At 42.6% G+C, this 72,089-nt stretch overlaps 1 protein-coding gene across 1 annotated transcript; it reads right to left on the bottom strand.

The window, feature by feature from the left end:
* Nucleotides 1-48,369: 48,369 nt before the first annotated feature.
* LOC124712227 lies at nt 48,370-52,660 on the bottom strand. Its single transcript, XM_047242524.1, has 2 exons — nt 52,009-52,660; nt 48,370-48,684 (listed from the first exon to the last, which is right to left on the bottom strand). Exons 1-2 carry the CDS (start codon nt 52,360-52,362, stop codon nt 48,520-48,522), a joined length of 519 nt encoding a protein of 172 aa, XP_047098480.1. The 5' UTR covers nt 52,363-52,660; the 3' UTR covers nt 48,370-48,519.
* Nucleotides 52,661-72,089: the final 19,429 nt, after the last annotated feature.

Here is a 72,089-nt window from a genome sequence, read left to right as displayed (position 1 = left end):
TGCCACACGCCAAGCCGGCCCGTGTGACCGAGCGGTTCTAGGCACTTCAGTCCAGAACAGCGCGACTGGTACGGTCACAAGTTCGAATCCTGCCTCGGATGTGCGTGAATCCTGCCTGGATGTGAGTGATGTCCTTAGGTTAGTTAGGTTTAAGTAGTTCTCAGTTCTAGGGGACTGATGACCACAGACGCTCAGCCCCATAGTACTTAGAGCCATTTGAACCATTTTTGAGCCACACGTCATGTGGTCAGTGTACCAAACCGACGTGTGGATTCCGCAAAAATTTCCCTCTCTCTGACAACCCAGTGTGCTAACAGCAATGTTAATCGAGTGGATAATGAAAATGTTTTCAGAATAAGAAACGTAAGAAATCACAGTGCATCATTCATGTGGCTTATAGTGTCAGTCTGGCATTTTGAAGAAGCTGCTTTTCAACAACACTCTTAAGTTCAAAGTAAAGTCTGTATTTACAGTTCAGTTTACAGATAAATAAAAATAAATAAATAAATACATTTTTAAAAGACAGACAATGAAACTACAGTAACACAGCCAGTCATTATCTTATAATAACTGCAATCAGCGTAAACTTCCGGTAGGCCACAGCACAGGCTAACTGCAGTTGTCACGTTTCGCCAGCAGTGTCCCGACAGATGGCGGAGTCCTCGGTTCCAGAAATCTCTACTCTACCAGGCGTCCCGGCAGTTGCCCGCGGGGTCCCGCCTCTGTCCCTCAGGACACGGGATGTCCGGAGCGTTGATGAAGCTCAGCAGGCCCTGCTGCCGCGTCGTCGTGTCGCTGGAAGTTGCAGGGGACACCGTAGTAGCACTTGTGGTTGGCACCGCCGTAGCATCCTGCGAGGAAAACATTTCAATTAAGCAGAGTGTCCCGTCTTATAGACTCATAAACCTCCCCTCAATTCACACTAGTTCATAGTAACCTATAGTTATGAAAAAAATGTCAGTCACTACTTCTTCCATATTGTTGAGAGTCTAGTTTGAAGCTGCACTTTTCAAGTAGCAGTAATAATTTGGTAAAGCACTGCCGTGGAAGTACATTTCCGAATACGTTTTAGTAAATTTTTTGTATATGCTTGATATGGAGTAGCCTCTTAATTGCTACTATAAAGGAAATTTTACTGATAGAGAAAAGAATAAATTGTGCTGTCACGATCGCATACTGTAAGTGCCGAATAAATTGAACAAAGTAACGGATGAGTGTTACCTGATGCTCTAGTTCGTGCTGTGGAGAGTTGTAGCGAATGTTTTTTCTCGATTTTCTGTGGAATATTATAAATAACCATAAGATATTCTGAAACACATAAATGTTGAACTCCAGACTGCTTGTCGTAGTGAAGTAGCGAACTCAGGTAATGAAAACTACTTAAATAACAAAGATATCGAAAATAATTTGCAACGTTCAAAGGAACGTTCCAATGTGTAAATTCTTTCATCATATATGTGAAATTACATTCAGAATACCTGAGTAAAAAGATACTATATAAATTACATTGAACATCTACAAAGTACTCTACCATCAAGGAAACTGCGCAAATAGAACATTTGTAACGACAGGTTCCTATGGAGAGTACTAGAACGCAATACGTATTCGTAATATAATTGGGAAGTTGTAGAACAGACACTAATATTAACGTAGTAGTTCTGGAAGAGCGTAACTAACATTACTGAGAAATATTGAATGAATCCGGGAGTTTGTTTCACCGTAAACAAAACTTGTCGGAAATGGAAATGCCGCGTGGTTAGGGCCTCCCGTCGGGTAGATCGTTAGCCTGGTGCAAGTCTTTCGAGTTGACGCAACTTCGGCGACTTGCGTGTCGATGGGGATGAAATGACGATGATAAGGACAACACAACACCCAGTCCCTGAGCGAGAAAATCTCCGACTCAGTTGGGAATCGAACCCGGGCCGTTAGGTATGACATTCCGTCGCGCTGACCACCCAGCTACCGGGAGAGGACTTGTCGGAAATTTTGAAGAATGATGGAACTGCTACTGGAATCAAGTATTGAGGGCAACTGAGGGAAAGTTTATACTAGAGCACTTATAGAACAAAATATTTTATACAGATGGAACATGGTTCAAATGGTCCTGAGCACTAAGGGACTTAACTTCTGAAGTCATCAGTCGCCTAGAACTCAGAACTACTTAAACCTAACTAACCTAAGGACATCCCACACACCCATGCCCGAGGCAGGATTCGAACCTGCGACCGTAGCGGTCGCGCGGTTCCAGACTGGAGCGCCTAGAACCGCTCGGCCACTCCGGCCGGCCAGATGGAGCATGGACTGCACATGTTATTGAACACTCCGTTGCTCACCTCAGGCTGACGATTCTTGGCCACCGCATTCTGCGAGCCTGCAGTGATTGCTGTCTGCACCAGAGAAGTTCCCGCTGCTTGTGGGCGTGGTACAGCAGCAGGGTAACCGCGTACGAGGACGAACACGGTGTGGGGCGGCAGGGATGGAGGCGACAGCGGAGACCGTCCGACAAGCTGGGCCTGGTGCGGCCGCAGCCACCCCACGTCGAGTGGTGGCGGCATCACGGGGAGGCCAGTGGCCGCTGCGGCTGCCGCGGCGACCAACAGGAGGACTCTGCATGCGTCACTCATCGTGCTGTGTGTCTCTGATAGCGCCGTGCGGAGCGGACTGCCTCCTCCTGCCACAGACCACATCTTAAGTACGGCGCGGTCTGACGTGTTTCATCAGCGGGCAAGCCCCCGGCGGCAGTCACTGCATAAACATAACACACGCTCCGCTTTCCAGAAATAACGCGACGCTCAACTTGCGAATCCCGAAATGGAAATCAAACGTTTACTACACGGTCCTGTATGCAGCCCCGAGAAACGAGAGTGCCTAGTCATCAAGTCATCTAATGCTGGAGCAACAGCTCTCGCCTGGTTGCGTTACTATTGTCGCTGTCCTTCATATGTAAAATACTGGAGAATTTAAGGTGGTATGAGTGATATTAGCTGTCGCCACGTCCGCAGGGCATCGAATAACAGAAATGATTTATTGATTGACGTTGTTTTCCTAACAGGCAGAGAGGATCATTCACACGCTAAACTTGCTGTCCTTGGAACGTGAAGACATCTGTCTTTATGACGCACTGCAGGTGTATTTCGCAGAGTTAATTAAATAATTGATAGAACTGGGACAGGGGGAAAGCTAAAGTCAATCAAAGACAATCAATGAAGGTAACCTGAGTACATTTAAATTTAAAAAAAAGGACAAAAATTAGAGGCAGCCCTGTTACGCGTTATCGGTAGCCCACTGACAGATTTTGAGTGCCTTGGCGAGCTGCAGTCTTGCTGTAGGTCAGGTAATTAAACAACAAAAACGCACCAAATACCCCCAGGCAAATTCCGGGATGGTTCCTTTGAAAGGGCGTGGCCGACTTCCTTCCCTAATGCCGGCCTGAGTGGCCGAGCGGTTCTAGGCGCTACAGTCTGGAACCGCGCGACGTCTACGGTCGCAGGTTCGAATCCTACCTCGGGCATCGATGTGTGTGATGTCTTTAGGTTAGTTGGGCTTAAGTAGTTCTAAGTTCTAGGGGACTGAAGTCCCATAGTGCTCAGAGCCATTTGAACTTTCCCTAATCCGATGAGATCGATGACCTCGCTGTTTGGTCTCCTCCCCCAAACAACCCCTAACCAAATACGCGCTGAAAACGAACGATAGTTGAGCCCAGCCCCGAATGGGGGCGAGAAATGATTATAAGAGATAATCCACGAAAAAGGAGTGTTGTAAACCATGAGAGCCGAAACGACTCCAAGGGCAGGAGCAGCACAGAGAAGACTTTCACGATACCGAACACTTGCAATACAAGTATCGTGTTTGCCCGTTAGCAACCACTTTAGTTGCTCCTAGCTTTCTACCATAAACCATTTTGTACCTTACTACCCGGTCGTCATACGCAGTGGTTCCCTTGCATGGAAAGCAGGTTAAGCATTCTAAGACGGCGGTAACTTCCATGATTCACCTATCCTCGAAGGGATACGCCAGACATCTGAAACTGACCACACTCGAATGGGGATTGGAGGGCGTCTCTCCATGTAAACTACGACACCGGCCTTAGTGTGCTTCCGAGGCTGGAAGGTCCCCGTAGCCATCATCATCGTGCGTTCAGATGGTTCAAATGGCTCTAACTACTATGGGACTTAACAGCTGAGGTCAGCAGTCTGCTAAACTTGTAACTACTTAAACCTAACTAACCTAAGGACATCACACACAGCCATGGCCGAGACAGGATTCGAACCTGCGACTGTTGCAGCCGCGTGGTTCCGGACAGAAGTGCCTAGAACCGCTCGGCCACCGCGGCTGGCCATAATCGTGGGTGGAGCAGGTAACTTTACAGTCGCACCAGACCAGCGGGGTGGCGCGGCCGTTTGACGGATAAGTTGCGAGGCCGGTTTTCATGCCGGTTCTCCGAAGTGCAAAATAATTGTTGTTCTCAAGTGTTGGTGTGGCCATTGGATAAGTTCAAATACGACAATCCAAACGTAGAGGATTTTCGCCATGTTACAAATTTACTAGATTAACTGTAGAGCAGAAAATTGCTATGTCTCCTCCAACCGATAGTCCTCTATGCAAGCAACCTACTGGCGGGGCCTACTGACGGGAGAAATTGGTCTTGGTGCATAAACTGATTAAGTTAATTTGATAACTTATCAATAATTAGACAAACAGGTCTGCGCTTAGTATCAATTAACTCGAATTTAGTAAGTAACGCTGTTATGTCACTGAAATTTCAGAATTAATTTTGTTTTCCTGTCTCTTTGCGTTTCGAACTGGGCAGGACAGACGCTGTGGCTTCGCAACGTAAAGCGTAAGCCCGTGAAAAATTTATGGTTACAAACATACCAGGGGTAATGACAAATTTTGAACCACCAATTCGCTAAAATAAGATCATGTATTTAATTTCTTGTATGTTCGCGGATACATGTGTTCGCTGTTGTTGTTGTTGTTGTGCTTCTCAGCCCAAAGACGGGTTACTGCATTGATGCCTACGTCCTCCTCTATTCAATACATTAGTTAAGGTTTATCATAAAGATAATAAAAATTCCGACTTCTGTAACTGCATGTTTTATTTGTGTCTATCTAACATGTTTCGCCTATTCATGTTAGACATCATAAGTAGTCTGTAAAACAAAGAAATTTTTTTTTAAATATACCTTTTTGTTAGTAGATGTGTAATGAATTTAGGTAGCTCATTTAAAGTACCTAATTATTTCCAAATACAGGTTGTGTTTTTTAAGAGTTACATTGTTTTTAAGCCCTTTTCATGTATTCATCTGTTCTTCTCTAGGTGCTAGATATACGTACACTGCCAGGAAAAACATTTCTACGCCCTTTTAGAGGGTTGCAATTCACTCAATATTTATGCATCTGTAGTACATGAAATAATTACTTTTGCAGATCAATAGCAGAAACGGTTCTGAAGCACCAGGTATCGACCCCTGGGGAAACATCCATATCAGTACGTGGTGTAGCCTCTATGGGCGTCAATGCAGACACTGACTTTTGGTATCCAGTCGATCATACACAAGGCGAATACTGTTCTGGGATACAATATGCCACGCCTGTTCGACTTGCTCATGTTGTTCTGTAAGTACTGTTGATTGACGAGTCACTTCTCGTCCCGTCACGCCTGTCACCTGTTCGATAGGAGAAAAGTCGGGAGATTGTGCTGGCCATGGAAGTTCCTGCATGTGTTGCAGAGCACGCTGAGTTTCACAGGCAGTGTGTGGGCGAGCACTGTCCTATGGAGCAACTCATCCCCTTCCTGTTGCAAGAATGGCAAAAGAACGGATCTAACAATATTCTGCATGTACCAATCGCTGGTTAGCGTCCCTTCCAGAAACACCAAAGGCGAATGAGAGTTGTAGCTTATCGCAAACCAGAGCATAAGGCCTGGACTGGAGCCAGTGTATCTTGGACGAACGTAGTGTACGAGTGCGTTCAGGTTTACGTCCTACGCGCAGACCACTATCACTTGCGTGCTCGTAGTCCCACAGTTAATAAATAACAGGTTCTCAACAGTTTGTGTTGACACGTCCCAGCTCACAAGCTCTCTTTTGTGTGTGTGTGTGTGTGTATGTGAATTCCAAAGGGACCAAACTGCTTAGGTCGTAAGTCGCTAGACGTACACACTACTTAAAGTAACTTAAACTAACCTATGCGAAGAACAACACACACACACACACACACACACACACATACACACACACACACACACACACACCCATGCCCGAGGGAGGACTCGAACCTCCGGCGGGAGGGGCCCAAGCTCTCTTGTTTGCGCATTGGTAGCGGTACGATCTGCCTCTGCTGTGTTTACAATACAGCGACCCTGGCAGGTGTCTTCTTTGCGTGGACCTCCAGAACCTCATCAGTAGGTATTAGAACGTTCACCTAGCCCTTTCAAAGTTGTTCAGTTGGCTGTAGGACCATGAGTGAGTCTTTGTGGGATGGTCTCCTGCTTACTTCACAAGTTTACACCACATTGAGCTTCCCGGTTGTGAGTATTCCCTATTAATGACACAGATGTCACTGTGGTAGCTATGCCACTACGCTGTCTGTTGGCGGACGATTTTGAAGTCATTATCAATACATCTACTACCCCTCAGATGGCTTACACCATAATTGGACCAAAATCGACGTCGTCTTTCCGGGTGTACTAATTTCTCTCTGGCAGCAGAGTACAGGTTTCCAACCAATAGCTCGCATTTAAAAATTTCTTGCAACACACTACGCATGGTCTTGCACGCATAAAGTGGTGGCCTTGTGAGCTGCAGAGTGAGAGAGTAGTGTGGAGCGTGGGTGAAGGGAGGGTGGGTAAAGGGAGGATTGGTGGTGAGGGCACAATGTGTGTGTGTGTGTGTGTGTGTGTGTGTTTCATGGTTTATTAGTGAGAACATTGCCCTTGTGCTATTGCTTTTTATTTAGCACATTTACCGCCATTTTGTTAAAAATATTGTTCCTGTTGAGTGAACATCCTCTCTCTTTCGTTGTTATGGCATAATACTGCCATGTCTGCTTTTACCCCAATGTTGTGGTGATTTTCTTTTATTAAATGTTCTGTATAAGTGGCATGGGTACACTCACTCTTAGATGTCCTTGTATATTATATGAACCTAATAACAAAATTTCTTACAATCATTCCAATATATTTAGAGCTGCAGCTATTGCGTATTATTTCACATATTGCTGAACGATGTATTTATCATATCTTCTCTCATTATTGTTTTCAATTTCTTTTGTGTCGCGTTATTCGTCTTAAAGGTCGTTTTGTGTCTGTGTGAAGGGATAAAGTTTCTTCTGTGAATGTGCGTTGCGTGTTACTGTGATGTTTCGGTACATCTGGATTGTTCTTAATATTGCTGTCTCCTTGCTAGTTCTTTTTCCTTAGAGGTATTCTGTGTAGTCTGTGTGCCTTATGTCTACCATTTTTTGAGATTGTGAGTTGTTTGATTTTTTGCGTATAATCATGTCTGTAGCTGTTTCCTTTCCGAAAATGTTGAAGATAAATCTGTTGTTATATTTTGCGATTTTGAGTTATAGGTAGTATATTATTTCTTCTGTTTATATTTCAGTAATGGATTCAGTACTGTGGTGTATGTTGTTTATGTGCCTGTCTAAACTGTTCACATGTTCTTGTCGTTTATCTATGAGGCGTAAGATATAGTCTACGTATTCATGCCAGTATAAAACTTACTTTATGTTTCTAATATTTCTGCAATAAGGAGCAGATGTAAGGAGGAGATGGACTGAAAGAAGGGGGACGAGATGATAGAGAGAGAAAGGGGGAAGGAGGAGGAGATGGGCAAAGAGAGGGGGAGATGGACACAGACAGAGGAGAAAAGGAGATTAGGACCTATACTCAATACCTATACATACACTCCTGGAAATGGAAAAAAGAACACATTGACACCGGTGTGTCAGACCCACCATACTTGCTCCGGACACTGCGAGAGGGCTGTACAAGCAATGATCACACGCACGGCACAGCGGACACACCAGGAACCGCGGTGTTGGCCGTCGAATGGCGCTAGCTGCGCAGCATTTGTGCACCGCCGCCGTCAGTGTCAGCCAGTTTGCCGTGGCATACGGAGCTCCATCGCAGTCTTTAACACTGGTAGCATGCCGCGACAGCGTGGACGTGAACCGTATGTGCAGTTGACGGACTTTGAGCGAGGGCGTATAGTGGGCATGCGGGAGGCCGGGTGGACGTACCGCCGAATTGCTCAACACGTGGGGCGTGAGGTCTCCACAGTACATCGATGTTGTCGCCAGTGGTCGGCGGAAGGTGCACGTGCCGGTCGACCTGGGACCGGACCGCAGCGACGCACGTATGCACGCCAAGACCGTAGGATCCTACGCAGTGCCGTAGGGGACCGCACCGCCACTTCCCAGCAAATTAGGGACACTGTTGCTCCTGGGGTATCGGCGAGGACCATTCGCAACCGTCTCCATGAAGCTGGGCTACGGTCCCGCACACCGTTAGGCCGTCTTCCGCTCACGCCCCAACATCATGCAGCCCGCCTCCAGTGGTGTCGCGACAGGCGTGAATGGAGGGACGAATGGAGACGTGTCGTCTTCAGCGATGAGAGTCGCTTCTGCCTTGGTGCCAATGATGGTCGTATGCGTGTTTGGCGCCGTGCAGGTGAGCGCCACAATCAGGACTGCATACGACCGAGGCACACAGGGCCAACACCCGGCATCATGGTGTGGGGAGCGATCTCCTACACTGGCCGTACACCACTGGTGATCGTCGAGGGGACACTGAATAGTGCACGGTACATCCAAACCGTCATCGAACCCATCGTTCTACCATTCCTAGACCGGCAAGGGAACTTGCTGTTCCAGCAGGACAATGCACGTCCGCATGTATCCCGTGCCACCCAACGTGCTCTAGAAGGTGTAAGTCAACTACCCTGGCCAGCAAGATCTCCGGATCTGTCCCCCATTGAGCATGTTTGGGACTGGATGAAGCGTCGTCTCACGCGGTCTGCACGTCCAGCACGAACGCTGGTTCAACTGAGGCGCCAGGTGGAAATGGCATGGCAAGCCGTTCCACAGGACTACATCCAGCATCTCTACGATCGTCTCCATGGGAGAATAGCAGCCTGCATTGCTGCGAAAGGTGGATATACACTGTACTAGTGCCGACATTGTGCATGCTCTGTTGCCTGTGTCTATGTGCCTGTGGTTCTGTCAGTGTGATCATGTGATGTATCTGACCCCAGGAATGTGTCAATAAAGTTTCCCCTTCCTGGGACAATGAATTCACGGTGTTCTTATTTCAATTTCCAGGAGTGTATTTACAAATTGCAAAACATTTCCGGGTTCACTAATCTTGGATTATAATCAGGGCTCCAGTTTTAAGAGGCCGTAAAAAAAGAACCACTACTCTGAATGACTTATATTTGACTGAAATATTATCGACGAAGATGGAAGTGTTACGAAAATTTTCCCACTAGATGGAGATGTAAGCGTCTAACACAAAGGGGTTCGGCTGCAAATGACTCGCATTACGACTGCTGTGGTGTGAGTTGCACAGTAAACCAGTCGCACCTTGCAATGTGCATGATCGTACAAGTATGGCATTCACCAGTTTTAGCACTTTTGTTAGGTAAGTCCATCCACGACCTTAAGGTCGAACCCATCGAACAGTAAAAATCGGTTTTTAATTGCCCTGAGGACAAAAACCGCAAAAGAAGCAACAATTTTATCGTTTTTTTTAACTGCCGTGAGACTGGCGCAAGACGTGTTTAATATACTGCCCACCGTTTTATGACGCAAGTTGAAATCGCGAAACAGCACGCTCAGCAGCAGGGGTAACACTGAGAATTTGTTGTGCAGTGGGTGCCTTCATTTGAGGTACGTTTGTAATCAGAATACTGAACTGAGGATCTTTCAGATAACTTCGTAGTCATAAGTCACAAGAGTTGAGATCAGGTGATCTGGACGGCCAGACTGCAGGGAGATGACGGCTGATAATGCCAGCATTTCGAAAATGTTTCTGCAGTAACCGCTTCACTGTCTGTGCAATGTGTGGAGAAGTGCCGTCTTGTATAAAAATGATCCTACCCACTAATCCACGCTATTGAAGGGTTGGAATGACGTTAGTGCGCAAAAGACTCCCGTAGCGTTTACCAGTGTCGTTACAGGTAACGGGACCTGCAGGACCCACCTCCTCAAAAAAATAAACGATACCATCACGCTGCGCCATACAGTTATCTTCGTATGAAGCAGCGGTACCGTTGCTCGTATTCTGCAGTTTATTTACATGTCCTTGGAGGTGGGCTTCGTATGTCCAAGAATGTTCCATGGCCATTCATTGTCCACTGTCCGCAGTTCGTGGTCTCGCGGTAGCTTTCTCGCTTCCCGAGCACGTGGACCCGGGTTCGATTCCCGGCGGGGTCGGGGATTTTCACCTTCATCATTCATCCCCATTACGGTCGGAGGAAGGTAATGGCAAACCACCTCCACTAGGACCTTGCCTAGTACGGCGGTGCGGGTCTCCCGCATCGTTCCTCTACGCTATGTCAAGGAGTATAGGACTTCATTATCATCATTATCCACTTTGATGCGAGCAAGAAATTCTGACAGGTCGGCGTGAAGCAACTCTTGAACGTGGATAAGTTTATATGGTTAGCAGTGCAAGACGATGCGCAGAATTTTATGCACCGTGCTCACAGGTACGTCCAAAGTTCGTGCAATTACATGTGCACTGCATGTTTTCACACCACCACGCCACCACAATGCTGTGGCCACATCTTCTAGTGACGCCGGATAATTGCTCCCTCCTTGCCACTCTGCTCTACAAAAGAACATGTCTTTTTGAATTTCGTGATCAATTTTTTCATATCATTGGTATGTTGTGGACCAACGGCTTTTTCCATACTCCTGAGTGTACGGGACTTCAGCAGAGCTGCTGACCCACAGTCACCGTTCTTTAGAAGAGCTCAGCCAGCTTCTGCGTGATCCTGCTGTGAGACAGTCATGCCGAGCGTCTGAGAAGCAAAGTAAGGAAGAGCCGTGCACTCTACGTCTTTTATTTTGCATATTCTGCCGCTTACAGTGCCATCTAGTGGTAAAATTTTCGTAATATTTTTTTTTTGTTTCTATAACGTTTCGCCCTTCTTCGATAATTTTCCGTTCAAATTCGATGTCATTCTGAGTACTTGTTCATTTTTATTCAGTATTTTGAAACCGGAACTTTAATTTTGTATATGTATAAGGTGTTTCTGCAGTTATTTGCAATTTCTTTTTTTGCAGTGTGTAGCTGGAGTCATCCCAAACAAATACTGCACATCACGTGTCTCATGTGCACCCAGTGTCACCAAAAATCGTCTGGTTGTTCGCTTTTACAAACATGATTTTTAAAGCGGAATTTTACGTGCCCACTCGATGTGGCGGTCCCACATTAGTGTATTTCGATATATTTTTTTTTATGTGAACTAACAGGGACAGAAAAACACCAAAAGAACAGCCATTACACTAGCAGCGACTGAATAGCGCGCTGCTGCACGGCGGAAGTAGTCAGCGCGCACCAGACATCTCTTAGGAGAAACACCGCACATATAGACATGTCAGACACACTCGTAGCGTAATTATCACAGCTGAAAATCACAGAGAGGTCTCGTCTAGAGACTCACAATGACACGCCCGTGGCGTGTAAGAAAAATAATGTTTAAACACATGATAGAGTGCTTATGGCCCCATCGTGCCATACTTGATTGCACTGAACCTTTACAACATTTTCTCTGCTCAGTGTACACAGGGCTTAGTTCAATGAATTCTGGCTTTGACCAGCTGATAAAAATCTCTACAGGCCACTTAAGTGCAGTCCTAGTGCCCCTTTCTCCTGTAGCAACTGAAGCCCTTGTCGGCACATCTTCATGGGCCGTCCTCTTGGTCTCTTGCGTCCACATCTTTCGGCGATGCCCCGTATTGATTGTTAGAGGTTTCAGTAACCTATCTCCGCAGTCCAGCAGCCCGCCCAGCCGACTGTCTCCACGTCCCATCGCTCTGTCAACGTACCTCCGCCCCAACGACGCTGGCGTCGGAGTACATGAAGACATCCAGCCCTCTGGTTAGCGTTGTGCAACTCAAAAATATCGCTGTACACGACACTGTTGCTACTTAATTACGTTCGTCCCTAGGTCATTTTTAAGGGATATGAAAAATACAATCGCAAGTATTCAATCAACTCTATTGAAAGGCTTACTACAACTTTATTTTGTCGCTAACTGCACTGAACTCCAGCGGAAATATCATGCTTTAATTCCGGAAACTTTTTAAAAATATAGTATAGAGGTTTCCAGTGGTATAGCTGCAGGTATTGTGATAAGCGGTGTCTTAATATGTACCCACTTCAGTGTGTTAGTCGTTTTTCTCTGCATATGACAGTCTTCCCACAAACACTATACGCAATTTACTACTCGATGTTTCTTGCACAGTCGTAACTGCACCACGAAGTGGACTACTCCCGACAATATAGACTGTCTGCTTTATGTTCAAGTGTCCACACCTCAATACCTGACCTGCTGACCAGGCGTAACTAAACATTAGTGGCTTGTTTCTGTCACGTATAATTGAAGGTACTAACCAACCTAAAAACATACTACTCGTAATAGCTATAATTATTAGCCTGCAACTGAAGTAGATACTAATGTAGCATTGTTCAGTAAACAGTCGTCAGACATCAGTAGAACGATGTGCACTTAAGTTAGCACCCTGTAAATTATTAAATAGTTTAAAACATGCCTTTTTTTAGCAGAAACATCACATATAACGAAAAAAATATTACGAGTACCTGAATGATTTAGACTACTCTCCTTTCTATTCTACTCACTTAAAAACATTCGTGCTACACTAAATGCGTGAACATCTCCATAACTCAACAGTTAGTGTCGCTGCCTTGGATACGGCAGGACCTCGATTTTCGGGCTTCAGTATTAAAGAATTTACAGAGCATTTCTGAAATTCGTTGTAAGCATTGTTCCATGGACAACTTCCTGTTACCGATTTCTAAGAGTTAATTGCTAACGGCTAAATTCTCGCTTTATGTGGCTGAAGACAGCCACCATTTCCTCTCGTTAATCGACGAGTAATAATAGAAACGAACAAATAAGCACTCGTATTAATCGTCCACATCATCTTCATCGGTTTGCTTGAGCGTTTAGTAAACAGGCTTACCGTTCAATGAATGTAACATGGGCGGAAAACAAATGTTTTTAGTGGTAATGAACTCTTGCAAATTGAGGTGAAAAGCAAGTGCAGAGGGACTCGAGGACAGCTTTGTTCGTTTTCGTTAGATGCAAAAATAAGTATTTGCCCACTACCTTTTGTGCAGCTGTGGTATCTTTCAGGAACAGATACCATCTTCATATAGTTAAAGGCTATCCGGCCATTGACCTTCTTCTGTGCGAATGCACACGCTTTGCCCGAACTATGGCGGAACTCGTCAGCTTAGTCTGGCGCGAGAAATGAGTGAATGGGCAAATATCTATTAGGAGTACTACGAATGTACGTTGTGGACAGTTGCGAATGTGGGTCTTGCTGGAGGCGTTCAAGGGTTAATTCCCTGTAGTCGCGCTAGCCTCTGTGCCCTCGGTGGCTCAGATGGATACATCGTCTGCCATGTAAGCAGGGGATCCCGGGATCGGGTCCCGGTCGGGGCACACATTCTCAGCTGTCCCCATTGATGTTTATCAACAACACCTGTCGGCAGCTAAAGGTTTCGATTTAATTATCATTTCATCCCAGATAAGCTCAATAATGATCACGAGTTTGATGGCCAGCGGAAGTGCTTAAACTGAGAAAACTGTTCCTGGAATCACTCTAACAATTCTTGGACGTGTGGGGTGTCGCATCCTCCTGCTGGAATTGCCCAAGTTCGTCGGAATTCACAATGGACAGCAATGGATGCAGGTGATCAGGCAGGATGCTTACGTACATGTCACCTGTCAAAGTCGTATCTAAACGTGTCAGGGGTCCCGTATCACTCCAACTTCACACACCCCACACCATTACAGAATTTCCACCAGCTTGAACAGTCCCCTGCTAACACGCAGGGCCCAATGATTGATGAGGTTGTCTCCATACCCATACATGTCCATCCGCTCGTTACAATTTGAAAGGATAACATGTTTCCAGTCATGTTGGTGTTGACGGACCCAGGTGAGGTGTAAAGCTTTGTGTCGTGCAGTCTTCAAGGCTACACGAGTGAGCCTTCGGCCCATTTTGATAATGTATCGTTTAATGGTTAGCACGCTGACGCTTACTGATGGCCCAGCATTGAAATCTGCAGCAGATTGCGGAAGGATTGCGTTTCTGTCACATTGAGCGATTCTCTTCAGTCGTCGTTCTTGCAGGATCTTTCTCTGGCCGCAGCGAAGTCGGACAAGTGTTGTTTTACGGGATTCCTTATATTCACGCTACACTCGTGTAGTGGTCGTAGGGGAAAAGTCCCACTTCATCGCTATCGCGGAGGTGCTGTGTCCCATCGCTCGTGCACCGGCTACAACACCAAGTTCAAACCCACTTAAATCTTGATAACTTGCCATTGTATCAGCAGTAACCGATCTAACGACTGCGCCAGACACTTGTCTTATATAGGCGTTGGCGACCGCTGCAGTATATGCTGCCTGTTTACGTATCTCTGTATTTGAATACGCATGCCTATACCAGTCTCTTTGACGCTTCGGTGTATTTCCAGGGACAGATGTGGTCTCGGACCGTAATTTATTGGTTATGAACTGCAGATTTAACTAAGAAATTGCGAAAACTTAGCAAGTTAAAGAGTGAGGAGTTGGACAAACTGAAAGGACCAGAAGTCGTTCAGAGTTCCAAAGGTACCGTTAGGCAACGATCGACTGAGACAGGCGTACAGAATAAAACAGAAAACGAATGTATAGTTTTGAGAGATGAAATTCTGAAGGTGGCAGAGGATCAGAAAGGCTGAAACACAAGGCTCAGTAGAAATCCGTGTATTACGCACGAAGTTCTGAATGTAACTGTCGAAAGGAGAAAACATAAAAATGAAGCAGGTCAAAGGGAATATAAGACCTCTAAAAATGAGAGTGACAGGAAATGCAAAATGGCTAAGAAAAATGATTACAGGACAAAGGCAAAGCTGTAGGTGCATGGATGACTGGGGATAGATAGATGCCAACTGTAGGAAAATTAAATAGATCTTTGGGGAAAAGAGAAGCAGCTGTGTGAATGTTAAGAATTTAAATGGCAAAATCAGTAAATAAGTAAAGAAGGGACGGCTGACATGTGAAAAAAATGTTTAGAGAGGGGCTATGTAAGTTAAATGAACAGTACGTTGATGAAGATGAGATAACAGATATACTGCGAGAGAAATTTGACAGACAGTTGGAAGACGTAAATGGAAAGAAGGCCCTCGAAGTAGATGGCATTCGTTCAGAATTATGAAGATCATTGAGAGATTAATAAAAAGCCGCTCCAGTTGCTAATAAGAACTTTATTAAACCCAGGACCGGTTTCGGAATCTGCAGTTGACGTTGCTTCTCTACAGCGCAATCTTCAGTTCTACTTGAGAATGGTCTGATGTAAAAGTCGAAACCGTCTTGTGCTTAATGAAGTTCTTACTAGCAACTGGAGCGGATTTTCCTTAATTGAACATTCGGTTCCGGAATCAGCACCCTCCGAAGGTGAAGAAACTAATAATCCTTGAGATAACCACCTACGACAAAGCTATTCCATTTGTGCAAAATATATGAGTAAGATGGAACTCGTATCCTCAGACTTCAAGAAGAATGTAATAATTCTTGTTGCAAAGAAGGTAGGTGCTGAAAGACCGTACCATTAGTTTGGCAAGACGGTACCATTAGTTTAGTAAGACACTGTTGCAGTATAATGACACGAATTATTTACAGCATAATGGAGAAACTGGTAGAAGTCGATGTCGAGGAAGATCAGCTTCTGTCTCGAGAGATGTGCAAACACACGACGCAATACTGACCCTACGACTTATCTTAGAAGATTGGTTGAAGATAGGCAAATCTTCGGTTATAGTATCTGTAGATTTAGGCAAATTTTAAATTGTAGACTGGAATGTACTGTTTTAAATCTTGTAGGTAACAGATATCATATACATATATATCAGATATATATCAGATATACATAGGGAACGAAAGGCTATTTACAACTCGTACATAAACCTTACTACAGTTATAAGAAGCGAAGGACCTGGAAAGGGAAGTTATAGTTGAGAAATGAGTGACACTATTAATCAAACAGCATACAGAGAAAATAATAAAGAAAACCAGGGAGAAATTTGGAAAGGGAATTAAAGTGCAGCGAAAAGAAATGAGAACTCTGATGTTTGCCATGACAGTGTAATACTGCTAGAGATAGAAAAGGACCTAAAGATTATTTGAAAGGAGTGGATAGTGCCTTCAGAAGAGTTTATAAGATGAAAATCGACAATAGGAAAAAGGAGTGGATAGTGCCTTCAGAAGAGTTTATAAGATGAAGAACATCGACAATAGGAAAAACAAGAGTAATGGAATATAGTCGAATTAAATCTGGCGATGCAGAGAAAATTGTTGCAGAGGATGCGACACTTCAAGTAGTAGATGAGTTTTGCAATTTTGGGCACCAAAATAACTGATGATAGTCGAAGTAGAGAGGATGTACAATGTAGACTGGCAGTAGCAAGTAAAGCATTTGTCAGAATGAGGAATTTGCTAATATCTAATATAAATTTAAGTGGTAGGTAGACGTTTCTGAAGGTATTTGTCAGGAATGTTACCTTGTGCGGGAGTGAAACGTGGACCTTAAGCAGATCATTCAAGAAGAGGATAGAAGCTTTTGAAAGGTGGTGCGACAGAAGGAAGGTGAAGACTAGTCGGTAAGATAGAATAACGAAAGAGGAACTAATTAATCGAAATGGGAAATAAATTTATAGCACGACTAAAAGAAGGTATCTAGTAATAGGACATATGCAGGGGCATCAAGGAACTGTCAGTCCGGTAATCGAGGAAAGCGTAGGAGGTCAAAATTGTAGAGGGAGAGCAAGGCTGAAGATGTAAGCAGTATAAAATTAATTTAGGTCATAATAATTGTGCAGAGATAAAGAGACTTACAGAGGACAGACTGACGTGGAGAGTTGTATGAATATGCCGTCGTCTCACGATAGTCTTTGGCCCTAAATTACTTCCGAAATTTGACTGGCTGTAGTATGTTCTCATCGTGACATCACATACCTTATAGGCACTTAAGGGAGGAAGACTTGCTGGTCAAGAAAATTTGGACAATGTTTGAAATACAGACTTGCGAGTATGCTCTAAAATAGACACAGAAATTGCCATTGGAACCATCAGAAATCCGTTGAAGGCGAGACTGACAGTGTTATATCTCCATTTTTCTGTTGCGACCCTTCAAAATTCCTGGTGGAAAATTTAAGTACATTAATGAAAAGTGGGCATTTTGTACAAAGCGGCAAACCATTTTCCTGCAGTAACAGGTATTGTTGCCGACCTCAGTGAACGTATAAAGTGCTGTTTCAGTCTTCGGCACAAACGATTTATGGCTGAGAATCACTACGTATATTACAGCTTTGTTCTGTAAGAACGACTACATATCAATTCTTTTAATGACCAACCAGAGCAGTTTTACAAGTAATGGTTTAATATTCCCATCACAAATAGTTCACTATCAACGACCACTTGTTGAGGCAAACTTGCACTATCACATAAACTTATCGAATATTCCTGCAGAACACACTGTCTTTTGCTTTTGATGTTGTCGTTGTTGTAGTCTACAGTCTGAATGCTGATTTGATGCAGCTCTCCATGCTACTCTATCCTGTGCAAGTCTCTTCATCTCTGAATAACTACTGTAACTTATGTCCATCTGAATCTGCTTACTGTATTCGTCTCTTCGCCTCCTCGCCCCCCCCCCCCCCCCCCACCGCCACTTCCCTCCAATATTAAACTGGTTATTCCTTAATGTCTCAGAATGTGTCGTGCCGACCGGTCCCTTCTTTTAGTCGGGTTACACTATAAACTTTTTTTCTCCCCAGTTTCATTCAGTTCGGTCTCATTAGTTATGTGATCTACCCATATAATCTTGCATTGACTAGCTCTTAAGCTTCTGAATATGACGCTGGTTGTATGACGTGTATAATGTGAGACGAAAAGTTTCCGTGTTATCTTCTGCCAAAATCTCAACAGCTCCACCCCAAAATACGAATGAGTCTACGGCCTGATGCCTGATTAACGTAGTCACGCTCTGACACATCAAAAAGAGTCTTGTGTATGCTGAGGTACCTACAGTACCGTTGTACTGTCCACGCAGCCACTAATATTCTGAGCAGCCTCCAACGGTGAGCTTCATGGATACGCCCAGTCCATTTAGTCGCTTCTTTTAATATATGTTGTAAGGTGACAGCATTAAATCTGTGGAGTTTTATGGTAGTTGTTCTATTCCTATTCATTCTGCATACAGATTACCAAAGTGCCTCAACAGACAAGGCCTATTAATACGTCACAATCATTGTCTCTCGTCCACCAGTTCTTCTCTAATTGTCAAATGAAATAAATGTTTAAAAAAATTCATCATAGTTAAAAAGTACGAACTATTCGTATGGAGAAGTTGATCTATCATAGAATGCAGTTATATCAGAGGCTTTCATTTCTCATTCAATATAGAGATGGATTACTGTTTGATGGACACACACACGCTGCAGTCATGGACTGTGTGGCTGGTCCCGGCGGAGGTTCGAGTCCTCCCTCAGGAATGGGTGTGAGTGTGTTTGTCCGTAGGATAATTTAAATTAAGTAGTGTGTAAGCGTAGGGACTGATGACCTTAGCAGTTAAGTCCCATAAGATATCACACACACACACACACACACACACACACACACACACACACACACACACACACACACGCAGAGAGAGAGAGAGAGAGAGAGAGAGAGAGAGAGAGGGAGAGAGAGAGAGAGAGAAGATTTATTTATTTATTTCTCTAGTAAAGACCCGCTGCCTGGTGTTATATAGCAGGTCGTACATTGTGTGATTTTGCATGTTATATCATACAAATTCAGATTCATTACAAGCACATTTCTTTGTTGAAAATTTTACAAAAAGAAAAATTTAAAAAAAAGTTCAAATGCACACACACACAATTTTGTATAACTTGTTGCTAACTTAGATAATGGTAGTAAATAAGATACATAATAGGTTGTGGAGATATTTTAAATTTAAATTAAACGTGTATTTAATGGAAGAAACAAGAGATGGGAATTTGACTTGGATATGATGTGACATTATTCCCTTCATACCTTCTGCGTGAATAGAGTGGAATACGGACGTCGTGCTGGTGGTGGTGTTAGCCGAGACGTGAGGCTCATCACGCGACGTGCTGCAGAGGGCAGCCGCCAACAAAACAAACACTTCTCGCCTTCTCGCCTCATTTCCGGTTCGACTGTGTTCCTGGAACACTCTGCGCCGTCGCCCACGTGTGCTGCTGAACTTTGCGTTTGGAAGTTTCTGAAAATCTGCCGAAATACACTGGGTTTTCATATGTTAACCCCTCTTCAGCGCAGCGACTAGCTGCAAGATATTTACACAAGAAAAAATTAGCAGGATCGCTCCCGCATGCCCAGCAGGACTGTAAACTACTAAATTTTGTGCCTTATGTATTCGGCATTATTGGGACACATACCCATCACAATTTCATTATTCGTTACATTCATTCCTCACAGTCGTTACTGATGTAGCCGTTACATGTAACAACTTACTTGCTAACCTATCAAGTAGTGGGTATGACCGTGTTCGTGGATCCGATACGTCTCTACCGTAAACAGATTTTTCGCTCCTACGTAGTGATGAACGGTATGCACTGACATTAATGCTAACATCTGAACTCACAAGATTAGTTATCACATCAAGATAATTCCAAGCTGAATCGCCATGACACTGCCTCACATAAGTCTGCAACGCTACTGGCAGAGGCGGCCGACCACTACAGTGGCAAAAGCCACGGCGACAGACTGTGAGCTCGTCGCACAACAGCAGCTGTCTCCCTGCCACTTCCCCGTAGAAAATCGTCGTCATCAGCTCGTGAAAAGCCAGTGGTCTGTTGTACAGCGGAGAGAGCAATGTGTGAACAGGAAGGAGTTTGCGGATTACGAATACTGCCGACTGCGCCCGTGCGAACACGGACTCCGGGAAAGAAAACATGACGAGAGAAAAACGTATTCGGCACTTTAGTTCACTAAACACTTGATCTGCTGATAACAAAAAGCTGGAGCAACATGGAAGCTACAGAGTCGGATTGAATGTGGGGGGAAAGAGGACATGCGAGGAACGGAACGTTCCCGTTTCTTCGAGTGCGCTAACAGTAACAAATTGGTCAAGGAAGCAATCAGCTTGGTCGCAGCCGGGTACGAACTGCGTGCTGGCAAGAAAACAAGTGAGTAACGAAATGTTTCAGCCTGTAACGAAACGGTAGCGAGTCCCGCGGAACATTCATTGGCTGGCTCTGAGCACTATGGGACTTAACATCTGTGGTCATCAGTCCCCTAGAACTTAGAACTACTTAAACCTAACTAACCTAAGGACATCACACACATCCATGCCCGAGGCAGGATTCGAACCTGCGACCGTAGCAGTCGCGCAGTTCCGGACTGAGCGCCTAGAACCACTAGACCACCGCGGCCGGCGGAACGATCATTACTCAGTAAGGAATACGTACTTTATACAACAGTGAAGTCACATGTTGTTTGCCTACTAGTTACGTATGTCACGTACATGTAGTATATATGAGACTACAGCTGTGTATATAGTGTAGTAAACCTTCAGTCTGCTCTTTTTATAAATGACTATTGAAAAATAATTATTTTAGTGAGCAGGTTTGGTCAAGAAATACGGGACAATGTTTAAAACAATATTTCACTTATTTCTCTCACTAATTTTTATAGCTCTGCATATCTACAAAACAACGTCGAAGCGGTCACATTTCGGTTCACCCTTTTTAGAATGGCACCAGTTCAAATGAGCAAAGCAATCAGCAACGTTAAACTCTGACTGACAGCAGAGAATGTCCAATTCAATCTCTGCTTTGGAGACATTTAAAGTAACCCCCAAAGAAAAGTTATTTCGAACAGTAATTGTGATTTATGTTCCTAAGTTCCACTGGCAAATACTACAAAAGAAAACCGATGATGCGCTATTATTATTTAAAAATTAATACAGGTAACCATAGAAACTTTGCTGTTTTACACACAAAATCACCGAAATTTATGAACATGGATACTTACGCAGACACATGCGGATGCACACGTACACAATTATATCATCTTGACTCTGTTCTGAGGCAGACGTGAATTGTGAAAACAACATACCGAATGGAGAACTATATCCAATCTAAATTTTTTGTTATGGTTATGCAAGTTAAGGAAGAAAATCACACAACACTTCGCCGCAGTCTCTTAAATATATTTTTGCTCAGTGATGCAGGAAGTTAGGATCATACCAAGCAGTTCCTCTTAGGTTTGTACTGGAATTTTATACAGTAACGTATTCATAATCGCATTGCAAACAAAGCAGCCGGGACTCATCACAGACGACTGTATACTGCTTTCCAAACACTCCTTTCATACACTCATACTGCGCTCCGAAGGCCAGTACAACGTCTTAAGACATCTCCGCTCTGTTGCATTTGTATTGCTGACAGGAGCGTTCTCCTAGAGGAGACACTAAACGTAAAGAAAATCATACAATTACGTTATGACAACCATTTGTCTGATGGCATTTTTACGTAGGACATTACACTCCTGGACGAAACGAAACATAAGAAAAAGAAGGATGCATCGAAAAATAGATACATTGTGACATTTGCTCCTATCTGATTTTGTATACAAACGAAATCGATAATTCAGTTATTTGGCTGTTTTCATAAAATAAAAAGTCTCCCTTGTACTAGTTACATGGTGTAACTATTTATCTACTCATCACAACATTATCACACTATTAGATGAACTCCGAAAAAGCTCCAAACAACCAAGATCGCTGGTAAAGTACTTATTCAGATGTTTTGGTAAGACTATGCTACTATCTTCGGGTCTTCAGCTTCACAGTTCAATATCGCCTCCGCCATCCTCGCTTTGTATCGTGTCACATCACAAATTACTGTATGTGTAGGATCGTGGAACACATTGATAGCGGCATGTCATAATTAAAATGACTATACACAAAACATAAGATTAATGCGGCTACTGGCAGTGTTCACGCTCATACCACAGCTGAACACAGACACATTTTCTTCTGGAGTTGATTCTACTACAAACCGCACCCATTCTAGAAATGTAAGCAAAATGTACTATTAGATACTGAGCAACTAGAAAACTACATATCATCAGGTATAGCTTATTTGATAAATCAGAGACACCATGCCCGGAATAAAAGCTGTGAAGCACTTTTTAACAATAGATATAATCAGTAGTCGACTGAACAGATTTTTATTAAGTGAACTGCTTGACTAGTCTTGCAAATTAATTTGTCATCCTCACCAGATTATACAATTGTATGATCTTCAGAGGATGCAAATTAATTTGCCGAAACTGGTCAAGTAATTACTTCAATAAAAATTTCTGCAGCTGAGGACTGTTAATTTCTGTTCTAAAATTAGATAATGTCCTGTCAGCCTCATCGTTGATTGTGAGGTTTTGCATACTATGTTTTTCGTCTGTACATTAGACATTTTTTGAATTGGAAAGTTTGATTTACGTATTGATGCTAAGTTAGATTTGTTCGAATCATGGCGTGTTCAGCCGAAGGGTAAAAATCATATCACTTTCGTTTGGAATTTGGAGTCGATCACTTCTTCACCTGCCGGCCGGGGTGGCCGAGCGGTTCTAGGCACTACAGTCTGGAACCGCGCGACCGCTTCGGTCGCAGGTTCGAATCCTGCCTCGAGCATGGATGTGTGTAATGTCGTTAGGTTAGTTAGGTTTAAGTAGTTCTAAGTTCTAGGGGACTGATGACCTCAGAAGTTAAGTCCCATAGTGCTCAGAGCCATTTGAGCTTCTTCACCTAATTAAAGGGCAAATGTGTTTCTCATATGAGCGCACGGTCTCTGTTCTTGGGATATGTCCTTTTACTCGACCGTTCGTCAGCATTAAAATGACTGCCTGCTTTTTTCTCAAAACTGAATTTACTGTTATGTGTTATAAAAAGGTTGAACTGAAATTACTGTTGCGAAAAGAGTTTCTCAGTGCACACATTTACTTAAAGACAAAACTGACGGGCGATCACTGTACATGAAATTAAATTAATACAATTATTCAAAAACCAATTCCAAAATCAAACTGTGCTCTATCCAAAAAACAGAAACGCTAAATTTACGTAGCAACACTACAAAGCACACACTTTTCGCTGGCCCATTAAAATCTTAATTACACAGAAAATGCTCAATAACGAGCAATGAATACGTGAGAATGAAAACGTTACAAAATAATTAGCAGCACACACTTTTCGCTGGCCCATTAAAATCTTAATTACACATAAAATGCTCAATAACGAGCAATGAATACGTGAGAATGAAAACGCTACAAAATAACTAGCATTTACATCACAGCACGAATAAATCGCGCCAGCTAAAAAAGTCTAAACTAAAACTAAACTAGTGAGAGAAAGATTGGGACCGTTTTCTCATACCAAAAAAGAATTTCTTACTTGAAATGACAATAATAATTCATTCATTATAATGACAATGCTGTATTTTAAACTCGTGTTTCACCAGTAGATAAAACTCACAGAAAACCAAAAAACTTTCTTTACGGACGCCGGAATGGTTAAGCCACCTGCCAAGTAAAGGAGGAGATCCCAGGTTCGAATCCCGATCAGGCACACATTTTCACTCGTCGCCACTGATTCCGCGTAATGTCCCGATGCGACTGACATCATTAATTCCTCCACTTTCCTTTCCTTTCTCCCCCACCTCCACTTCCAATTTACAAATGTGTTTGTTTACTGTGCTATGGAATTGCATCAGCTGGGAATAATGGCACTTTAAATCGTTTACTCAGGGATTGAAAAGTATTTCGCACTGGATTCCGCTCCAATGAAAGAAAAGGTAAGATAATTAAAATCCAAAGAAAGTCACCTTTCTAAAAATCTACAGAGTAACATGGTACAATTTCGATATAAGTACATTCAGATCAAAATAACGTTTCCCGCCATCTTTCAATTTCGTAATGTTGGTAGCGCTTGCCTTTGTATGGCGTTGCAGTGCGGAAGGTTTCTGCAGCTACTCCTGTCTTTTACCTGAGTACACCAGTTTGTGCTAAGGATATATAAATTTTTTTCTTGATGAGAGGTAAGTGAAGTTACTTGTTGTTATGCGCTCGTGTAAAATGACTAGTTTCCATGTGCTTGTAAATTCTATATTACTGAGGTTAGACACAAGTTTTCCGTTCCTGCGTGTTCTGATGCATCTATATAGAAAGACTTTCTGACATGTGCTGTCATCTTTTGGCACAGTTCAGTACTCTTTACTAGTGATTACACTCTTTCCAATAGTACATTTTCGAACAGAAAAAGAATACAATTTCAATATCCTAGTATAATTTCGATCAATGCTGTTCTGTCGTTTAATCCTCCAAGACCGTTTGCTGTACACACGTTACAAACTGATACAACAAATACGTTCTGTATGTTTAAACATATTTTCTCTCGTGACTTTTTAAAGCAAATCCTAATTTTTTCTCTCTCAGATGCGCCAAAAACGACCAGAAAAGAAAATTACAGTAAATAGAGTCCAACTGCATTACCTGAGGTTCATGAAAAGGATGAACATTTGAGCCTTCAGCTTTCCGGCTTTCCTCTTAAAAACAGGTCCCCAAAAACAGTTAGTCGTAAACGCAAGTGAGATGGTGTTTCAAAACCAAACGTGGAAAGAGGACAAAATGTGACTGTTGCTGCATGCATGAACGAATATGGTAAGCACACTGAAGCGCCAAAGAAACTGGTATAGGCATGCGTATTCAAATACAGAGATATGTACACAGGCAGAATACGGCGCTGCGATCGGCAACACCTGTATACGATACGTGTCTGGAGCAGTCGTCAGATCGGTTACTGCTGCTGCAATGGTACGTTATCAAGATTTAAGTGAGTTTGAACATGATGTTATAGTCGGCGCACGAGCTATTGGATACAGCATCTTCAGGGTAGCGATGAAGTGGGGATTTTAGATTACGACCATTTCACGAGTGTACCATCAATATCATTGTTGTCTGTAAAACTATACAGTCCTGTGCTTGCTGTTTTTCACTTGTTGAGGTTACACGGCTACGTTGCTAATTTTCCACAAGGATAGGGACACACCCGCTTCTATAGGTGCCGGTATTGCTTGACAGCAAAGAGAAAGAGAGCACATGTCCCTAATTATTAAGCGTAGTTATTTCAATGCAGTCTTCTCGCCTTACATTATGGCTTTTTCTTCTCTCTTGAATTTATTTCAGTACGGAAGTTTCCTACATTCCGTGATCGTACTGTCGTTGCCTCAATATGACGGTACCACACAATGTTAAGCCTTTTTGACGCACATAAATTATGTATGAGTTCACGAAGGTAATTTCATTATAGAAAAGTACCTTATTCATAACTGTGGTGTAGAAAAAACTGTGTACTATAGAACTCTTCGTGTGGCAAATAAAACTCTTCAAATTTACGTGATGTAGGAGAAAATCATCGGGAAAGAAAGCATTAAAAATTACAACAATTCTAAGTTATCACAACCGGGCGTTTATAAAATACATTTATGTACTTTTTGTATTAAATTAATTAAAGCCAGTATATTTATTCATATTTATAAAAGTTGCACTAGTTGTGAAGATGGACAGGAAGTGTTGAAAGGTATTAAGATGTTCACATGTCACTATTTCAGTAATATTTGACGAAATAATCACTACTTATCTTCCTTCTTTGATGACAAAACCATGTTCGAGTGAACTTTTTAGTTGATTGATGAGGCAGCATAATTAAATTTAGTACGACAATAATAGACATCGACCATGTTGTGACAAGTGAGAGTGTAACTGTACCGATAAAAATAAATAAAATACCGTTACTTCATTTATTAATTAGTTTTATCGTAGCTACCAGAAATTGCCTTCCAAGACTGCAGGAGTTCTATACGCATGTGGTGTAGATCTGTGGTAGGAACCTATTGGTAGGGAGAGGGAATATATCGAGTGATTCACGTAAGTATACGAAACTACAGTTCATTACCATAAAATTCGATGATTTATGGTACAGTTGCTACTGTTGCCTTGTGGTGTTTTCACGCTTTGCGAAGTTCTTTAAGTTATTTCGCTCATCCGTTTGACTGGGTTAGTACTGGACATAAGTATGAAATAACTTCAATTTATCATTATTTAAACAGCATAACGAATTAATTTAAAAGTTCTAGAAATTTCATTATACACTCTTGACGGAGTTCGTACACTACTCAGTACGGAGACGTCACGAGTTTTGTAACAGGAATTAGCGTGGACCTCCTCTTCAACATGTGTATCAATTGCGCGATGCCTTTTTTCAACGAACGTTACATGACGACACATATGATGCGCTCCAGACTGCTTTTCATGCCAGTGACGTCCAGAACAGTGATACTACGTCATGCTAAGCACTTGACGCAATCGTGTCAGAGCTGGGGCGCTATGATTCACACTTACGCCACAGAAGATGCTTCCAAGATTCCTTGTGTTGAAAAGTTTTTGCTTAATTTTGTGCGCGCTCTTTTATGGCTCAATAATTGAGCCAGTCGTGCTGTTGTTAAGCTCACAGCACAAATAACTCTCACATTGAGGCTCATAGACATCTGTTTTACCGTAGGAATAGCAGAATATATTATTCTTTCCTCCGTAGCTCACTTTGTCATAGAAACAGTAGATTGTGTCTAACATGTATAGGTGTCTATATAAGATATGGGATAGAACTACTGTACACGTCTTATATGCAATGGTGAACCGTATTAGGTCTGTGTGGATTGAATAAAAATATGGAAACAAGAAACACATAACATATTACCATGCCTAATATTGTCTATGAAAATCGTTGGCGTTCAAAACAGCTTCCAGTCGTCTTGGCATCGATAAATACAGGTCCTGTATGGTTTTCAAGGGACCCTTATACCATTTTTCCTGCAAAATAACGGCAAGATCAGGTAACGGAGATTGACAGAAATCAAGCAACTTTCTCGCCAAAGTAGACCAAAACAACTCAATAATGTTGAGATCTGGTGACTGTGTTGCCCAGGGAAGATACGTCAGTTCATGCTCGTAATCACAAAACTACTAATGGACATTGTGAGCTGTGTGAACAAAGGCCCTGTCGTCTTGAGGAACAAATACTGTACCATGGGGTCTATCTTGTAAGTCAAAATTTCTGTAATGCTACCTTGCATAGTATACATGGGGCCCATGGAATATCACTCTATGGGTGCCCAAATCATCACCGAACGTCCGCCACGATCCACTCTTGGCAGTAAGCAGTCTGCATTATAAGCTTGGGATGACATGCATATATACGAATATAAATATTAACCATAGCAAATAATTACAGTTTACAACCGCCTCATATCCCACAAAGAAATTTAAAGTTCTTATAGTCATGCAAAATCGATCACCAAGAACACAGTCATGTGGTCTACATTCGTTGAAAAGTTGAAGTCTGTAACTCTTGCTCACAAAATTATTCCAAGCCCAATTGAAAAATAGATTGTGTAACTAACGTAGTTGCTCGGACGTGCATCCACGCGACCTAATGACCAATAGCCACCAACCAACGAACAAAAACGATGACGGAATACAACATGCGTCCTATTGCTCGCTCTTAAATAATTTCTGCGAGGTCACGTACTACTAAATCTAGCAAGGAGAGGTCCTCAGCGAAGGAGTCTATACGGTGATGTAAGTTAAGATGCCAGGTATCACAACCTGCAGCCATTCACCCTCGTTTACGTGTAATTGACGAAAGTTTTTTTGGGGATTTTGCGTGATGCTTAATAACGCTATAAAAGTCTTATTGCACAGACTGGTTGCTTGGCGTAGTGGGTGTGATATTAACTACACACGCGTGGGATTGTGGGTTCGAATTTCATAAGGTACAGTAAAATTCTTTTTATTTTTAAATCTTTGTCAAAATTCTTTGATCATTACTTTTACCCAGTTAATTGTTTTAAATGTAATTTTTTATTTCTATTCCTTTGTAACATCATTTTCGTCACCATATGAACATTTTAATATGTTTCATGTTTTATCTCTATTATTCTTATCCAATCGAAATTTTTGTGAATATAACTGTACCTAAGTGATATTCAATTACACACATCAAAAGAAGTTTTCCATCACCTCGGTTCCGAGAGTTTCGGAACCTGTACAGATAATTGGAATAGAGATCAACATAAACATCACTTCCGCTCTTTTTATTGCTCATGAAAACCACACAATGCATGTTGTGCCGCCATAAAGTGAGGCCTTCAGAGGTGGTTGTCCAAATTGCTGTACACATCTGTGCCTCTAATACCGAGTGGCACCTCCTCTTGCATTGATGCATGCCTTTATTCGTCGTGGCATACTATCCACAAGTTCATCAAGGCACTGTAGGACCAGATTGTCCCACTCCTCAGCGGCAATTCGGCATAGATCCCTCAGAGTGATTGGTGGGTCACGTCGTCCATAAACAGCCCTTTTCAATCTATCCCGGGCATGTTCGATAGGGTTCATGTGTGGAGAACATGTTGGCCACTCTAGTCGAGCGATGTCGTTATCCTGAAGGAAGTCATTAACAAGCTATGCACGATGGGGGTGTGAATTGTCGTACATGAAGACAAATGCCTCTCCAATATGCTGCCGATATGGTTGCACTATCTGTCGGAGGATGGCATTCACGTACAGTACAGACGTTACGCCGCCTTCAATGACCACCAGCGACGTACGTCGACCCCAGAATATGTCACCCAAAAGCAGCAGGGAACATCCACCTTGCTGCACTCGCTGGACGGTGTGTCTAAGGCGTTCAGCCTGACCGGGCTGCCTCCAAACACGACTCTGACGATTGTCTAGTTGAAGACATGCGACGCTCATCGGTGAAGACAACGTGATGCCAATCCTGAGCGGTCCAATCGGCATGTTGTTGGGCCCATCTGTACCACGCTGCATGGTGTCATGGCTGCAAAGATGGACCTCGCCATGGACGTCAGGAGTGAAGTTGCGCAGCTTGCAGCTTATTGCGCGCAGTTGGAGTAGTAACACGACGTCCTAAGGCTGCACGAAAAGCATTATTCAACGTGGTGGTGTTGTTGCCAGGGTTCCTCCGAGCCATAATCCATAGGTAGTGTCATCCACTGCAGTACTAGCCATTGGGCAGCCTGAGCGAGGTATGTCATCGACAGTTACTGTGTCTCTGTATCTCCTCCATGTCCAAAGAACATCGCTTCGGTTCACTCCGAGACGCGTGGACACTTCCTTGTTGAGAGCCCTTCCTAGCACAAAGTAACAATGCATACGCGATCAAACCGCGGTACTGACCGTCTAGGCATAGTTGAACTACAGACAACATGAACCGTGTACCTCCTTCCGGGTGGAATGACTGGAACTGAGCGGTTGTCGGACCCCTCTGTGTAATAGGCGCTGCTGATGAATGGTTGTTTACATCTTTGGGCGGGCTTAATAACATCTCTGAACAGTCAAAGGGACTGTGTCTATGATACAATACCCTAAGTCAATGTCTATCCTCAGGAGTTCTGGGAACCGGGGTGATCCAAAACGTTTTTTGAAGCGTGTACTAGAAGATTCAAATCAATCAGTCAGAAAACAAAGCAAAAAAAGAAATTATTCATTTATATCGACTATGCAATGATGTGAAAAATGTGTTTTTCGTTACCAGGTATGCAACTTGTTTTTTGCACAGTAATCGTCATACAAACATTTAAAACAGAACTTAAGTGCCTATTGCACTATGGACAAAATAGTGCACATTTTGATATTCCTGGCTGTGTCTGCCAGTAGTTTATTTGCAGTAGTTTATTTGCTAGAAGCTCGCCTTGATGCAGCTTGATACACGTGATGTAGCATATGGTACAATAGTGAAGTGAAGTACAAGTGATAGATAGTACAGTATGTACCAGTCCCGTGGGAGAGTCCGCCAATTGCACTGAACTTGCTTTTGATTGGTCGGCACGTTTGGATGTTTGGCGCCAAAACGCCTAAATTCTCTTATTACTTAATTATATACTTTTCATTGTATTTAACCCAGTTTTTAGTATGAGAACCTCTTATGGTTACCCTACAAGTCTATTGTTTTTGTTAATTAAATGTCATTAATTTTGAGAAACTTAAGAGTAATGATATTGCATCCGAAATGTTTTGGACAACTTCGGGTCGCTTTGGCGTGACTGGGAGACGAAGTACTTCGGCAGCGCTAGTCACTCTATTTTGAGCATTCTGGAGGCCAGACATGTATCTCTGTTTCGGGCGTTCTGGAGAGTCCGGGATGTACCTCAGTATCGCACATTACTTAGATGCCAATATGTAATGGTCACTCTGTTTCGGGTATTCTTCAGAGCCGGTCATGTTGTACTCTATATCGGGTGTAACTTTGTTGTGTAAATATAATATACACATTGTCCAGTGCGCACCGGAGAGCCAGACATGTATATCATATTTCGGCAGTTGGATGGAAAATATACCATACAATTAAGATAGCTATGCCGAGTGCTGTAAAAGACAGTGTAAATGTGTGAATATTTTAATAATAACCAAACAGGATACATTAATGAGAAGCATCACCTACAATCAATGTCAGTACTACAGACCTTGCTCTCAATAGGTACTAGACTAACCTGGGCAAGTGGCACCCCGCAAAAAGCACAACCATAGGTTCGAAGTGACAGCGTAGCAGCCACCACCGAAGAAGGTTCCACGACAGACGAGGTGTCTTCTGCGCTGAGGACACAACTTTAGAAGACGACAGGTTGGTGGAACGAATTGAAGCAGACTCACATTCAAGCTCTCCAGATCTCTCCAGCTTACAGATCTGACTGACGAACATGAAGAATTAAATGAAAGAAGCATCTATAAGTAAAACGAAATTCAAGCAAAATGGAAGACATATGCAATGAATGCATTTATGAGGTGATAAAACAAAAGGAATTAAATCGAAATTAATACATAAAATTGATTGACGACACATGAACAAAGATTTCAAGTGCGAAAAGAATGATAGCAAGAAAAATGAGAGAAAATGAAGCAGTTGATATTATGATTAAAATTATGTGACAAAGGAATGGAAATAAAAAATTGTATTCAAATCAGTTAATTCAATTAAAATGACTATCAAAGTTACTTCGATAGAGATTTATAAATAGAAATAAGATCTTTTGCCCCTAACGAGAATCGAACCCTCCTGCCTCAAGCATGCAAAGCTACGATGCTATTCATTACACCACGTGATCATATTATATTTATCAACTGTTTTAACGCTATTGTCACAAAAAATTCCGAATTTTTTTCAATTACGCGCAAAAGAGGGCTCACCAGGGTGAATGGTTGCAGTGTGTGATATCTGGGATCTTAGCCTACATAACCGAATAGATAATTTCAAAAAGTCGATGCCAAAGCTGTGGACCTCTCCTTGTTAGCCAGACGCTTAAATAATTAACACCATTCATATCCAATGGATATTGCACATACACTCCTGGAAATTGAAATAAGAACACCGTGAATTCATTGTCCCAGGAAGGGGAAACTTTATTGACACATTCCTGGGGTCAGATACATCACATGATCACACTGACAGAACCACAGGCACATAGACACAGGCAACAGAGCATGCACAATGTCGGCACTAGTACAGTGTATATCCACCTTTCGCAGCAATGCAGGCTGCTATTCTCCCATGGAGACGATCGTAGAGATGCTGGATGTAGTCCTGTGGAACGGCTTGCCATGCCATTTCCACCTGGCGCCTCAGTTGGACCAGCGTTCGTGCTGGACGTGCAGACCGCGTGAGACGACGCTTCATTCAGTCCCAAACATGCTCAATGGGGGACAGATTCGGAGATCTTGCTGGCCAGGGTAGTTGACTTACACCTTCTAGAGCACGTTGGGTGGCACGGGATACATGCGGACGTGCATTGTCCTGCTGGAACAGCAAGTTCCCTTGCCGGTCTAGGAATGGTAGAACGATGGGTTCGATGACGGTTTGGATGTACCGTGCACTATTCAGTGTCCCCTCGACGATCACCAGTGGTGTACGGCCAGTGTAGGAGATCGCTCCCCACACCATGATGCCGGGTGTTGGCCCTGTGTGCCTCGGTCGTATGCAGTCCTGATTGTGGCGCTCACCTGCACGGCGCCAAACACGCATACGACCATCATTGGCACCAAGGCAGAAGCGACTCTCATCGCTGAAGACGACACGTCTCCATTCGTCCCTCCATTCACGCCTGTCGCGACACCACTGGAGGCGGGCTGCACGATGTTCGGGCGTGAGCGGAAGACGGCCTAACGGTGTGCGGGACCGTAGCCCAGCTTCATGGAGACGGTTGCGAATGGTCCTCGCCGATACCCCAGGAGCAACAGTGTCCCTAATTTGCTGGGAAGTGGCGGTGCGGTCCCCTACGGCACTGCGTAGGATCCTACGGTCTTGGCGTGCATCCGTGCGTCGCTGCGGTCCGGTCCCAGGTCGACCGGCACGTGCACCTTCCGCCGACCACTGGCGACAACATCGATGTACTGTGGAGACCTCACGCCCCACGTGTTGAGCAATTCGGCGGTACGTCCACCCGGCCTCCCGCATGCCCACTATACGCCCTCGCTCAAAGTCCGTCAACTGCACATACGGTTCACGTCCACGCTGTCGCGGCATGCTACCAGTGTTAAAGACTGCGATGGAGCTCCGTATGCCACGGCAAACTGGCTGACACTGACGGCGGCGGTGCACAAATGCTGCGCAGCTAGCGCCATTCGACGGCCAACACCGCGGTTCCTGGTGTGTCCGCTGTGCCGTGCGTGTGATCATTGCTTGTACAGCCCTCTCGCAGTGTCCGGAGCAAGTATGGTGGGTCTGACACACCGGTGTCAATGTGTTCTTTTTTCCATTTCCAGGAGTACATGTAAGATACTAGAAGACACTGAAAATTATTATGGTCATTTTGCGACCTTTTACTAAATTAACAACACAGTATTAAATTAGTTATTAACGAAGTGTACAAAGCAAGCGTTCATCCAGTCTTGTTACATGATGTGATAAAACTTACGTACAATTTTAAACATATATGAACTAGTAAATTGGGCGCATTCACCCATAAGGAAGGTTAAGTAATGATCTGGGAAACTCCTGCTTCTTTCATTCTACTAGTCACTGTGGAGGATTTCCGAACAAATCTTTTATAAAGTCACCTGTAATTTTTTACACACATGCATGATTTGAAAGGTGGCTTTTTTCGTGCCTACTGACGTTATCTGCTTTCACATCACGCATAATATGGATTGCTCCGGGGATCCAGTTGTTAGTTATTTTTGTAATCTAATGAGAAAACGCTGAATAACTAGCAAAAGGATAATATACTTAGAGTTGGAGTGTGGAATATCAGAAATTTGAAAGTGGTTAGGAAGTTAGAAAATCTGAAAAGAGAAATGGAAAGGTTCGTGTTCTTCAGTCTGTACTTTGAGCAGGCACTGAAGAAAAACAGGAAGAAAGTTGTAATATGAGCTGAAGTTCGGGGAGAGAAATAAAAATTTTTAGGTTTCCTATTTAAATTGTAATTCTGAAAGAGGCTGCAAAGGACGTGGAAATTCAGTTGTCTTGAATGAATATTACATTGAAAGGAGATTATAAGGTGAACAGCAGCCTAATTAAAATAATGGTAATGGATGTACGCGAATAAAATCCGGTGATGCTGATTGATGTACATTAGAAACTGAGAAAATGAAAGTAGCAGTCGAGTTTTGGTTTTGTGGAACAGAATAACTAACGACAGCAGAAACAGTGTCAGTATAACATCCACACTTGCAAGAAAATCGCCTCTTTAAAAAAAATTAGTATTTTAACATCTGGAATAAATTTAAATGTTAGAAAGTTTCTCTGAAAGTATTTCACCGCAACAAGTGAAATATGGTTGATAAACAGCGCAGACAATAAGACAATTGAAGCTTTTGAAGTGTGGTGCCGCAGAAGAATACTGGAGATCAGGTGGGCAGATTGGATAACCGATGAGGAGGTACTGAATTGGCCTGCGGAGAAAATATTATATCTCGACTTGATTCAAAGAAGTTGTCGTTAGATAAGACTCTTTCTGAGGCATCAAATATTAATTAACTTGGTAGTATTGGGACGATAAAAAAATGCGGAAGGTGACTTTGACTTCAGTACAGTAAGCTGATGGAAAAAGCTGTAAGCGTGTAGTAGTCATGCAGAGATGAAGAGATGAAGAGACCTGCACAGGACTAGCGAGGTGAACTGCATCAAATCAGTCTTCGGACGGAGACACAGACATTCAGTTGAATCTACTTTAACTAATATCGCACCATTTTAATTTTTTCATGGCCTGCTTTGAGTAACCTCTCATTCGCCTCAGAAACTCGCTTGCTGAACTATGTATTTCAGATCTTTGTTTTCTAAAGAATCCAACATCAACTCTCATAAACAAAAGATGAAAATAGTGATTTTACATAATTTTACCCTTGCTTCTCGTCTATGTTGGACCCGCAGGCTACGTAAGGTCTTAATATGACATCCTTTTACAAAATTAGCTGGAAGTAGTTTATTTCTTCTTGTTTTCGCAAAGGTATAGGACAAATTGGTTTCGGCGTTTGTGCCGCTTTCAGACGTTTCTGTTACATTGCCTTTATAAAGCATTTTATTCTACATCTGTGTAACAGAAGTATGAAGTTTTTGTTATGTATTATACTTACAACTAGATGAAGTGGCGTCCATAAAACATCTTGGAACGTAACTTCTTTTATTTACTGCGGTATTAATATAGGTCACGTATTTACCTTGTGTCGAAATTTAGTGTTATTTTCTGTCGGCTGTCAAACGACAGATCGCTCTATTGACGCATTATGTTTGTAAGTAAATTGTATCTTAGGTTGTCAGAGATATTAATTGCCAGAGATAATTTGCATTAGGTAGATGTAAGAATTTTAGTGATTTCTATTGTTTTTTGTTTATCGTGCAGCGTTCATTACTTTCTTCTGTTATGTTAATTAAGTTTTCCAGAAAATTTTTATGTTTGAGGTCCACTTGTCGTTTAGGATGTTTTCCGTCCATGTTATAGCGTTCATTACTTCTGTTTTTCAATTTTCTTTCATTTCGTTTTATAAATAAATCCTTCTTTCATTTAAATCTTCATGTCCATTATTTTGTCCATAGTGCAATAGGTATTTAGGTTATGTTTAAAATGTTTGTATGACGATTACCGTGCAAAAAAGAAAATGCACATCTGGCAATGAAAAATACAGTTTTCATATCATTGCACAGTCAATATAAATAGATCATTTCTTTTTTTTTACTGATAAATTGTAATTTTCGAATAATTGAATATTACAGTAGGTACATATAATTAAACTCATATTCACAAAAATTCCGACTGGAAACAGAATGATATAAAGAAAACATGAAACAAATGAAAACGTTGATATGGTGGTTAAAATTATGTAGTAAAGAAATATAAATAAAAAGTACATTTAAACCAGTTAACTGAGTAAAAGTAACGATCAAAGAATTTCGATAAAGATGTACCTGATGAAATTCGCATTTAAAATCTCCTCCACGTGAAGTTATTATCCTGCGCATTACACCATGCAACCAGTCTACGCAATACGACTTTTTTTTAATGTTATTAAGCATCACGTAAATTACGAATTTTTTTTCGTCAGTTACTCGCAAACGAGTGCCCACCAGGGTGAATGGATGCAGGTTGTCATACCTAACATCTTAATCTACATCGTCGTACAGATGGTTTCAAAAAGTCGATTCCCCTGCTGGGGACCCCTCCCTGTTAGGATTTTCCTGGCGCTGAAGTGAGTATTTCTTCATTGCTGAGGCAGCTTACAAAATAGACAATCAGTCTTAAAATTTCTCGGCATTAGAGAAAGATTTAGGAGAATAACAGAAGTAAACAGAAAAAATTATGTTTGTTCATCCAGGGGATCACTTGGCAGTTTTATTCCACTGAACACTATCTGGGGTACAATCACATTCAATATTTTTACGTGTTCTGTGGGCAGGCGAGCTTTATCAAGTTCCTTTAAAGAATATGTTACGTATCAAGCTAAAATAAGAAAAAGAAACGAGATCGAGTTAGCAGTATTCGCTAAGGCAGGGGTCACCAAACCGGTCCAGGGCAGCGATATCAGTTTATCCGCCTCCCTGACGGTACTTCATTTTGCTTGATAAAACGTGTGGAACCCGACATGTTATGATACAGTTTAAATTTAAACATTATTTTTCGAATTCTAGGAGATCTTCACACTTGCGGAGTTATGCGTTTTACTTTTATTATGTCCAGCTTTAAATTATTATATCTAGATACTATTCCTAGTTACTATACGGACTGATGATGCTGCCCGCACTCATGATTTTGTCACTTACCCGGTCCGCTGTGAAAAAGGTAGGTGACCTTTGCGCAAAGCGAAGGGGAATATTTTCCAGGCCTATTCTTCCAACTCATTTGGTTGCAATCCTCCTTGCATGCCTGCAGACCATATGTCACTACTGCTTCGCGGGTTGCCGGATCTCCCTGCAGATGCTTTGAGCGTCGCGATATTTGCTGTCGGTGTGAGCCTGTGCAACAAGTTGATGAAACTGTACACTACCAGCTGCGACTTTCAGCATACCACCAGCTACGTATTTCTCATTCATTGTCCACTCTGCTTCTTCAGCGCCTTCTAGATAGCTTATAAAATCGGAAATACTGAAATAAAGAACAGCAAATAAAACGAAAAATACACCGCAGATCTCTTCATAACTCTCCTTGTCAAATGGTTTGTGTTTTGTCTCACTAAATTCAAGCTTTTTACCAGTGCTACAAGAAAATCGAACAGTAAGGTAAATTGGACACAGTGTTAATATATACGCTGAAAATAAGCTACAGATATTAAAGGATCTTCAAATTTCCTCCAAGAAATAGCACCAATTAAAAAGTAATTATGTAACGTTGGAACATCATTAAAGAGTATTTACTTATATATTAAAATAAACGCTGCTCACTCGGCTGCGTACAAAATACTGTATACGGTTATGGTTGCATGAATTGCATATAATTTTTTACTAGTCACTAGAAATGTAAGTTAGCCGGTTCTGAATAATGCTACATCATTGAATGATAACTGTTGTATCATATCTTAATTTGTGTGCATTTCACTTGAGTCGATTCTGGTGGTTGTATTATAAATGTATTCTGAATTGACATAAGAAATTATAACGATCCTACACACCTCTATTGTATTCGTAAATATCGCACAGTTTTATCGTTTCTTTCTCACGAGTGGCTGGTCGTGCCTGCTAAACTGCGTGACCTTGATGCACTGTTGAACGGCTATCGTTGTGTCTGGCTACGTACTGGTAGAGATCAACAATAACTTCACTTTCAGAAACGATTTTACTTAAATCGAACCCTCTTTTATAAAAGACAACCCTGTACAACTCTCTTTCACTATTGTTAAGTCTGTAGTAATTATTCCGGAGCATTTACTAGAAACTTTAGGGGAGTCGTTCTCTCTAGAAACAACATTTAACACTTGACTTCACTCTTATCCTCGATTATTGTTTTTACAAGTAAATATTCCCAATGAAACACAGTACCAGTATTTACTATTGAGGGAGTCTAATTTCCTTCTGAAATGTAGTAATTCTGCCTCCTAAATACAATCACCAGATCTGAAAAGGCACATTTTGAAAACAGTTCTGTCATGGAACAGGAAACAGTTAATATATTTGTCTTTGAATAATTACAGCTTTAGCTTTTAGAACCAGAATGAAGTTGTCAGCATATTTAATGTGTCTTTTCAACAACCATATTGTGGAGGTTTTCAAATTAAAACGAGGTCAGTTATTATTATAGATCGACATGACTTGAAAAGCCAAACATATTATTTTAATTACATACTGTTACAAAGCGACTAGTCAAATATTCTTACGTAAATGAACGGCACAATTTTTACGTTAAATCCATTTTTTTTTCAATTAACAAATAAAACAGTATTTTAAGATAAGATTTTCGCAAAGAAAAATAAAAGGTACTTGAAAAAATAATGTAACACTTTTCTCAATTAACTTCTACTGTATCATTCCAGAAAACGCAGTCACGACATTTTCAGTTAAGGAAAGTCTCTCTCCTGTTAAAAGTCTAGTTACCAATTAACTTTTCAGTAGCTTGTCGTTTTAGACACAGTGCAGTTGAGAATATGGTGCAAAATCCTTTGAAAGTATCTTTACGTCCCATGTTATTTACATAGATCAGAAACACTATATTGTCTACCTTTGGAATTATTGAATTATTCTTGAAGTAATGGTAGTGCAATTCTTACGCACCATAAGTTTTCCATGAAGTACAAGGGCGCTGTCTGCTGACCCAACCTACTGCCGCATTTCTCTCATAAAAAAAGGTCCAGAACTAAAATAACCAGGGAAAACCCTTAGCATTTAACTTCGGATTCAACATGCGTAATAGCTTTCGTATATCAGTAGTTGAACACCACTCTTTATATTAAATTATTCAATAGGTTTGTTTATAAATAACTCATCTGCTAGCAGTCAAGATTTTCTTTATTTTTCGCGCGACGCGTTTCGGGAATTAATTCCATTTTCAAATGCGTTTTTTTGTGTTTTTTATGTCATTCCTATGTGATGTTGTCGATGTGTAAGATTCTGCTTCATTTCGTTGACTTTACTGCAATATATAAGGAAAACACGCGATTTTTAGTTTGTTGGCGATCTTTTTGTGAAGTTAGTGGCAAAATTTAGAAGAATTTCTACTTAGAGTTTCCTTATGGTCCATTTGAGTAGAGTCTCACACACACTTAACGTCACACACAACTTGTTGTACATTTTTAAACATCGAAAACATTTTACATAAACAAAACAGTGACACAGATGTTCTTACGAGTAGTCAACAGAGATGACATTATAGGCCTTCCTCAGAGTATGATATGCTTTTGTACAGAGGTTATTTACCTTAACAATTTGGATCATAATTCACTTATGTCTATTTTACAATTGTGCTTATTTCTATGTGATACTATTTTTATTTAGGTATACTATCGAAACATCTGAAGAAATTCACTGATTCACTTTCAAGTTTTTCGTTTGATATTTTATCTTCATATTTTGTGGAATGTGAATATGTCTCCAGTTCTTCTAGCAAATCCATTTTATGTCCTTCATTTAGCCGGTGGAGTACTTTGACATTTTGCTCTATTTTTCCAAATTGGTGTCCCGTATTATGTACATGTGTTGCTATTGCTGATGTAGTGTGCCTGTTGTGTGTGTAGGCTTTTATGTGCTCTGTGTACCTGGTGTTGAAATTACGGCCTAGTTTGTCCTAGGTAGAACATGGAGGATTCCTGGCATGTGACCTTGTGTATTCCAGAGTCTGAGTATGGGTCATGCTTACACTTTATATTGTGTATTAGCTTTTGTTGTAGTTTATTAGATGTAGAAAACCCAATTTTTACTTTGTGATTTTTGAAAATATTTGTAATCTTCTGTGATACATTGCGAATGTATGGGATACTAGATATATATTTGTTTTTCTCTTTTTCTTTTGTGGCGCAGTTTGTATCTGGCTCTTTCTTCACTTTGTCTAGGATTGTGTCAACCATGCAAGCATTGTACCCATTGGCAACTGCAGTCTTTTTCACTGTGTTTATTTTTTGTTGCATGTTTTCTTGGTTCAATGGTACTTTAGTTTCCTACGTAGCGTTGACCTGTATGCTGTCTGTTTATGGATATTTGGGTGATATGAGGTTGCAGGGATTGTAGTGTCAGTCATTGTGTTTTTCCTTCTGCTATCCATTACCAAACCGACAATTGATTGATGCTTCAGGAAGTGTTACCGTTTTTTTCAATTTGCGCCACAAGTTACTTTTTTCCCCAATTCAATTCAATACCTGCTCTTTTGTTATTCACTCTACCTACCAATCTTCAGTATTGTGTGTAAAACCGGGGACCTACAAACGACAAACGACGGAGAGGCTTCGTCCCTGCCGTAGCCCTCAGTGGTTCACACAACCTTACAACAGCAGTCCACTCATCCCACCGTCGTCCCACACCGAACCCAGAGTTATTGTGCGGTTCGGCCCCCAGTGGAGGACACCCCCACGCCTCCCGTCGCCACCGTTCCGCCGGGAACGTCTCATACCACAAATGTTTGCGTGGTAGAGTAACTACGGTATAGGCGTACGTGGAGACTGTTTCGCAGCAATTGCCGACATAGCGTAACTGGGGCGGAATAAGGGGAACCAGCCCGCATTCACCGAGGGAGATGGAAAACCGCCTTAGAAAACCATCCACAGGCTGGCCAGCACACCGGACCTCGACACTAATCCGCTCGCGGATTAGTGTCGGGGACCGGCACGCCTTCGCGCTCGGGAAGCAGTATTACTCTACAGCACTACTTTTCTTGTTTGAACAGTTATCGTCCACTTTTCACTTCCATACAAGGGTACAATCTAGACATACGTATTCATGAAAGTCTTTGAGATACTTAAATTGCTACTAAATGGTAACAAATTTCTTTTTTTAGAAGTACATTTCTTCCTATTACGAGTTTGCATTTTACATTCTCTCTACTTCGATAATCATCACTTCACTTTATTGCTGCCCAAAATAGCAAAAGTCATCTACTCACTTCCTAGCTGATTCCCTGATCATCATTTGATTGAATTCTACTACAGCCCGTTACCCTTTTTTGTTGATTTTCATCTTTTAATATCTTCTGAAGACTATCCTTTCAAATGACCTTTAAACTTGTTAGTCGTCTATGCGGGAATTACAATGGCGTTGGCAATCCTCAAATTTTTTATGTCTTTTGTCTGAGATTTAATTCCATTCCACGTTTCTCCTATGTTTCATCTACTGCATACTCAGTATACAGACTGAATAACACTCGGATAGACTACAACTCTTTATCATTCCCATCTGATTTAGGCTTCCCTTTAATATCCTTCGACTCTTTACAAATGTAGTCTGCTTTCTGTACAAGTTATTAACATCCTTCCGCTCCCTGTATTTTATTCCTGCTTCCTTCAGATCTTAGGAGGATGCAGTCCTTTAAACAGTATCAAAAGTTTTCTCTAAATATACAGATTCCTATAAACGTAGGTTTGCCTCCCTTCACTCTTGTTGTTGTTGTTGTGGTCTTCAATCCTGAGACTGGTTTGATGGAGCTCTCCATGCTACTCTATCCTGTGCAAGCTTATTCATCTCCAAGTACCTACTGCAGCCTACATCCTTCTGAATCTGTTTAGTGTATTCATCTCTTGGTCTCCCTCTACGATTTTTAACCTCCACGCAGCCCTCCAATACTAAATTTGTGATCCCTTGATGCCTCAGAACATGTCCTACCAACCGATCCCTTCTTCTAGTCAAGTTGTACCACAAACTCCTCTTCTCCCCAATTCTATTCAATACCTCTTCATTAGTTATGTGATCTACCCATCTAATCTTCAGCATTCTTCTGTAGCACCACATTTCGAAAGCTTCTATTCTCTTCTTGTCCAAACTATTTATTGTCCATGTTTCACTTCCATACATGGCTACAGTCCATACAAATACTTTCAGAAACGACTTCCTGACACTTAAATCTATACTCGATGTTAACAAATTTCTCTTCTTCGGAAACGCTTTCCTTGCCATTGCCAGTCTACATTTTATATCCTCTCTACTTCGACCATCATCAGTTATTTTGCTCCCCAAATAGCAAAACTCCTTTACTACTTTAAGTGTCTCGTTTCCTAATCTAATTCCCTCAGCATCACCTGACTTAATTCGACTACATTCCATTATCCTTGTTTTGCTTTTGTTGATGTTCATCTTATATCCTTCTTTCAGGACACTGTCCATTCCGTTCAACTGCTCTTCCAAGTCCTTTGCTGTCTCTGACAGAATTACAGTGTCATCGGCGAACCTCAAAGTTTTTATTTCTTCTCCATGGATTTTAATACCTACTCCGAATTTTTCTTTTGTTTCGTTTACTGATTGCTCAATATACAGATTGAAAAACATCGGGGAGAGGCTGCAACCCTGTCTCACTCCCTTTCCAACCACTGCTTCCCTTTCATGCCCCTTGACTCTTATAACTGCCATCTGGTTTCTGTACAAATCGTAAATAGTCTTTCGCTCCCTGTATTTTACCCCTGCCACCTTCAGAATTCGAAAGAGAGTATTCCAGTCAACATTGTCTAAAGCTTTCTTTAAGTCAACAAATGCTAGAAATGTAGGTTTGCCTTTCCATAATCTTTCTTCTAAGATAAGGCGTAAGTTCAGTATTGCCTCACGTGTTCCAACATTTCTACGGAATCCAAACTCATCTTCCCGAGGTCGACTTCTACCAGTTTTTCCATTCGTCTGTAAAGAGTTCGCGTTAGTATTTTGCAGCCGTGACTTATTAAACTGATAGTTCGGTAATTTTCACATCTGTCAATGCCTACTTTCTTTGGGATTGGAATTATTATATTCTTCTTGAAGTCTGAACTATCTTCTAGGATACTTCGTAGCGATAGTACCGCCCAGCGTGTCCCTACATTTCTCCGGAACCAAAACTGATATTCCCCAAGGCTGGCGTCCGCTAGATTTCCAGTCTTCTATAAATAATTAGTGTCAATACTTTCCAACAATGGCCTATTAAACGCCTTCTTTGGAACTGGGATTATTGCAAACTTCCTTACGTCTGACCGCATTTCGCCTGTCTGCTGTCCGCCGATGAGCCGAAACATTGTGATCACCTGTTTAACAGCGTGTCGTTCCAATGTTTGGCGTTCATTCTACAAGTCCTTGACGGGATTCCAGAAGTATGTGGCACCAGATTTCTGCGTGCAGGTCAGGCAGTTACCGCAAATTTCGGAATGGTGTTTTACGGGCACGCAGCTGGCCCCGCATGTGTCCCAGTGCGTACAGATGACGTACATTTGCTGGCCAAGACATCAGTGAGAGTTCCCTACAGTGCCACTGAAACCACTGTTGCACGATTTTGATACTACAACACGGGCAGTTATCCTGCTGGAAGATATCACCGTGGGGGGTGACTTCAAGCATGAGGCGATGCAGGTGATGCGCAATAACGTTCACATAGTTCACTGCTGTCAAAATGCCTTGGATTACCACGACAGATTCCATCGAAGCCCAACTCAGTGTACCCCATAGCATAATTCTGCCCTCACCAGCCTCCGTCTGTAGCGCAGTGATTTTTTTGTGCAGCCATTCGCCTCGATGACGGCGTGTAAGGACCCAACTGTAGACCTTGTGTAACAAGAAATGTGATCCATTCCACAAGCGACATCTTTCTATAGATCCACGGTGAAAACTCAGTGATGCTGTGCCCACTGCAATCACAACTGTCGGTGTCGTTTGGTCTACACAGGAATACGTAGGGCTCGTGCGATGTGGAGCTTCATGTTCGACAATGGCCTTTGAACGGTGTGCTCCAAGACACCTGTGACTGCACCAGCATTGTACTCTGTCGTCAGATCCATCCCAGGCAGCTGCCTATCCTGGATTTCACAGAAGGGGATCCTCCAACCTCTACGTTTTAGATGAGACGTGGTCGTCCAATACCACACGGCCTACTCGTTATTTCATCATCCTTCACTCACTTTCCACTGGTGCTTACGACATTAGCACAACAGCAGGCGACCAGCTTCGCGCGTTTCAGAGATTCTCGTTTCCAGTCGTACGGTCATAACAATGTGCCCTTTGTTAAAACTTCCTACGTCAGTGTGTGTCCACAGCAGCGGCCCGTATCTTCGCCATGATGACTGCCCATTGCCGGCCGCTGTGGCCGAGCGGTTTTAGGCGCTTCAGTCCGGAACAGCGCTGCTGCTACGGTCGCAGGTTCGAATCCTGCCTCGGGCGTGGATGTGTGCGATGTCATTAGTTAGGTTTAAGTAGTTCTAAGTCTAGGAGATTGATGGCCTCAGATGTTAAATCCCATAGTGTTTAGAGACATTTGAACCATTTTGAACTGCCCATTAGTCCCTCTGCCGCTTACATTCTTTCCTTCCTATGTCACGTGCCCGCAATAACACCAGAAGTCATTCAGCTACGCGGTGGGCAGTGATCATAATGTTTTGGCTCATCAGTGTGTCTTGCACGCGAGGTACAATAATTTTTTCGTGGCTGGCTCCCAAAAGGATCTCTATAATACTGATGGAATGTTGGATACTTTAGGTACTTTGTTTCTTCTTAGATCTTTCATGTTCTTTGAAATTCTTCTCGCGGTATATATCTCCCATCTCATCTTCACCGATTTCCTCTCATTTTATAAAACTTTGCAGTAAATCTGCGTTCCAAACGTCGTGGCCTCCCCTTGTTAGACCTGAGTTGGCTTTCTTTGCTGCGCCCGGAACAGGTCTTGGGTTGGCCGTCGTATATGACGACCTCACGGCACCCGCTGATTTGCAGGTGAGATGGCACGTGGCGATGGAGATCGATAGTGATCTGCAGTACACCGATAAGAACTGGGTACGTTTGGAATTGTGCCCAGCGTTCCGCTGTGTGAACATGTACAGTGCCATAGGAACGGAAAACCGCGATAACGTCTTCTGCCGGGAGCTCGAAATGGAGTTCGAAAACTCGTATGGTGAGTATTCTAGAGCCTTCGTGGTCGATAGTGACCGCACCGACATTTCCGTCGGCGTGGCAAAAGCGTAGTCTACGTTTGGTGTCACGAAGTATTCTTTCGCACACCGCGTCATTGACGACTTTGACGTACACCGTACTGCTCAGTATGGACAAATGGATGCCCAAGATGTCGGAAGCAACGTCACGTAGGGTGGCAGAAACTGAATCATAGTGTTGATTTTCTAAAACGGTTGGCCATGGCTCTACTACGCATAAGCGACACGTAAGTGACAGTCGCTGAAAAGTTAACAACAGCGATCGCGCGCGCTCCGCAGGCGGAAACAACAGCACGTCCGCACTGCACGGCTGCGAAATCCGGACTGACCCGTAGGCCACGGGTTCTAAAGTTCTTCTCCTATTTCCTCTAATTCCACCTCCTCCTCCTTCTCCGTGTACCAATCAACTCCTCTCCTCTCTCTCTGTCCATTTCTCCCTTTCCCATCTCTGCGCTCCTACTATCTGTGCCTATCTCCTCCTTCCCTCTCGCTATCTGTCCGTTTGCTCGTCCTCTCTTCTCTCTCAATGTTATCACACCCACACAATAGGAGGCTGGTGCTTCCTACCGTAACTGTATTTCTTTGCAGATTGTAACTAATATGTGTACCATATATGATTGAATTCGTTGCAGCAGTTTAGGATGAGGTTTTTACTCCGGTTTATGCTCGCATACGCACATGTCAAATATATTTCACACATATTTAACATATTTCACGGGTATTTGCACATGTATTTCACCTGAATGCCTTGCGAATTTCGCCCTGCAGTTTCATTACCGTAACTGTATTTCTTCGCAGGTTGTATCTAATATGTGTACCATTTTGATTGAATTCGTTGCAGCGGTTTAGGATGAGGTTTTTACTCCGGTTTCTGCTCGCATACGCACAAGTCAAATATATTTCACACATATTTAACATATTTCACGGGTATTTGAACATGTATTTCACCTGAATGTCTAGCGAATTTCGCCCTGCAGTTTCATTATCACCCAGCTTAATGTTTATGATGTCGTATCTCTTTAAATGTGTTGTACAATGATACAATTTTGCAGGTACATCCAGTGGTATATGCGCCTAATGTCTACGAAATGTTTTGTGAATAGAGTTAATGGTAAAGAAGTAAAAAAAGTCATGCATGATGCCGCAGTTTTACTGCATAAACTGCGAAAATGCTTTTTTTTCCCCTTTCGTCTCTAAGTGTGATCGTCACCGACAAAAAGTTTGATAAAGATTTGAAATTATGTGTAATGTTCATTACAAGTATCTAAGAGCTCTCATTCTCAGATACTGGATGACTTATATGTGGTTATTGTCGCGTAGTGGGCTACATCACTTTATCAACGCCACCCACTTGACAGGTACGTAGCTCCTACTCCCACAGTGATTCTTGCCAGACACTAAATGATTGCCGGCCGGAGTGGCCGAGCGGTTCTAGGCACTACAGTCGGTAAACGCGAGACCGCTACGATCGCAGGTTCGAATCCTGCCTCGGGCATGGATGTGTGTGATGTCCTTAGGTTAGTTACGTTTAAGTAGTTCTAAGTTCTAGGGGACTGATGACCTCAGAAGTTAAGTCCCATAGTGCTCAGAGCCACTTGAACCATTTTTTGAACTAAATGATAAGTGTACTAAGATTGTCTGATACCAGTCTAATGGTTTAGGAGGAGATGTGTAACACACATACATGTATACGTACATCTAGCTATCCATTTTAATAATTCGTATGGATCAAGAAAGATATGTCCCTGATGAACCTCTCTGTTGTTAATGTGACTGCCTGCCTTGACTGTGCTGATTACAGTACAACAGGTCTAAATCAGAGAAGAAAAAAAGACAAATTAATACAGGCGGAGTAATCGGTGATCGAGTTATGTAGTCGTCGAGCTTCATTGCCGGCGCAGAAGTGGATGAGAACAAATCCATATTTTGTTACATTCCACGTTCTGTAGAAACATTTGGCATAAATTCTGAGAACAGATGTATGTTGATGAATTTATTGATGAACGGCAGAGTATCGTTGAAGTGTAAGTGTTTTTTGTTATTGTTATGCTTTCCCGAACACCGATAGAGAATTCGGTTAATATTTTTCTCTGCAAAATGAAATTTTCATTCTTCAGCGGAGTGTGCTCTATTATGAATCTTTCTGGCATATTTGAGCACTTGCCCGCGAAAGTTCCTGAGTTCAAGCCTCGGTCCGGCACATAGCTTCAATCTGCCAGGAAGTTCAATATCATTTGATTCGATACTTTGTAGTTAGGAAGGGTCGGCTCCATATTTCACAAGGAGAAAACCATTTACATGAAAGAGAACAGCGCAGAATTATATCATGTGGTGTTCTAATCCCATTTTAAAGTTATTTTATTACTGCACACTGTCAATAGGTCGCGATTGCTGGTATCCATCCTGATTTTCAAGCCTCCTTACAGAATGCGTCAACTTGAGGCAGCTGTATCCTCACACCCGTCTAAAATCAGTCACAAGTTTTGCCAGGACGTTTCTGCCAGCATTGTCGCCTCCTGAAATATCGCCCCATTCCCCTTCCACAGCCTTTATTCCGTTGTATGATATCCGTTGATTTCGTAATTTGTCAAATTTGTTTTACTTTTATTTTGACGGCTGGATGCCCTTCTTGTCTCCACAGTCACCAGCGAAGGGGGTGGGGGGGGGGGGGGGAGTCGTGTGCGCCATCTGTCTGTCAATAGTATAAACTTTGTTTTCTGTCTTATTGTATTTTAACTGTTCGTGTATTGTATTTCCTGAGCCAGAGCTTGGCGACCAACCCAGCATTTGTCTAAACGAGCGTATAAAAGCTCATAACAACCACATGCTGGTAACCTAGTTATTAACAAGCTGTCACACACACCAGCACACCATGCGTGAAGCTGTACGAGCAGATCTCTTAAAAGACACTACCTATACTGAAGTTTTCTTTTACCCCCTTCTTTAATGTTATATCAAAGTATTTCAGGGTTCTATCTGACAACAGTTCGCGTGTTCACTCTGTAACCGGAAGGCCTTCCTTCACAATCACCTTCTAGCAACGAAAAGACAGTTATATTACAAACACCTCAACTCTTAACGTACGTGTTATTAGTTTTAGACGTTTGAGTATTTTGTAGAACAGGTTGGAGATCTTCTCAAATTTCTCCTAAGCGGTCTGACAAAATTGCTATAAGGTACAGGCAGCTTCGGCAGTGTACGATGCTTTCAGTTAGACTGTGACTCGTTTCCTCTCTCTGACAATGCAGTATGCCAACAGCTATGTTCGTCGGGTAGTAATTTCAGTGTAAGAAAGACAAAGAGTCACTGGATCATTTGTGTGGGTTATCATTTTGAAGAAAATATTTTTTCAGCTACTTTCTGAAGTTCGAAGTAAAATTTTTATGTACAGATAATTTTTTATTTACAGACACATAAATAAAATAAATAAATAGATAATATATTTCTAAAAGTACGACTCAACTTGTGAAGAGCTACAATGACACAGCCATGTCAATAACTTATAATACTGGATGAAGCGTAAAATTCTGGCAGGCCACAACACAGATTAGCTGCGTTTGTCAGGTTCCGCCAGTGGTATCCCCGCAGAGCTCTTGCTCCAGAGACCGCCAGCCTACCACTCGTCCCGGCAGTTGCCCGCGGGGTCCCGCCTCTGTCCCTCAGGACACGGGATGTCCGGCACGTTGATGAAGCTCAGCAGGCCCTGCTGCCTCGTCGTCGCGTCCGCGGCAGCTGCGGGGGACACCGCGGCCCTCGTGGTAGCCGTAGTCGTAGCAGACTGCAAGGAAAACATTTCAATTGAGGACACAGTCTTGTCTTTACCTTCCCGCAATCCAAGTCCTTTCATGACAACTGAGGTGTTAAGAAGAAACTAATTGCATGTTATTGAAAGTCTAGAATGAAAAATGGTTCAAATGACTCTGAGCACTATGGGACTTAACATCTGAGGTCATCAGTCCCCTAGAACTTAGAACTACTTAAACCTAACTAACCTAAGGACATCACACACATCAATGCCCGACGCAGGATTCGAACCCGTGACCGTAGCAGTCGCGCAGTTCCAGACTGAAGCGCCTAGAACCGCTCGCCCACCGCGGCCGGTAGTCTAGAATGAAGCTGCACTTTTCATGCAGCTAAGATATTTTGATAAAGTGTTGCAGTAGCTGTACATTCCCTACCTACGTTCAGTAAAATTCTCACAGATGCCTGACATAGAGTGGCTTCTTACTTGTTATTGAAAAGGAAATTTTGCCGATACAGAAAAGAAAAAATAGTCAGGTGATGATTATAAGTGACAAGTGACAAATAACTGCAACAAAATAACGGATGTGTTTTCGATAACGTTCTGCCAAATTGTATTGTCTATCTTGTGTGGAGTAGAGTCCAAAATTTTAATAAATAAACAGATATTCTGAAATATCCTCTCTTACTCCGTCCGAACAGGCCTTGGAAAGCCCAACGGTACCGACAGGCCGCCGTGTCATCCTCAGCCCACAGGCGTCACTGGATGCGGATATGGAGTGGCATGTGATCAGCACACCGCTCTCCCGGCCGTATGTCACTTTACGAAAACGGAGCCGCTATCACTCAATCACTTAGCTCCTCAGTTTATCTCACAAGGGCTGAGTGCACCCCGCTTGCCAACAGCACTCGGAAGAGCGGATAGTCACCCACCCAAGTGCTAGTGCAGCCCGACAGCGCTTAACTTCGGCTATCTGAGGAGAACCGATTTTAGCACTGCGGCAAGACCGTTGGCATCCTAAACATAGAAAGTGTTAACTCCAAAGCATTCGCTTAGTGAAAATAAAGTTGTGGTCTCAGCTATCAACGAATAATTAAATGAAAATGATATCGAAACGATTTTGCGAGGATACGAAGAATGTTCTGAAGTGCAGCTTGTTGCACTATATCTGTTCGACTTTAAATAGAACTCCTGGGCAAAATAATAGCATATAAAGTACATTCGAAACTCAGACAATGTACGAGTCTATAGCGAGCCACATGAGCGAAAAAAGGAAATGAACAATACAAAACAAACAGAAGGTCTGGAACATACGCTAATATAAAAACATCCACCCGCCAAGGTAGCCGAGAGCGCAAAGCCCTGCTTCCTGGACTCGGGTAGGAGCGCCGTCCCCAAGCCCCATATCGAATCCGCCCGGCGGATTAACGACGGTGGCCGATATGCCGGCCAGCCTGGATGTGGTTTTTAGGCGGTTTTCCACATCCCGCTAGGTGAATACCGGGCTGCTCCCCATGTTCCGCCTCAGTTACACGGCTCGCAAACATCTGAACACTTTCGCACTATTCCATGGATTACACTCGACGCAGACAGTTGGGGTACACTACTTCTGTCCTAGGGGGTGGCATGAAGGGCATCCGGCCACCCCTTAAACATTAACATGCCAAATCCGAATAACGATGGCTGACCCTGCGTAACTGCGGGACAAGTCTCAAGCGATAGATAGATAGATAGATAGAACTCTAATATAAAAACATAGACCTTCTTGAAGAAAGTAAATAAGATAACTGAGAAATGTTCAATGAAATAGTGTCCATTTCATCACAAACAAAACATGACGCATCTCATGAAGAATGGTGGAAACTTCTACTGGATTCCAGTACTGAAAGTAACTGAGGGGGAAACCCATGCCACAATACTTTTGAAGCAAATGTTCCATACAGATGAAAACACATGCTATAGGTAAACGAGACTAGATGAAGTAGAAATCGTTTTGTATGTCGTGCGTAAAAAATATGTAAAGAATTCAACGGGTGGATAAACGAAATGAAGAGCTGCGAGGAATCTGAGCAATCTATATAATTTTCTACCTTAAAGAAGCAGCGGGTTAACGGTTCGAATAACTTTACACGAATCGTTAAAGTAGCATTGGGAGGAGCAAGTAAAGACAGAGTGAAGAATGGTACATGTAAAATATATTATTGCAAAGGTTAGAAGTATCATATAAGTACATATTACAAGATTTCTAGAAAGTAATCAGAGAAGAAATACGACATGCACACAACTGAAAGACTGAAAACTTAAAAAATGTCAACGAAGGTGTTGGCTCTGAGCACCATGGGACTTAACTTCTGAGGTCATCAGTCCCCTAGAACTTAGAACTACTTAAACCTAACTAACCTAAGGACATCACACACATCTATGCCCGAGGCAGGATTCGAACCTGCAACCGTAGCGGTCGCGCGGTTCCAGACTATAGCGCCTAGAACCGCTCGGCCACCCAGGCCGGGCTACGAAGGTGTAATAAGTTCGTTAAATACTGGTATTCTTGTAATATTTCTTTATATTCTACTAACTATCCCTGCACAATTCTATGAGTGAAATTCGTTTCCTACTTGACCATCTATATACTCGCAGAATCGATGGGGAAAGTAGTTCAGTGCTATTACTATTCCATGAGCGCATAATTACTCTTTGTAATATTCTCTCTGGTGTGTTGAGGCGACTTCTAGGATCTTCTCCGTGCCGAATAGCCGCACTGAATAATTGTAATTTTGCTATTGAGATTACTGGAAGAAAGAGACTGAAAATATATTGTATGCTACTCAAGAAAATATATACTGAGCATTTACATCAAAGGTGTGTAAGGAATTTCATTATATATGTATTCTCTAATTGGAAATTTGTACTGAGGTGTCGTTTCGTTGGTAATCAGAAGGGAATTTCCGATGAATTGGAAACGAACCTGCAATTACTAGATCCAAGAATTTCATTATTTCATCGGATAATTAAACTCTATCAAAACAAACATTCCGCTTGATCTGAGGTTTCCCGACTGACTACGCAACGCAAGAAAACCAAGACATTTTATTTACACAGGACTGCAGATCGCTTCGAATCATCGAGACTGCGGACAAGGAGAGCCATCGTCCGATTCTGATTAAACAAGTAAAGCTTAATTATAACTTTCTTGAGCGACTACTGTGATATGGCTGCTTATGAATGAGATCATTAATAAAATACTAATAACTAACTTTCCTCCTCACCAACAACCAGTATAAACACAATATTAATTGAAATTATATTCGTAAGGATATTTGGTCAAACAGGATACGCGTAATTGGTCATTCTGTTGCTCACCTCAGTCTGACGATTCTTGGCTACAGCCCTGTGTGAGCCCGCAGTGATTCCAGTCTGCACAGGCGAAGCCCCTGTTGTTTGTAGACACGGTACATGAACAGGGTAGCCGTGTGTGAGGATGAACACGGTGTGAGGGTCCAGGGGTGGAGGTGACAGCGGAGGCCGTCCAGCAAATTGGGCTCGATGCGGCAGCACCCAGCCGAAGCCGGGAGGCGGCGCCACCACAGGAAGGCCAGTGGCCACTACAGCGGCCGCGGCGACCAACAGGAGGACTCTGCGTGCGTCACTCATCGTGCTGCGTGTCTCTGGTAGCGCCGTGTGGAGCAGACTGGCTCCTCCTGCCACGACCGACATCTTAAGTACAGTGCCTCGTGACGTGTTTCCTCAGCGGGCAAGCCCCCAGCCGCTGTCACTGTACAAACATACTACAAGCGCCGCCTTCCAAAAACAAAGCGACGCTGTACGCGCGTACCCCAATACGGCGACCAGATGTTTACTACTCCCTACACGTAATCCCGAGAATCGAAAGTGCCTTCTCATCTGATGCTGGAGCAGGATCTTTGCCTGATAACCCTACTAAATCAGTTAAATACACTACTGGCCATTAAAATTGCTACACCCAGAACAAATGCAGATGATAAACTGGTATTCATTGGACAAATATATTATACTACAACTGACATGTGATCACATTTTCACGCAATTTGGGTACATAGATCCTGAGAAATCAGTACCCAGAACAACCACCTCTGGCTGTAATAACGGCCTTGATACGCCTGGGCATTGAGTCAAACACAGCTTGGATGGCGTTTACAGGTACAGCTGCCCATGCAGCTTCAACACGATAGCACAGTTCATCAAGAGTAGTGACTGGCGTATTGTGACGAGCCAGTTGCTCGGCCACCATTGACCAGACGTTTTCAATTCGTGAGAGATCTGGAGAATGTGCTGGACAGGGCAGCAGTCGAACATTTTCTGTATCCAGAAAGGCCCGTACAGGACCTGCAACATGCGGTCGTGCATTATCCTACTGAAATCTAGCGTTTCGCAGGGATCGAATGAAGGGTAGAGCCACGGGTTGTAACACATCTGAAATGTAAAGTCTACTATTGCAAAGTGCCGTCAATGTCAACAAGAGGTGACCGAGACGTTTAACCAATGGCAACCCATACGATCACGCCGGGTGATACGACTGTATGGCGGTGACGAATACACGCTTCCCATGTGCGTTCACCGCACTGTCGCCAAACACGTATGCTAACATTATGATGCTGTAAACAGAACCTGGATTAAAAATGACGTTTTGCCATTCGTGCACCCAGCTTCGTCGTTGAGTACACCATCGCAGGCGCTCCTGTCTGTGATGCAGCGTCAAGGGTAACCTCAGCCACGGTCTCCGAGCTGATAGTCCATGCTGCTGCAAACGTCGTCGAACTGCTCGTGCAGATGGTTGTTGTCTTGCAAACGTCCCATCGAGACGTGGCTGCACGATCCGTTACAGCCATGCGGATAAGATGCCTGTCATATCGACTTCTAGTGATACGAGGCCGTTGGGATCCAGCACGGCGTTCCGTATTACTCTCCTGAACCCACCGATTCCATATTCTGCTAACAGTCATTGGATCTCGACCAACGCGAGCAGCGATGTCGCGATACGATAAACCGCAATCGCGATAGGCTACAATCCGACCATTATCAAAGTCGGAAACGTGATGATACGCATTTCTCCTCCTTACACGAGGCATCACAACAACGTTTGACCATGCAACACCGGTCAACTGCTGTTTGTGTATGAGAAATCGACTGGAAACTTTCCTCATGTCAGCACGTTGTAGGTGTCGCCAGCGACGCCAACTTTGTGTGAATGCTCTGAAAAGCTAATCATTTGCATATCACAGCATCTTATTCCCGTCGGTTAAATTTTGCGTCTGTAGCACGTCATCTTCGTGGTGTTGCAATTTTAATGGCCAGCAGTGTACTAGTCATTAACTTACATGAAAGAACATCCATGGGTAATCATGAAGTTTTAATTAATTAGTTTATTTATTTACACGAACTGAGCAACTAAGGACCGAGGTGCAAATTCTATTTCATGTTCACTTTTTTCTTGCTATTCTCGCGGGCTGCTCTTCTGCCTGTTGCTATTTTTGCCAGTTGTTCAGCTGTTAGTTTCCTGTTGGTCTTCGGTTTTGGAGCCTCCTGAAAAACCTCGAATTCAGTTATTGGCTTTCTGTACTTGTCCCTATTCATTGCGTTCATTTCTGCAAGTCCAAGTTCACCGAGGTCTTTCTTTATTCCTTGCAACCAAGAGTTGGGTGTTTTCCTCTGTTGAATTATATTGAAGATTTTCTTCGTTAATCTGCCATCAACGATTCTCACCAGATGACCAAAGAACATCAGCCTACTCTTTCTCATTTCCGTTGTGACTGGTTTAATAAATTGGTAGATCTTCTCATTGCTAATCTTTACCAAGTTTTCACCGATTTTTATGTGACCACCAAGAATCTTCCTCGTAAGTACTCTTTCCTTCTTCTCGAGCTCATCTATTAGTCGTTTGTTCTTGAGGGAGAGTGTTACTACTGCATACTGAAAGTCTGCTCTCGTAACTGTATTGTAATATAATAACTTTGCATTTAGGGACAGGCATTTTTTGCTGTACAGATTCTGTGTTAAAATATGTGCCCAAAAAAAATGTTCAAGTGAGTGTGAAATCTTATGGGACTTAACTGGTAAGGTCATCAGTCCCTAAGCTTACACATTACTTTACCTAAATTATCCTAAGGACAAACACACACACCCATGCCTGAGGGAAAACTCGAACCTCCGCCGGGACCAGCCCCACAGCCCATGACTGCAGCGCCCTAGACCGCTCGGCTAATCCCGCGCGCGGCTAAATGTGTGCCCTCCTAAGTTTAGCTACTCGAAGTTTGACAGCTTCTTTTTCTATGTGCCCGTATCCGTTATTGTTTCTCCCAAATATTAAGTGTTTGACTCTTTCGATACATCCGATAATTGTGTGCAATTCTTTGATTTCCTTATATTTGTTAGACATAAATTTAGTTTTTTCTTGTGATATCTGTAAACCAAATTTAGCTGCATGCTTTGCTAAGATTTCTACTTGTTTAATTGCATCTGCTATATTTGTGGATAGGAGAGCAATATCATCTGAAAAAGCTAGTGCATGTATCGTAAGGCCTTTAACTGATCCTCCAAAACAAATTCCCTTTTCTTTTCGTTGTGTTTATTCCTCCAATGTCTCCCTCATAATCTTCTCCAAAGTGATGTGAATAGAATTGGAGAGAGCCCATCCCCTTGTCTCAAACGAGTTTCGATTTTAAAAGGTTCAGAAATCTTGCCCCGAAATTTGACTTTGGACTTGGTATCTGTCAGTGCTTGCTTTACTATCTCTCTAGTTTTTCTGACAATTCCAAATTCCTCCAGGGTTCTAATGAGGCTTTCTCTGTCTATGGAGTCATACGCTTTTCTAAAATCAAATTTAAACTAGGTGGTTCGTTTTTTTATTACCTTGAAAAAGTAAAAATTAGGCATTTTTGTTTTTTTGCAGGTACATTTCTGCATCGTTGGTGTGTATTACAATCTCGGCGCCACAGTACCGTAACACACTGCTACAGCAACCAAAACGAAATGAGCAGCCCACTGCTAAAGTGGAGTATCGTCGGATAATTCGTTTTGTGAATTTGAAGGGAAAGAATGTTGTAACAGTTAGTGCTGAGTTGATGTAAGTGTACAACAATGCATCATCATATGATACGTGGTTATGTGGCATACACGCTTCTAGTGTGCTCAGACAAGTCGGAATGACGAAGAACGAACTAACAGACCACCTCTCTCTTGTTCAAATGGCTCTGAGCACTATGGGACTGCACTTCTGAGGTCATCAGTCCCCTAGAACTTAGAACTACTTAAACCTAACTAACCTAAGGACATCACACACATCCATGCCCCAAGCAGGATTCGAACCTGCGACCGTAGCGGTGGCGCGGTTCCAGACTGTAGCGCCTAGAACCGCTCGGCCACTCCAGCCGGCACCTCTCTCTCTCTCTCTCTCTCTCTCTCTCTCTCTGAAGAACCGGAAATCGCGACGCAGTTGGAAGCTCTGATGCTCGAAAGCGGGAGCATCTCTAATAAAGCTGTAGTGAAAAATGTGAAAATCAGTCATGGATCACTTTTAACATCTCACTCTACATCATGAAAATGACTGACGCCTCCACTCGCTGGGTTCGACGACTGCTCACACCCATTCAAAAAACCAGCCGAACCGAATCAGTGGTGAAAATGTTGTAGTTATGTCAGACCCCTTTTGCCTCTAAATCAGCATAGAGGAGCGGCTCGGAGACATGGGAGTAATGCGAGTAGTGGATACGTGTCGATTCACTGAGCCGAAAAAGGCTCCAACCCAGTCACATCGGGCAACGAGACGACAGGTCTTTCTCGGTAGCGCCGTGGTATGAAGCTAACAAATTATTCTCGTACGGGGTAAACCGTCACAGAAAAACACCACCGAAATCACCTGACAGTGTTGTGCAAGAAAGCGATTAGATATGAGTAGATACTCGGAAAATTAATAGAAAAAACGTACCCCTATTCACAATAAAAAGTGTCCAAACAGCATAACATAAGTTAATATAAGGCACCGAAGAGCAGTAGGTTCTTCATGTGCCCGCTTTGCCCCTTCTGCGAGAGGAAGAAAGCTAAAAAAAAAAAAAACAAGGCTATCAGGACGAACCGTCGTGGTCAATGTCCAAGATTGTGTTTTTAATCCTCGATAATGCCCCAACTAAGACTTTGTGTTATCATGTTTTTCCTCACCCCATATTCTCCTGACATCCATTCGAGTGACTTCATTCTCTTTCCTCCGTTGACGAAACAATTGCGTGATACACATTTCCGTAATGACGACGAGGTGATTTTCGAGATTGAGCGTTTTCTGAACCTCCAAGACTTCTGCAACCAAAGTTATCCATAGTTGACAAAAATGGGTAACATAGAAGGGTGACTATGTAAAGGACTGACACAAAGTTCAACCTCTTCAGTTTGATTTTTTTTTTTTTTAGCGTTTTCTGAACCTCCAAGACTTCTGCAACCAAAGTTATCCATAGTTGACAAAAATGGGTCACATAGAAGGGTGACTATGTAAAGGACTGACAGGAAGTTCGATCTCTTCAGTTTGATTTTTTTTTTCACGACGGTAATTGAAGCCATGTGACCTACATCGTAGATCGTAGCTTGTCATTCGTTTTCATTGAAAATCGTAGGCAGTATTCTCCAATACGAATTTTACTTTCAGTTTGACAAAAATTGAAGGAAGGAACGCTACTATTAGACATAACGTTGCTGACCATGTCATCAGAGATGAAACGCAACTTCGGAATGGACAAAGATGGGGAAAGAACTCGATTGCGTCTGTTTCAGTCAAACCATCTAGGAATTCCCATTAATCAATTTAAGGGAACAACGGGAAACCTAAATGTGGATGGCTGAACTGCAATTTGAATACCATCTCGTTGTCTACCAATTTAACAACACATCTCGCCACGTTTTCGTATTAGTTATATGTCTCAAATAACACGCAAACTGCCATGTTTCATGATTATAAAAACATCAAATGTACGAGTACAGTAACTTTGTCACAAAAATTCAGTTACACTATTTGATTGCAACAACTTCAAAGTACACTAAATTCTCGATGCTATCACCCATATACGAACTTTTACGGACTGACTATCCGATACTGAAGGCAGTTGGGGGACACACAGAACACCCGACCATTAATGTCGGCTGCCTCTGGATCACGGGGTCCAGGGTTCGATTCCCGACCGGGGACTGAGTGTTCCTATTGTCATCATCATTTCATCATCATCTTTAGTGACGGTGGCTAGATTGGACTGTGTAAAAAATTGGACTGTGTAAAAATTGGGACTTTGTACGGGCGCTGATGACTGCGCAGATGAGAGCCACAAAACCAAAAACATCACTGTTAAGGCATTAATGAAACTCAATTCATTTCCAAGTATCATATGCGCCATGGTAAAAGGTGAAAGATGATGCACGACAGACTATGTTATATAAATAGTTCGAAAAAATATAGCATTTTACTCGCCATAATTCTGTACATATTATAAAATGTGTGTGTGTCTGTTTGTTTTGCAAATCATCTCGTCCTGAACCACTGGACAGATTTTAACCAAACTGCGTGTAAATATCCCTTATTGCAGACGACAATCTCTGTGAGAGTAAGGACCACCTACAACTCAGGAGATATTACGTTATAAAAAATGAGATGCGTGAAAAACTGACGCAGAGCGCATTAGGTTTTAATACATTTATTCTTTACTACTAAGACTCCTGTCAATTTAAGGAAATCGCTGATAGCTGGCAGCGCTTTCGACAGCTTTCAGCTGCGAAGTTTAAACGGCTATAGGAGAAAACAAAGCCGTCTATATACCCATGAAGAGGCGTAGCCATAGAGACGTTTAAAGAACCGGTGTTATAGACGCGCGAAGCAGCTGCACCCAAAGTACGGAAATACTGTGTTCCTTAATTTGGATACCGAACTTATACATTTGTACATTGTGCATATTTCTTTCCAAGACTGTTCATAATTTGAAAGATGCTGTCAAGAATACATGGAAATGGATTTTTTTTCGATATTACACTACAAACACAGTTCATTTTTTGTTTACGTTTCCAACAGAAAATCGTTAAAATTAATACCGGGGCAATGCCGGGTTTCTGATCTAGTTAACGATATATTCCAAATAGATTTAGTATATTTTACAACACTTAAACATGTAGGATGCAAAATATTTACAAATTTTGCGCAAACCACTACCTCGTGTCTAACAAGAACAGAAAACGTAAAAAAAAGGAAGAAACTGCTTATGGCGGTCTGTAGTGCACACTCCTTCATGTGATTCCAAAATCAGTCAGTAGACTGAACTGAAATGCCGACAAAAAACATCGGATGTTCCCAGGTACACCAATCATCCTCTAGGTACAGCTTTCTCCCCTACTGTTGCCGAACTGAATGTCGCTGAATATACAAATCCCCAATTTAGTCTCAGGCACAAACGATTCAGTGTTGTGTATCACCGTTTATGTTACTCCACTTTAGGAACAACGATGGGTACAATAGGCACCTAGAGTCCGTTCCCAAACTTTAGTTTGATTTCAGAATCAGAAAAGGTTCACCATCAACGGCGAACTGTTCTCGCAAACACGCATTATCGTTCGACGTATCGAGAGTTCTGCAAATCACACTGCCTCACATGGTTGTGAAAGAGATACTGGTTGAATGACGGGTGACGTGTTTACCGCGTCATTATTAGCGTATTTCAGTATTATTTTTCGCTCTAATCTCAACAATATTCACACTAAAAAAAAAAAAAAAGAATGAATTCACATCTTGATACCTGAGTCATGTAGTCACTCTCTCACACATCAAAAGAATTATGTTTTAATAATAACTAACTGTAGATATCAAAAGTCATGCACATATACAGATGGTGGTGGTATCACGTGCACAAAGAATAAAAGGGCAGTGCACTGGCGGCGCTGTCATTTGTTTCATAGGTGCTTGATGCAAAATGGTTTCCGATCTGATAATGGCCGCACGACAGAATTAAACACACTTTTAACGCGGAATCGTAGCGAGAGTTAGACATTTGGAACATTTCCAGAATGAGATTTTCACTCTGCAGCGGAGTGTGCGCTGATATGAAACTTCCTGGCAGATTAAAACTGTGTGCCAGACCGTGACTGGAACTTGGGACCTTTGCCTTTCGGGAGCAAGAGCTCTTGCCCGTGAAAGGCAAAGGTCCCAAGTTCGAGTCTCGGTCCGGCACACAGTTTTAATCTGCCAGGAAGTTTCATTTGGAACATATGATTAGGAAAATCATTAGGGAATTCAATATTGTCAAATCCACAGTGTCAAGAGTGTGTCAAGAATACCGAATTTCAGGCATTACCTTTCACCAAGGACAACGCAGTGGCCGACGGCCTTAATTTAACGGTCGAGAGCAGTGGTGTGGGGGTACAACTGTCAGTGCTGGCAGCGTGAAAGAACCGTAGAAATCAATGCGGCACATGCGACGAACGTATCCGTTAGGACAGTGCGGCGAAATTTGGCGTTTATGGACTATGACAGCAGACGAGTGACGCGAGGGTCTTTGCTAACAGCACGACATCGCCTCCAGTACTTCTTTCGGGCTTGTGACCATATCGGTTGGACTCTAGACGACTGGAAAACCATGGCCTGCTCAGATCAGTCCCGATTTCAGTTTGTAAGCCAGCCGCTGTGGCCGAACAGTTCTAGGCGTTTCAGTCTGGAACCGCGCGACCGCTACGGACCCAGGTTTGAATCCTGCCTTGGGCATGGATGTGTGTGATATCCTTAGGTTAGTTAGGTTTAAGTAGTTCTAGGGGACTGATGACCTCAGATGCTAAGTCCCATAGTGCTCAGAGCCACTTGAACATCTGAATCAGTTTGTAAGAGCTGATGCTACGGTTCTAGTGTGACGCAGACCCCATGAAGCCATGGACCCAAGTTGTCAACAAATCATTGTGCAAGCTGGTAGTAGCTCCATAATGGTGTGGGCTGTGTTCACATTGAATGGATTGGGCCCTATTGTCCAACTAAACTGATCATTGACTGGAAATGGGTATCTTCCGCTACATGTAGACCATTTGCAGTCATTCATGGACCTCATGTTCCCAAACAACATGGAATTCGCCATGTCACCGGGTTAAAATTGTTCGCAGTTGGTTAGAAGGACAGTCTGGACAATTCGAGAGAATGATTTGGTCACCCAGATCGCTCGACATGAATGCCATAGACCATTTATGGGACCTAATCGGGATGTCAGTTCGTGCACAAAATCCTACTCCGACTACACTTTTGGAACTACCGACAGCTAAGCATGACTCAATACTTCTGCAGGGAACTTGTAACGAGTTTTTGAGCCCACGCCACAGAGAGTTGTTGCACTACGGCAAAAGTTGGCCTGACACAATATTAGCAGGTATCCCACAACCTTTGCCATCTCATTGTAGTATATTAATATAAGCAATCTTGATTTATTCCACTAATTTGGCATCGTAAGTCGTCTCTAGTGCTAACTGCCAAGAAAGGAAACTGATGATGTACTATTATTGTTTAAAAATAATTTGTGAGGCAACCATTATAACTACTGTGGCCTTCGACAGAACAGTACTCAAATTTTATGGCGTCGTGACTGTATTTTGATATAAGCTGTGAAAACCTCAAACGAACCGGAGAGCTGTAAAGAGTCTCGGTTCCCTGTTATGGTTTTGAAAATTAAGAAAGGACACTAAATTCCGCCGTTCTGTCTCAAATATTTTTGTTTTGAGCAATAAGATAGGAAGCAAGAGTAATGCAAAGAATTTTCTCTTCGGTGTCTACTGGGGTTTCAGACACCAACGTATTGATAATCTCATGGCAGACAAAGCACCCAGGACACGTCTCAGACGGTTACGTGCTGCTTTATGAACATCGCTGCAGAAGCACACCTCTCACACACTTTTCTTGCGCTCCGACGACCGGTACAACGTCTGATGATGTCCCAGTGAAGATCCACTCAGCTGCGTTGTATATATATTGGTGACAGTAGCGCTCTCTTTCCAACACAGGAGTTATCTCTCACTGAATTGCTCATGAGTGCATATATACTACAAATGGAGACAGTATACAAAAAGAGAAATGTGCTCTTGTATTATGACGCCCATTTCGTTTGGCGATATTTCTACGTCGAATACTAGACGCTTCGACGTAATGTAGCAAATAAAAAATAAGTATACACTGAAAAATAGGGAAACTGCGATATTTATTCTTATTTGTGTTTATATATAAATTAAATTGTTCAGTCAACCTCTTCGGCTGCTTTCAGAGTATAAAAACGTCTTCCTTGCAGTACACAGTCAAGTTCTTCTAGCGTTCATCTATCCTGGTAGTTACTCACAAAGACGTTTCATTGTTCCCAACTGTCCTTTGCTTATATTGTCTCTTATATACTTCACCTTACTGTCAGTAGTTAATATGGTGATAACACTATTATACCATTAGACGCTGAGCAACTGCAAATTACTATATTTGTTGGATGCATCAGAGATATCGTGTCCGAAATGAACACCGTTTTGGGTATGCAATCCTCCTTCGGGTGCGGCGAAATCTATGTTAATTACGCCAATTAGTAGAAAAGACATATTTCTGCTGTCCTTTTATACCTGGTCATCTCCTCTGTCTTTAAAGTTTCAAAATTTTTGTGAATAATCTTAGCCCACTTCCACATTTGGCACTCTTCGGTTAACTGCAGTAACTCTCTAACGATTGCAAAAAATAACATACCTGAAAAATTAGAAACATGTCTCTACACTTGTATGCGTGTCGTCCAATGAGGCGGTTTGAACTTTCAAATATTGTTTTGTAAATAAAACCGCCTTTTCCTGCTGCCACTTGATTTATTTATCCCAGACGCATTTCGCCTTCTTCGCGAATCATCTCACTGATGATGCCTTAGAACAAGAAAAATGCGAAACGCGTCTAGGGTAAATAAATTAAGTGGTAGCAGGAAAAGGCGGTTTTATTAAACAAACTTGTTATTCCAAACATTGATTTGTAGAAAACGTTAAAATGAGTGTTTTCTGATGTGCCACATCTGTCTGTTGTCGAAGTTAAGAGCATCAGACCAGCTCAACAATAAGAAATAATGTCTATTTACTAATATGCTAATGTGTTGGATAAGGATTCCAAAGTCCGCTAGGCTCCTTTCAGTGGTAGAGAACCATTCAAGAAGTAAAACGATATTTACTGCCTTTTAAATGCAGTCATTATTTTGATAGAGAAAAATAAATGTATTTCGGGCTGTACTTCTGAATATTGGTTTTACGGGCTCGATGTCATCGTTGCATTACTGGACACTCGGCGATACTCTCTTGTGGTGGTCGGGTATGGCCAACCGGAACCTCAGCAGAGGGTATTCCAGCCCTCATGTTCCAATGCAGTCCAACATAGCGCCGCTGTCACATCCAAGTACCCCAAAAATCTGGATATCACACGATTCGACCAGCCGGCTAAGTGGGACCCACGATGAGCTCCCTTTCAAACTCTGTCAGGTAATGATTACCCTATCATCTCCATTGCCTTCATAATGATCACTTCAACATCTGATGCTGTTCAGCCCCCTTCTAGAACTTACCGGGAATGGCAACAATGCTAATCTCTAACAACTCTAATGCACTGTGGTGCCGTTCTGCCTGTCACAGACAACTGCAACCGTGCATATCCGCCGATGGTGAATACATTGACATCTGACTGTCTTTCGAGTGCTTCCTTTTTTTGCCAGGCAGTGTACATTTCTGTAATATTACAAAGAATAGTAATTTATTTACTCCATTCCTCAACAACCAAACTGTGGTCGGTTGTTTTCGGTGTTGATAAAAGCAGTCTAATTAAATTTTACCACCGTAATAATAGACATAGCTGAAGCTGTGATAAGGGGCAGCGTAATTATACTGTGGCAAATTTATAAAACACCACTACTCAACTTACTGCGATTACTTAATTAGTAGCATCTTAGGTGTCGGAAAGTGTTTTCAGAGAATGACGGAGTTCTATAAACATATGGCAAAGTATGTGGGAATTCAGTGGGAGATTATCAATTTATTCACGTAAGAATTCAAAAATGTTGCTCTTAGACACATTCGTGTGATTTATGGTGCAATTGTTTTGTTACCATTTGGTGATTAAAGCACTGCGAAGTTCCTGAAGTTGTTTCACCCATTCCTCTGACTATGGTAGCGCATGAGTAAGACCTAACTTGTAAGTGCTATTATTAATACGCCACTACCGAATTATAAGTTCCTGGAATTTCATTATATCCTCATGAAATACTTTAGCCACCTTTCTAAGTACGTCGACGTCACACATGCCGTAACTGGAATTACCGCGCACTGTCTCTCCAACACCCGTAATGTTTGTGTTTGTTAACGCAGAAGGCGCTTCCTTATTCCAGCGAAAGTTTCAAGACGTCACACATGGCGCCCAGTAGACCGCTTTTTATCTTGGCGACGTCTATATCAGTGAAGCTACGTCATACTAAGATCTTGACGCAACAGTGTAAAAGCTGGGGGATATGATTCACACGTGTGTCACAGAAGAAGCTTTCGAATTTACTTGTGCTGAAAGGTTCTCGTTTAATTTCGCTCTTCTCTGAGTCAGAAATTAGACGAATCGTGCTAACGTAAAAACACAATCACGCAGCTGGTTCTCACTTGTCGATATCGATTTTCAAAGCCCTGGCGCCATAAATGACTCTCCATAAGTGAAGAACGGGCACTTCGGTGTGTTATCGCATATTTACCGATCATTCAGATAAATTTCCAAAACCTTTTAAAAGGTGCGTTATACGTATTATGGAGTTAGTCGCAGGACATATTACGGGGTTAGTCGCTAAACACTGCAAGTGGTGTCACATTAAAGAAGAAAGTTATCCAAAATATCCTTATTCCGCTATGTGGAAGAGCGTGATAATTGAAAGGAGATGCAGTGCTCTCCGCCATTCTTCGATGAATTACCGTTCCCCACACTCCTTCCGCTGTCAGAAAACACTATGTCGCCACGTGGATGTGCAGCTATGTCCCTCTGGAGGAGAGTTAGGGGCGTCAGCGTACTTAGAGGGACCACATCTTCTTCCATAGACAGTGGCTTTACGATCACTTCAGCGGTTTTCATTTTGAAGCCTTCGATTCGTTTATTTCTGACTGCATCTTATATAAACAAGCGTAGCCGTTGTGGATACTCCAAGAAAGAAAGTAAGAATTTTGGTGCCGTGCAAATCATCTGCCTTAAGAACAAGTAGATCACAGACAACATACTCTTGCTGCGTTCTTGATTGGCTTGCAGGTGCATCGTGGCCTTATAATGTCCGTAGGTGGTGCCGTGGTTCCTCAACAGACAACTCTGTTAACAAAAGTTATTTACTGTTTATGAAATAAGACATTCTGCATCTACAAGTACCGTACAGTGATGTTGAAATATATTCCCAGGAGTGTTCTAAAAGAGTGCCCTAAAAACCTGCTTTACAGTCCCAGGATGCACAATACCCAGGACTACGACAATATAAAAGAAACGGCTGTCATTCATCTGTATTGATCCTCGAAAGTGTAAGCAGTAATCCAACAGTCTTCTAATGCCTCTGTGGTCAACATTATAAAACGAGTATCCCAATTTTTTATAAGTCTTACAGTCGAACTCTTATTCACCGACTGCATAGAACACGTTTTAGGGTGCTGTACTAGCCATCTCAAAGGAACCATTTTGCGTCGATATACAAGGTGGGAGAGAAGTCCCCGTGTCTGTGTGTGTGTTTATCAGAGCTATTGACAAGGTGCTAGGTGAGATATTAAGCAATGAAATCACGGTCTATGTAGATGATATCCTAGTAGCGAGTGCAGAATGGTTCAAACACTGTAAGATTCTGAATGAAGTACTGTAGGTATGAAACTAAAATTAAGTGAATCTGAATTTGTAAAGAAGGAAATTTCATTTTTGGGTCACAGGATTAAAGAGGAAGGTATACAGCCTGATCCAGAAAAGCTTGCTGCTATTGCGGATTTCCCACCCCCAAAGAACAAGAAGGATTCTACCGAAAGGTCGTATCAGATCAGTCTTTTAAGCGCCCTTGTCTTGGTAATTTGTTGAAAAGAGTGTTGTGTGGAATTCGACAGAGGAGTGTGGAGAGGCATTTCAGAGTTTGAAAAAAGAATTAGTAAATAGTAAGATGTTAAGACATCCAAATTTTTCACTGCCTTTTTGTATGAGTACTGATGCAAGTTTTTGTGGTTTGGGGGTAAAAATTTTACAATTCTTACCTATTGAGATGGGGGTTGAACGCAAAACTATTGCTTTTGCTAGTAGAACATTACAGTCACATGAAACGAACTATTACATATCAGAATTAGAGGCTTTGGAAATTATTTTTGGATTTCAAAAGTTTGAGTACTATTTGCTTGGACATAAGAGCATAGTGTGTACAGATCATGAGGCTTTAAAGCTACCTTCAGAAGTGCAGGCTGAAGCACGTCGGTTTAGCTAGGTGGGCTGTGTATTTGCAACAATTTGATTTGGAGGTAAGGTATGTAAAAGGAAAAGACAATATTGTGGCTGATGCATTATCTAGGACGCCAGCAGAAAAGAAGGATACTGACAATAGTGAAAACCGTGAAGAACAAGTAAGGTTTTGTTTGTTTGTTTGTTTGTTTTGCAGGTAGTGAAGGATGAGAAGCTTATTAGGAAAACTCGCAAGCAAATGAGAAGGGAGTAGAATGAGGATCCAAATTTAAGTTTGGTTAAGCAGTATTACAATTCAGACAACATGCCAAAGGTGAAACAGTACTGTAATATACATAAAGGGTTGTTGTTTAGGAGAAAAAATTTGAATGATCAGGGCTCGAAGTTATACTTTCCTGACCAACATGTTGATATATTCATTGACTACTTCTATGAGAGTTATGGACATTACGGTACCAGGAAAATAGTAGCTAAGATACAGGAGACAGTAATATTTAACAACTTGTGGAGAAGGGTTAAGCAGAGACTAGAAATGTGTGATAAATGTCAGAGAGTAAAGACAACTGTTGTGTCATCAAAAGGCTTAATGCATTCTGTCCTTCCTAGCAAACCTAAGGAGCTTATAGCAGTTGACCTTCTAAGAGGGTCGCCTCCATCTTCAGGAGGTTGTAAATATATTTTCGTTGTTCTGGACACATTCTCAAAATATGTGAAACTATATCCAATTAAGAAGGCAAATACTAATACTATAATTGAGAAGTTGATATGTGATTGCTTTTGCAATGTTGGGGTACCAAAATCACCTTTGTCTGACAATGGTCCACAATTTGTTTCAGAGAGGTTCGAACACTGTATGGCAATACACAAAATAAAACACATAAAGATTTGTACCTATTTTCACAAGGTAGTATAATTGAAAGAGCTATGAAGGAGATTAATAGACTGTGCAGGACGTATTGTAGTAAGAAACACGCTGCTTGGCCAGGTCATGTTAGGCATTTTGAAAACACTGTCAACAACTGATGGAACGAATCAACAGGATGTGCTCCATGTGAGCTTATGATCAACGACAGACCTAGCAACATCATCGGAGAAGGAGTGGATTTCCCTCATGTAAGTGAAGTAGCAGAGGACGAAAAGATCAGATTGACTAAAAATACTTTGTGTTCTGCCTTACGGCAGGTCTTGTCATGGGGGAAGCCTCGTCAGAGAGGTCCACCGCATGAGCGTTTAGGGAAGTGATTCCAGTGGTGGTTTTCCCTTGCCTTCCACTGGTGATGATGAAATGATAAAGAGGACAACACACCACCCAGTCCCTCAGCGGATAAAATCTCCGACCCAGTCGAGAATCGAACCCGGGCCCCTTGGCGTGACAAACCACCACGCTGACCACTTTTTTCTTTTTTTCTTTTTTTGTTTTTTTACCAACTTTTTTCTTTTTTTCTTTTTTCTTTTTTTCTTTTTTTTCTTTTTTGTAAAAAACTTTACAATGAAAACGCTCTACCGATTTTTTTTCAAGTGCTTTACCGTTTTTTATTTTATTTTTTTTAAGTTGCAGGTAAGGATAAAACAAATAAAAACCTCTTGTGTATGAAAATAAAAGACGACGTTCTTTATAAAATAACACAATATCCTTCGAAAACGTAAAACATAAAGGGAGCTATATTTCCGCAACGACCTTATTTTTTAATTTTAATTTTTTTGTTAATAGGAATGATTATACAGTCTCACCATCAGCAGCAACGCTTTTTTTATTTTATTTTATTTTATTTTTTTTTGGAGCATAGGAGAAAGAAAACAAATAGGCTGCAGATAGAGAGCTATGCGTGAAAAGGATAAACATGTGTAAGGAAAAAAAACTTAGAAGAGGAGGAGAAAAAAGTGAAATAAAATAGGAATACTTTCCGCGCCATGCTCCACTTTGGCGAGCCATCAGAACAAAATACATTCTATCATTGACCATTAACGGGGAACGAGGGATCGTCCAGTCTTGGCTAGCACGGTTCGTTGAGATTCCAGCTTTGAGGTGGGTTGATGAAAATACTCTGTAAATAGTTCGCGAAAGTGGCCCGATAGTGTCGATGTCGGCGAAGGGTGTGGTGATGTACTTGGAGGCGTGCCCAAAAGTCCGCCGGGTCGACGATGTCGTCCCGGAAGAGGTAGTTGACAGCCATGCCACTGATCCATGTGATGGCGTGCCACTTAGCCGATGGAAAGTAGGTCGTGTCGGGATATATCATCATGGTAGGAGAAACGTGATGTGGTGGTACTCGAAGGTAGAAAGCCACAATCTTCTGTACGAGGGTCCAGACAGCTACTGCTGGCCCACACTCAAAACGATGTAAATCTGTATCTTCGACATTGCACTTGAGGCAATGGTCCAGGGGAGCCCGTTGCATATGTAGCTGTACTCCAAAAAGAAACGGCCGATATGTGACATCGGAGGTGGGATGTGTGCCAGAGATGTCGGTCGGCGTCTCGAAACAGGTGCGAGCTCGGTGGTCAACATTCCAGTAAAACTAGCATTTTGGCTTTTCCATAACCGGAGCATAGTATTGGTGTAAAGTGCCGTAGTCCTGGCTCTCACATTAACCAGATCGAGGCCACCGTCCCGCTTCGATAAGGTGAGAGCTTCATACTGGACTTTGAAGATGTGTCCAGAACAAATAAAATAGCCGAAAGCTGCCTGTAATCTGGCCGCCATTGTCGCAGTGATGGGCAGAATCTGCGCTATATGGGGTATCCGGGCTGCCAGATGGGTACTGACGAAGGCGACTCTCTGGCACATATTCAGGGGGCGTAGTATGTGATTTTGTATGTTGGCCCAGATGCGTTGCAGTAGCGCCCGAAAATTGATCGCCGAGGTGCGGCGAATGTCTCGCGTGTACACTAATCCGAGACAACGAAGGGTGTTCACCAGTTGAAATGGGACTACGCTGTCTGCGGGAAGGCCGCGGCCGATCTTCATGGCACATGATTTTGCCACATTCATAGCGCTCCCTGCCCCTGCACTGTAACGGGTAATCCACTGCATCGCAGCTTGTACGTCGGCCGCTGAACGTACGACGAGGGCCAAGTCGTTCGCGTAAGCTCGGCAGCGGAACATATGATCCCGGAGTGGAATACCTGTCAAACATCGCCGTAATCCGCAAATGAGTGGTTCCATTGCAATGGCATAAAGCACCGTCGACAAAGGGCAACCCTGCCGTACTGAGCGTTCAATCCGTATAGGTTCTGCAAGTCTGCCGTTGACGAGAAGTCTGGGCGTTGCCCCACGAAGGAGCCGCATAATCACTTGCGTGAACGTCGGGGGAATTGCCATTCTGTCCATCACTGCGTTGAGGAATGCATGATTGACGCGGACAAACGCTTGTTTGGAGTCAATGCAGATTAAAGCGCCTGGCAGTCGCGAGTGTGTTGCTACAGCGATCACATCCCGATATTCACTGAGGGCTGTCTGTATATTACGCTCGCCGCCTAAAGATGTTTGTTCGTGGGAAACAATGTCTCGTAAGACATGTTTGAGTCGCACTGCTAGAAGGCGTGTGAAAATCTTGAAGTCGGAATTGAGTAACGTGATCGGCCGATAACTGTCGAGTCGTGTTCCTCCTGCGGGTTTCGAGACTGGTACAAGTAAGCCTTCCATGAACATTGGTGGCGGGTTCGCCGCGCCGGACAAAAGTTCCCAGTACATGTCCCTCCATCGTGGCAACATCAAATCTTGGAAGGTTCTGTAAAATTCGAGAGGTAAACCATCTGGGCCGGGAGATCGATTCAGAGACCCTTTGGCCACAGCGCCTTGGACGTCGTCGGTGGTCACTTCAGAAGTCAGGAGGGTTGCAGCTGCTGCGTTAGAGTACCAAGTGTCTCCTGGACAACCTCAACAATGGCCTCTGCACCGGCAGGTACTTCTTGATAGAAAAGCCTGTAGTGCGTTGTGAATGCATCCTCAATGGTAGCTTGCGAAGTCAGCTGTTGTCCATCAGGTAGGTCTAAAGTTGTCATTTTGAACAATATGATGCATAGAAGGTTCTTCACCGTTAATCCTATCTTGGCTGCGTGCTCGTACAATGGCTCCCTCTAGACGGCATCTGGTCAAGGTTAAAATCTTTGCCTTGATGCGTTGAGCTTCTTTTAGACGATCCGGAGATGGAGGATGATCCATGACTTCACGTAGAGCGCTATAGTAGAAATCAGTTGTGTGGTGATTCCACCTGGCTTTGGCTCTGCCATAGTGTGTCAATGTGCGTCGGATGGCCGGTTTGTCGCACAGCAACCACCACTGCAGTGTGGTCTCGTAACGCATAATGCGTTGAACACAGGTGTTCCACGTGTCGGTGACCTGTTGTCGACAGTCAGGGTCCCGCAGTAGCGTGACATTGAGTTTTCAAGCTCCTGCACTGCGCCATATAGATTGTCGGCGTAGGTTCATGGTACAGATGTAGATGTCATGATCCGAAAAGGCAGACGGCCAACGTTCCGCGTCGAGGAGAACTGATTTTAGAGCGTCAGAGATGTATATTCTATCAAGTCGGCTGACGGAGTGGCTCGTGATGTGTGTATACCACGGGCGGTCACCGTGTACCACTCGCCAAGTGTCGAGGAGACGAAGGCGGCGGACGAGGAAGCTAAGTTCCGGACATGTGGTGAAATGGGGGTATTGGTCTGTGCGCTCGAGAACACAGTTGAAATCTCCACCTACGGAAAATCGTAACACGGTCCCTGACTTCAGCCGTCGCACGGACGCCAAAATGGAAAATATTGAAATAAACGATATCGGAATTGAAAAACAACTGCTATCACTTAGTAGCGGAAAAGCATCCAGACCAGACGAGATACCCTTAAGATTCTACAGTGATTATGCCAAAGAACTTGCCCCCTTTCTATCAGCAATTTATCGTAGATCGCTGGAAGAACGTAAAGTACCTAGCGACTGGAAGAAAGCGCAGGTCGTTCCCATTTTCAAGAAGGGTCATAAATCAGATGCGAATAATTATAGGCCTATTTCGCTTACGTCAATCTGTTGTAGAATAATGGAACATGTTTTGTGTTCTCGTATTATGACGTTCTTAGATAATACAAATCTCCTTCATCATAACCAACATGGATTCCGCAAACAGAGATCATGTGAAACTCAGCTCGCCCTATTTGCCCAAGAAATTCACAGTGCCGTAGACACTGGCGAGCAGATTGATGCCGTATTCCTGGACTTCAGGAAGGCATTTGATACGGTTCCGCACTTACGTTTAGTGAAAAAAAATACGAGCTTACGGAATATCGGACCAGGTTTGTGACTGGATTCAGGATTTCCTAGAAGAAAGAACACAACATGTCATTCTTAACGGTTCAAAATCTGCAGATGTAGAGGTAATTTCGGGAGTACCGCAGGGAAGCGTGATAGGACCTTTATTGTTTACAATATACATAAATGACTTAGTTGACAACATCGGTAGCTCCGTGAGGCTATTTGCAGATGACACGGTTGTCTACAAGAAAGTAGCAACCTCAGAAGACTCGTACGTACTCCAGGAGGACCTGCAGAGGATTAATGCATGGTGCGACAGCCGGCAGCTTTCCCGAAACGTAGATAAATGTAATATAATGCGCATACATAGGGGCAGAAATCCATTCCAGTACGATTATGCCATAGGTGGTAAATCATTGGAAGCGGTAACGACCGTAAAATACTTAGGAATTACTATCCGGAGCGATCTGTAGTGGAATGATCACATAAAACAAATAGTGGGAAAAGCAGGCGCCAGGTTGAGATTCATAGGAAGAATTCTAAGAAAATGTGACTCATCGACGAAAGAAGTAGCTTACAAAACGCTTGTTCGTCCGATTCTTGAGTATTGCTCATCAGTATGGGACCCTTACCAGGTTGGATTAATAGAAGAGATAGACATGATCCAGCGAAAAGCAGCGCGATTCGTCATGGGGACATTTAGTCAGCGCGAGAGCGTTACGGAGATGC

The sequence above is a fragment of the Schistocerca piceifrons genome, chromosome 1 (genome assembly GCF_021461385.2).
Source record: "Schistocerca piceifrons isolate TAMUIC-IGC-003096 chromosome 1, iqSchPice1.1, whole genome shotgun sequence".
NCBI lineage: Eukaryota > Metazoa > Arthropoda > Insecta > Orthoptera > Acrididae > Schistocerca > Schistocerca piceifrons.
The sequence above is the reverse complement of the archived record's forward strand: the minus strand, read 5'-3'. Positions and strand labels throughout refer to the sequence as shown.

Excerpts from the sequence above, each read along its gene's own strand:
- LOC124712227 (XM_047242524.1), bottom strand. The coding sequence starts at position 52,362 with ATGTCGGTCGTGGCAGGAGGAGCCAGTCTGCTCCACACGGCGCTACCA. Across the intron at positions 48,685-52,008 it reads CCAAGAATCGTCAGACTGAG|TCTGCTACGACTACGGCTAC; the intron begins GTGAGCAACAGA and ends TTTTCCTTGCAG.